The 68,908-nt window shown below is 50.9% G+C and overlaps 4 protein-coding genes, 1 long non-coding RNA gene and 2 other non-coding genes across 8 annotated transcripts; 2 read left to right on the top strand and 5 right to left on the bottom strand.

Moving 5' to 3' along the window:
- Positions 1-9,595: 9,595 nt before the first annotated feature.
- Positions 9,596-15,968, top strand: DIPK1B (divergent protein kinase domain 1B). The gene is made up of 5 exons (XM_056504859.1): positions 9,596-9,827; positions 12,016-12,150; positions 13,306-13,413; positions 13,525-13,701; positions 14,201-15,968. The coding sequence occupies exons 1-5, from the start codon at positions 9,765-9,767 to the stop codon at positions 15,011-15,013; spliced, it is 1,296 nt and encodes a 431-aa protein (XP_056360834.1). The 5' UTR covers positions 9,596-9,764; the 3' UTR covers positions 15,014-15,968.
- Positions 15,969-17,234: 1,266 nt separating this feature from the next.
- Positions 17,235-20,742, bottom strand: LOC130260017 (uncharacterized). The gene is made up of 4 exons (XR_008841727.1): positions 20,481-20,742; positions 19,410-19,518; positions 18,767-18,842; positions 17,235-17,393 (listed from the first exon to the last, which is right to left on the bottom strand). It is a non-coding gene; the product is annotated as an uncharacterized LOC130260017 (long non-coding RNA).
- LOC130260288 (small nucleolar RNA SNORA17) lies at positions 18,608-18,739 on the bottom strand. Its single transcript, XR_008841759.1, has one exon. It is a non-coding gene; the product is annotated as a small nucleolar RNA SNORA17 (small nucleolar RNA).
- Positions 19,031-19,164, bottom strand: LOC130260287 (small nucleolar RNA SNORA17). The gene has a single exon (XR_008841758.1). It is a non-coding gene; the product is annotated as a small nucleolar RNA SNORA17 (small nucleolar RNA).
- Positions 20,743-21,701: 959 nt separating the features above from the next.
- Positions 21,702-23,643, bottom strand: MRPS2 (mitochondrial ribosomal protein S2). Of its 2 annotated transcripts, none has more exons than XM_056504934.1 (4): positions 23,509-23,643; positions 23,371-23,436; positions 23,127-23,256; positions 21,702-22,546 (listed from the first exon to the last, which is right to left on the bottom strand). In XM_056504934.1, the coding sequence occupies exons 1-4, from the start codon at positions 23,534-23,536 to the stop codon at positions 22,003-22,005; spliced, it is 768 nt and encodes a 255-aa protein (XP_056360909.1). In that variant the 5' UTR covers positions 23,537-23,643; the 3' UTR covers positions 21,702-22,002. The 2 variants fall into 2 exon arrangements, with proteins under 2 accessions (XP_056360909.1, XP_056360910.1); XM_056504935.1 differs by having other exon boundaries at positions 23,371-23,433; positions 23,509-23,630.
- A 37-nt stretch (positions 23,644-23,680) lies between these two features.
- PIERCE1 (piercer of microtubule wall 1) lies at positions 23,681-27,729 on the top strand. Its single transcript, XM_056504936.1, has 3 exons — positions 23,681-23,766; positions 23,834-23,912; positions 27,310-27,729. Exons 1-3 carry the CDS (start codon positions 23,702-23,704, stop codon positions 27,508-27,510), a joined length of 345 nt encoding a protein of 114 aa, XP_056360911.1. The 5' UTR covers positions 23,681-23,701; the 3' UTR covers positions 27,511-27,729.
- A 3,156-nt stretch (positions 27,730-30,885) lies between these two features.
- On the bottom strand, positions 30,886-38,756 carry PPP1R26 (protein phosphatase 1 regulatory subunit 26). Its single transcript, XM_056504933.1, has 2 exons — positions 38,584-38,756; positions 30,886-35,984 (listed from the first exon to the last, which is right to left on the bottom strand). Exon 2 carries the CDS (start codon positions 35,921-35,923, stop codon positions 31,973-31,975), a length of 3,951 nt encoding a protein of 1,316 aa, XP_056360908.1. The 5' UTR covers positions 35,924-35,984; positions 38,584-38,756; the 3' UTR covers positions 30,886-31,972.
- Positions 38,757-68,908: the final 30,152 nt, after the last annotated feature.

Consider the following 68,908-nt stretch of genomic DNA (forward strand, 5'->3'; position numbering starts at 1 on the left):
CATGGAACCCTCTGGGCATTTTGTCCCTTCATGGAACCCTGTAAGGGGGTTTTGTCCCCTCATGGAACCCTGTGGACATTTTGTCCACGCATGGAACCCTGTAGATATTTTGTCCCCTCACAGAGCCCTGTGGACATCTGGGACCCTCACAGAGCCCTGTGGGAGGTTTGGGACTCTCATGGTGCCATGTGGGAGGGTTTCACTGCCTGTGTGGTGCCGTGGAAAAGCTTTGGGGTCCACCATGCTGTGAGGGAATTTGTGTCTCTCAGGGCACTGTGTGAGGTTTGGGGCCCCTCATGGACCCTCGTCCACCTTCTCCTCTGGTGCTTGATGCTGGTTTTCCAGCAGCACAAATGTGCTGAGCGGGATGGAGCTTTCCCTGCTGGCACTGGGGTTAGGACAGGATCAGGCCCTGAAGCTCTGTGGGTACAAGGCTGATCTGGGAGATGAAAGTGTCTGCTGGAACCATCTCAAACCATTCATTGACCTCAGCTGGTTTTGCAACACTTTTTATAGCAAAACCCGCGTCCCGCGAGTCTCCGAGCAAATTCCACTGGGGTAAGATGTGACCCCGTGGTTCTGAGCATCTCCTTGGCATCCACGTCTTTGCAGCTCCTGAAAAAATCCAGGAAAAGTGTTAGCCCTGTTAAAATAACCGTTGTTCCCTCAGCTGTCCTTGGATCCACCATCAGAGGTTGTGTGCTGATCCCAAACGCAGCAGCTTTAGGGCTGGGAGCAGCACACAGCTCCTTCTCTACAGAGAGCTCCCTGCGGCTGCCAGGCAATGACATCTCAGAGCTGGTCTCATGATTCCAGCTAATGCCACAAAGAACCCTTATTGTATTAGCATCTCCACACAGCATTAGATTAATCCCCACTGCCTGTGTTGTGTGGGCTGTTCAGGGAGCCTTGCTCCATCACCGTGCCAGCCAACATATGCCTGGGAAGTCACCGAGACCTTTGCAGCAGAGCAGACGCTGGGCCCGGAGCAATTCTGTGTTATCCTCGTGACTTTTCGCTTTTGTTGACACGAGAAGAAAGTCCCTGGTGATCTGTCACCGGGGCATCGCGCGGCCCGATCCGCAGAGCTCATAAACCCTGGCTGACGTTGGGAATCTGAAATGTAAATTCCGGCAGGGCCGCGGTGCCGGCGGCAAGCGCAGGGAGCAGATCCGGCGTGGCGGGGCTGGGGCACCGCTCCACGTGTGGGCTCCTGGAGGAGCTTGGCTGCTGTCCCCTTCTCCCCACGCTCTCCAGCGCATTATCTGGAGTAATGCAAATGAAACATTTGATATCAGTCTGTAGCTCAAGGAAGGGGAGCGCTTTCTGATGCCAGATTAGAAGCCAGACATGGGCCTGCCTGCGAGCAAGCAGAGCTGTCATGCTGAGTTATTTCATAAGGCAGGCGGTGGTGCTGCCAGATGACGACAGCCTGTGCGTTGACATTTTCATAACAAACTGCCTGGTGGCGAGAGCCTCCTCCCGCTGTGCAACACTGGGATCACCTCATCACCCTGAGATATGGCCATTTTGGGGGGGAGGCAAAGGTGACCCCATCCCCTCCTCCCAGGCTGCAGCAGCCGGAGTGAAGCAGTTCCAAATTCTCAAAATCCCTGGTTTGCTAGATTGTGCTACTATTTGCATATTTCAGCTACTGATTGGATTGTTTAAACATGGTAGAAAGATCCCTGGCAGGAGCAAGGACCCATCAAGTGCCAAGCAGAAGGGTCCATGCAGAATCACTGCTGGTGGGGTTTCCATGCCTGGGTCCATGAAGAGCCATGAAGCCCACAGCATTATCCTTGTCTTACAATAATCTGGCTGTGTTCTTTTATCTTTTATTTGCCTAAATATATTGCTTCCCTTGGCAACAACATGTGACCTCCCTGTGGATGACTGGAAAAGAAACAGAGCCAGGGAGAACATCTCCCACATATGGAGAAGGGAAGAGAGGGAAAGCACTCGGAGGGGTAGGAAGGAAGGAGGGATGTGTCCATCTCCTGGCTGAGCAGGTTGTAGAGCAGCAGGAGGCCCAAGGATGAGTGGGTGGGTGCTCAGCAGGACCCTCTGGAGATGCCGGCTGTGCCAAAGGAAGTTTGGATTTTTGGAGAATCTCTCACCCTGCCTCTGCCCTTGGCTTCCCACAGCAGCTCTGGCAGCTCTACCCATCTGCCTGCTTCCCTCTGCCTCCTGCCAAGGGCTCTGTGTTGAAAGCAGCAGCTGGGTTTGGTGACATTAAAGTGGGGGGGAGGAGGAAGCAACCAGCCAAACATCCTTGTTCGTGGCCTTTCCATGGCACGCATGTGTGAGGCTGGGAGCCCTCACAGGAAGGGCAGACAGCACAAAGCTGTGAGCAGTGCAAACTCCTCAGCAGCAGCCCCTTGTGCTGCGTGCTGCACAGCAGCCTCCATTGTCAGGGGCCTGGGGACAGTGAGGTGACCCAGACATCTGCTATAACTCCTTCCAGACCTCTGTCAGTCCATCCATCCATCCATCCATCCATCCATCCATCCATCCATCCATCCATCCATCATCCACCTCCTCACCTGTCTGAATTAGCAGCTGGCTTTGGGAGATGTGTCAGAGCCTGGTGTCCGTGTGTGTCACCTGTGTGTAGCTCAGGGTACACAGGACAGCCCAGCATCACAGCACTGACGTGTTTACCCTGTGTAACACTCTCACACAGGCAGGGCTGCAGGCTGGGCACCTGGACTTTGTTTGCACCCGCAAGCAAGGCTGCCCCAAGGGCTGACATCACGGGCTGGCATCAGTTTTCCTGCAAGTGTTGTCCTGGCAAAGACAGTGAAGAGGTTTTCTCTGCTTGGGAACACCAAAGTCTGCTTGGTGAGGATGGTGCTAAGAGCAGTTTGTGCAAAGGATGTGGGTGAATCTCATTTCCTTATCACCTAAACGGGCACATGGGAGGTCAGATTTTCCTGCTGCTCCTTTTGTGGGCAGCAGGGAAGCTCAGGATGAGCTCCCAGTGGCAGGGGCAGAGCTTCAGCCTGACCCTCAGCCTCCACGCTGGCTCCTGCTGCTCCACGGGCACGCTCCCTGTGGTTGATGGGCTCCTCGGCAATCACACGTCAGCGCTCTGGTGACAGCAGAGTAAACACTCGGGGAGGAACCGCCTGGTGACTCAGCGTGGTTTCAGTGTGAGCTCTGCAGCTCCTCGCTCCAAACAGAGCCTTGCACAAGAACCAGAAGCATGAGATTGCTAAACTGCCCGAGCTTCGGCAGGCACAGCCTCCACTGGCGCTGGGAAGACAAAGAGCCCAAGGGACTTTGACTCTGTGAACACGCAATTAAGAGAGAAATGTGTTTTAAAAGGCTATTAAATAATCTGAACGTTCCTTCCTGTAACCTTTACTCACCCACAAGTAACTCTATTAAAAAAGTAAGACATCATCTGCTGGGACGTTCATGCCAGCCAGGTGTGGATTTCAATGCATGCAGGACTCGAGGCAGGATGCTGCTCCACAGAGAATGCCACACCAGCACCCCACACAGTGCCAGGGCTGTCAGTGAGGCTGAAGCCTGGTGTTTGCAGAGCCAGGCAAGGATTGCAGCTGGGTTAATACACCACCAAGCCCCCCAGCACTGGCTTTTATTTTTTTGCTCTTGGTAGCCTTTGCCAAAAACAGGAGGTAGCAAAAGCACGAGACTTCCAGATCTTACTTTTGCATTTTCATTTACAACCACAAGCTGGAAATCCCCCTGCACCTCATGGTCTCTGCACCATGCTCGAAAATGAGAGTGTGCCCAGTACAGAACATCTTGTCTGCCTGTAGCTCTCGAGCTCTTTCAGGTACAAGGATGTAAAATTGGAATCACTTTTTTTTTTTTTTTTCCAAGTTGCAATACGATTAGGCTTTCTCCCAAATGTCATGTGTAAATAAAGGAAATCAAATTGTTTCTGATGGATTTTGTGCCAGTGGAAGGGGCTGGGTGGTTGACCTGGAGACTGATGAACCGAGCAGGGAAGGCAGAGCTGTGAGCCAAAGGCTTCTCCTGGTGGACAACCTGGGACTGGAGAGGAGTTTGTTGCATCTCTCTCGTCAGAGTTTCTCAGCTAAGGGAGCCCCTGCTCATGATCATAATGTGTCCCACCTGGACTGGATTCAGCCGGTGGTGCTGAGTTCTGGGTGTGTCTCCAGGGCTGGACTGCCATGTGTTTATGGGCTGTACGTGCCCCACCTGTGCAACCTGAGCCAGCAATCTCATCCCCTCCTCTCCTGCAGCCCTGGATCCCCGTGCTGTGCATGTGTGGCTGTAATTACAGGAACTGGGCAGATCCTGTTTCCCTGGGGATCTGCAGTCCTGACCACTGCAAAGTGGGACACTGGGGCTCTGGGAGTCAAAGCAAGGTGTACACAGAAGAGAACACTGATCCCTGCTGGAGTCTCCATCCCTACCTCCTGAAGGACACTTCCCTTTCTCTGAAACATCCCATGGCACCAGCTGGGTGCAGGCCCTGTAGGCTGAGCCATGCTCTCCCCCCAGGCTGAGGATGGCATTCCCGGGTTGCCAGCACTGTGCCACAGGGTGTGCCAGCTCTGTGGCACACAGCAGGACCAAAGGGCCTTTGGGCTATGTCCAGGTGTGCAATTAAACATCATTTCTGCGTCACAAGGCTGCTCCTGCAGCTGAGCCAGGGGCAGCTGCAGCACCTCCCCATCCCAGATCACCCCAAGGCTGCTGGTTGCTCTGCTGGTGCCAGAACCACCACCTTTGAAGATGATCCCATCCTCCTGCTCCTGAGCAAGTCTCCTGCCCCCTTCTCTGCCTCTCCAAGGGAAAATGGGCTCCAGCACCTGCACAGACACTTGCTGGGGCTGAGCACAGAAGTTTCTGCAGAAGAAAAAGGTGTGTTGCCACCATGGAGCAGTGGAAATGTACTGACACAGCTGGGCAGGGCGAGAGGGAGTGGAGCAGCCTGGGGTGCTTTCAGCACAAAGACCGTTTTTCTTGTGAACAACTCCAGTCTTGCCACAGGAATGAATTTGGGCTAGAGCTGAGCTCACACAGGTCTGGATCCCAGAACAGGCTGCTGGCATTGGCTGCACCACAGCCAGGCAGCAGCTTTGTTTAGTAGAAGCACAACGTGCAACCAGCACCCAGATCTTTGGGTGTGTGAAATCAGTACCCATCTCTTCTTGGGGTGCCTGTGTGGGAACAGAGGATCTGAGTAATTGCTGGGTGGGATGCTGGGCTACCTGGAATTGGATGCCACAAACTCCCCAGGTGCTGCCCTCTCCTTGCACAGCCCTGCTGGAGCTGCCAATGTGTTGCAACTGGCTCAGGATCTCCTCCAAGTGCCAGAGTCCAGCACAAGGTGAATTCTTTTCCTGGCAGACCTCCCTGGAAATAAACCACGTGCACCTCAGCAGGCTAAAATCCACATGGGGAATATGTCTGCATGAAACAAACAGTTGCTCTCTCTGTTTCCTCTGTTATTGATTAATGCCTCTTAATGACTCCGACCTCAAAAAAACTTGTAGTTGCCACCTTCACAGAAGATCAATGGAGCAGCATTAGCAGGAGATAGAGGCAAACTGTCCTGGGTGAGCTCTCTGCCGAGTCCAATCTGGGAGCAGCACAATCAATAGTTCAGCATGACCTCTCCCTCTTGCTTGCTTTTTTTCTCCTTGAGCTGGTTGGGCAATAAAGTCTGCTCTGAGCTTTCACCAGGACTAGATTATAACTACCCAAATTGATCTGATATGTAAAGGATAAAAGGGCCTCTTAAGCCAGCTGTCTGCACTGGCAAAACTCAAGTGGCTGAGCAGACAGGGTCAGACCCTCATTAATTCCTGGATGCTTGGGACCCTGCTCATGCCATGCGTGAAGGCTGGACCACAGTGCTGGAGGGAGTCAATTAGTCATGACAAATCCAATCTGACTTCTCCCCAGAGCTTTCCCAGTCAGCTGCCTGTGCTGCTGGTGCCTTTTCATGAGTGCATTGTCATTGAAGCCACCATGCCCTGTCCCTCCTGCTCTTTTTGTGGTACCTCCTTGTTTCTCTTATATCCGTTTCTCCAGGGAGAAATCGTGTTGAGGAGGGAGAGCCCTTTATTGGTTCACATGCTGGGAGATGCTGCAGTGAGCAGATGTGCCCCAGGTGAAGTGTGAGGTCCCTGGGCAGAGGAGGTGAGGGGAAGTTCTTATTTTCTCAGACAGCCACTCTCTTCTTGAAAACCTGCACATGAACCCTCCAAACTGCAGCCTGTCTCCTCACCGAAGGTGATTAACAGGGAGTGCCTGGAAGATCAGTGTTGACTTAAAAACTGTGTCCAGAGCTGCTTGTCCCACTTGTGCATCTCTGTCTCCTCTGAGACCAGCTCCAAGGAATGTCTCCCTGGCCAAGCCTGACTGTGGGAGCCAAATGCCCAGGGTGAAAGCCGTGCCCTGGCTCATGTGGAGGAGCTGGGGGCTGCCAGGGGCTGTCCATGGGCACTGGTGAGGGAAGAATCCCCTGGGCTGTGTCTCCCAGAACAAGCCCTGATGATGAATAACTCCATAATCAAAGCCAGTGCAGGGATCTGCTTTCTCAGCCCCCTTCTCTGAGCTCCTTTGCAAGCTCCCTTTCCTCCTTGGCTGAGAAGCACCCACGGCTGGCACATGATGGAAATCCCCATGAGAGAAGCTCCCTTTCCAGAGCCAGCACTGCAGGGCTCCCAGCCACAGCCACCACCCTTTTTCTTTAACCCCAGCACTGCCTGCAGAGCCCTTGAGCTTCCCTCTCTTCCACCTCATAATTCAGGGCCATCCTTGGGGTGTCCCCAGCCCAGGGGGCTGGTGGTGAATGAAGGGTGAGACCCCCAAACAGTTCCCAGCAGCCAGGAGCTCTGTGGGGGCTGCAATCCTGGCCCAAAGCATCCAACGAGCCCCGGCACCCCCATTCAACCCCCTCGTAGCTTCGTAGTGCTTAATTACAAGTAGCAGGGATTCGGAGAGGAAGCGGAGGGGGCGAGCACAGGACAGATTGGAGGGAAGATTGTGCTGGGGGTGGCAGGGCTGTCAAGCCAGAAACACAAGAGCTGATTAGCATTTCTAATTATAACCGATGCGCTCAGCCCGGCAGGGCCCGGCAGGCAGCAGAGGCAGCTGATGGAGCTGTGCGGAGCCAGCTGTGGATGCCACGTAGGGAGCGCGGGCGATCAGCCTCAAATCCTTCAAAGATGCACAGAAAAGAGCATTAGAGCCCGGATCCATCATCTCCGGAGCTGCCTGGGAATGCTTGGTGCACTCACAGACACCCGGGGGCAGAAATCCCTCTGGTTTGTTATCCTGGGCTGATCCTGATGGCAGAGGAGAGGGGGGTGAGCATGTGCCCCTATTTTGGTTCAGGGTCCTGCACCCCACAGCCGAACAGCAGCTCTGGGTACCGCGGGTGATGGCATTGTGCTGTCCCCAGCTGTCACCCAGCTCTGACATCCCTCCCAGAGGAAGGTGGGCAGCACAGGGTGCTCCGGAGGGGACGAAGGGATGCGTGGCTGGAGGTCCCTGCTGACGAGTCAGGGCTGCTCTGCACTGCTGCTAGCTCTGGCTGGAGATCATTTACTCATTATCATTTAGTCAGGTAAATATTTCGGGCCAGCAAATGACCGCTGCAGGGCTGTGGCTGCCCTGCGAGCTCCCGTGCCCCGAGGGCACAGCGCTCTTGGGGACGTGCCCGCAGAGCCACCGCCTGGCAGGGAAGTGATCAGAGGCCAGCGTGCGGCACGCTGCGGGCTTAGCTGGGATTAACAGGGCTTTGACCAGGAGAAACTGAAGCGACTTAATCAAGGCAGTGAGTGAAAGAATTCCCAGGGAGGAGATGAGCATTGACTGATCCCGGCATCTTCTGGATGCTGACAGCGCCTGCGGGAGCATTTTCCCAACCTTCGAGCTACACAGCTCTGGTGCCTGCTTGATGCTGCAACCCATCCTGGCAGTGCTAGGGGGATTTTTGGGGAGGGAAGAGATCCCTTGTACAGCCCAGGCAGTGCATCCCTGGTGCCTGGGATGGAAACCAGAGATAGGCACTGTGGGGAGAGATCTCTCTCCTCTTGTGCATCTAATATAAGGTAGCAACACACCTGCAGAATTTTTATTACTCTTTTGATTGGATTAATTAATCATTCAGTGATAACTGCTCGTTAGGCATTCTAACAATCAATACTAATCACTTAATTACTTGGCATATTACAGCTTGGGATGGTCTGCTCATTCCTAATTAGATCCGACGGACAATCCACCCCTGAATTTTGCAGATCTCTGCAGCAGAGCTCTGTAGATTTCAAGCCACCCTCAGCCCTGGCCCAGGTGTGTAATTTTCTGTCTCCATCGGGGATTCTTCCCCCACTCCTGGCCTCCAAAATCAGGGTTCAAGTCACAAGGAGCTGCAGGAGCAGGGTGTGTGGAATGCACCTTCCTGTCCCTACTGTTTCCCAAGTTACCAATCCCACCATCAAAAATAAATCTCAGAGGCTCTTTTTTTTTCCTGTCTTAATTAACTCTTCTTAAAAATAAGAACCCAGCAGAGAACCATCCTGGTTTCAGTGGGATGGTAGAACCTGCCTGAATGGGGGGTGTGGGAGGCCAAGGTGATGTTTATTGTCCCTGTCACCGCAGCAGAGCCGTGGGCAATGTCAGCCCAGCCCACACAGAGGTCAGGGCACAGCACTGCAGCAGCAGGCACCTCCTCGGGGTTACATGCAGCCAGCAAACAGCTGTAGGATTTGGGAGGTTTCAGACAGTTTTGTGTGATGCTCCTTGTTCATCACCACTCTTCAGATTAGTCCAGCAAAGGTTTTTGCTCTTTAGGCCCTGATTACTCGGTGCTTGGTGCTCACACTGAGCAGGGATCTGGGCTCACAGTGACCAGCCTGTTTTCAAAGGTCATTTTGAGCCAAATTCAAAAGGAGGGAGCAACCTGAGCCATGAAAAGGGGGCAAATGGATAATCTGAAGATTTGCTGATAGCAAGCAAGGAATTATCTGAACAATGACCTCGTGACTGAATCTCCCAGATCATCTCCCATCACATTATTTGCTCTCTGTCTCCCTTGCTCTAACTTGCCTGTGCACAGGGATCCCCCTGGATGAGGGGACACAAAGCAGACCCTGTCTTGCCCTGAGGTTTCCCTGCCCAGCTGCAGTGCAAACAGGGAGGACCAGCCAGTGGGGAAAGGACACAGAGAGGAGAGTGATCAGCTCAGGCCTGAGGGGATGCAGCCCCCGAGCTGTGCCCGCAGGTTACCTGCTGTGGGTAACAAGGAGGGATTCTGGCCGTCTGCCACCCAAAATGGCTTTTAGCAAACCTGGAGTTGCTGTGAGTGCTGGGGGCAGGTGGGATCAGCATCTCCGTTCTCTGCCAGGATCATCAACCAGGGCTGTGTGCTGGGGTGAGCCTGGGATGGGATCCCCGAGCGGGTGGAACCCCGGGCTGTGGGGATGAGATCCTCAAGTGGATGGGAGTGTGGCGAGATGCCCAGATGGGGGCTCCGGAGCCGGCAGCATCCCCCCGGCTGCCCGGGCTGCGGCGGAGCTGCGAGCGCCGCCCCCGCCTCCCGCACCGCCCCGCGCCGGGCGGAGCCGCCGAGCCCCGCGGGCCGGGCCGGGCGCTGCGGCGGAGCGAGCGGGCGGCGCGCCTGGCCCCCCTTCCCCGGGACCCCCCGGCCCCCCCCGGCTCCCCCCGGCCCCGGTGGCGGTGCGGGGGCCGCGGCCACCCCGGCCATGCCCCCCGGAGCTTGAGGCCCGCGGCCGCGGGGCGCCCGCAGCATGCGGAGGATCCGGCGGCTGGTGCATCTGGTGCTGTTCTGCCCCTTCTCCAAGGGCCTGCAGGTACCGGCAGAGCGAGGATGCGCTGGGATGGGGGATGCGGGCTCGGGGATGCTCCGGGCCGGGGGATGCGCTGGGATGGGGGATGCCCGTCTCCGCATCCTGGCACCGGCCGTGCACAAAGGGACGCTCCGCCTCGGTCCCCCCGACGCCGGTGCGAGGAGCTGGGGGCCGGGCACCGGCAGCGCGGGGGTCTGGAGCGGTACCGGGGGTCTGGAGCGGTACCGGGTGTTCGGAGCAGCACCGGGGGCCGCAGAGGTTGCATAACCCGCGCCGCGCTCCGCCGTGCCCGGGAGCACCGGGGCAGCCCAGCCGGCAGCAGCGCTCCGTGAAGCCGCCGATGCAGCAGGGCAGGGATGGCTCCTTCCTTCTCTTTCTTTCTTTCTTTTCCCTCCTCTTCCCTGAGCTTCCGAGAGGCCGGGCACCTCCCTCAGATCTCCAAGGATGCTGCGGCCAGGGATGTCAGGGATTCTGGAATGGGTGTTTTCTCTGCAGCCCGGGGATGAGAAACCCTGACTGGCAAAGATCCTGGAGCAGAGGGGATGAGGGGATACCCGGTGGGCAAAGGGTGCTGCCAGGAGGTGGGTGCAGAGCTGGGACTGCTGTGAAACAACCCCCGTGTTCCCAGGGGAGCCGCAGGGATGGAGCAGGATTTTGTTGATGCTGCATCCATTTTGCCTTTGAAGTCGGCCCCAGCCCAAAGTCACTTCCAGATCCTCCAGAGACACTCTAGAACTAAACACAGCAACTCTCACAGGGTAACACCCTTCAGTGCACAGAAGGCAATGGGGAGAGAAACCCCTGTGCCTTGAGACTGAGGTGCTGGAGGAACCCTCAAAATCCAAAATCCAAGCCAAGCTCAGGGGAACTTCTCATTGAAATGCATCCCTCACTTCCATGTTTCTTTCCACCATTTAGGGGATGATGAAGCCAGAGCTCCCCATGCCATGCTCAGGCTGCAGTCCTGACCCCCCTTCTGCCACAGGAACATGATAGATTCTAAGTCAGAATAAGTAAAAAGTGACATTTTGTCTATTCCTGGGTTTTCCAAGACATATCTCTTGTGGGAAGTCCCTGGAAGAGCCCCTTTGCTGAGGGCACCCACCCTGGGCAGTTTTGGGGGGGCTGCTGTGCTGGGGGATTTCAGGGTCTCAGTGTGTCTGACTTCAAGGCCATGAGCTGCTTCTCAGCTCACAGGAGCAGCCACCCACACTTTGTCTGTGCCAAGTCCTGGCTGTGCTTGGCTTCTCTTTAATTTAATTTCATGTTAATTAGAGGTGCCATTGCTTGACAGGCGAACCGGGCACCCTGGCCCGCTTCACACCTTCGGGTTTCCAATTAACAGGAGAAATGTCAGGATCTCGAGGCACCTGCCTGCTCTCACCCTCACTGCCCATTCCTGTGGCTCCCAGAGCCTGACAGCTCCTGGAGAGGGGCTGAGGAGGAACAGTTTGGTGGTGGGGAGTGGTTTTGGGCTACAAGACCCAAGCGAGGATCCCTGGCAAGTTTTAAAGGTGCTGCACCCACTCAGATCCAGCAGCAGGTTGTGAGGAGGGTTTGGAGGTGGCCAAAGACCAAGGGCTCTGTAGAATTACCTTCAGAAGTGGGATGGAAGGGTTTGTTCAGTGCAAGGACTGCCCTTTGGGATCTGCTCTGTTCCACGAGCCAGGTGAGCAGCCTCTCCTGTGGGAGGCCAGATGGCAGCAGTGCTGCTGTGGCAGGGTCAGGGGGAAGAAGCAAAGCCAGCAAACCAAAATCCTGCTGAGAGCCTCCGAGCTGTTTGCACAGAGCATCACCCATGAGCTCCCAGGTTCTCACCTGCTCCCACACAGGAATTCTGCTGGGAGCTTCCCCTGCCCTTGGGGCTTTGTAAAGGGGGGGTTCTGCTGAGGGGGCTCCCCAAACAGGAGCAGAGCTCTTGCAGCCCCACTGGGGTACCCCAGGCTTGCACATCCCAGGGATGCACAGCATCCAGCTCCTTGCAGCCCAGCCCTGTAATCCCCCCTGCTTTTAGAGAATTTTAAGTGACCTACTTGCAGCAGGAGTTGCATAAGAGACTGATGAATATATATAAAAAAAGCTGAAGGTTTCCCCAGCGCTCGGGTCAGTTTGTGTGGCAGAAGCTGCCGCTGCCCTGGGCAAAGCCCTGCCCTTCAAAAAGGGTTTCAAAAGCATTTCCTTTCCCTTGCAGGGCCGCCTCCCAGGGATCAAGGTGAAGTACCTGCTGGTGGTGTGGCTGGGCATCTTCGTGGGCAGCTGGGTGGCCTACATGCACTACTCGTCCTACTCGGAGCTGTGCCGCGGCCACGTCTGCCGGATGATCATCGTGAGTGGCAGCACAGCCCCGGCTCCCCTTGGGGGCCGTGCAGCCCCATTTCCATCTCCCAAACCCCAAAGCTGGGAGGAGGAGCCCTCCTGGCAGCTGCTGTCCTGGTGCTGTCCCTGCCATGGCACAGAGCTCGGAGCAGGAGGGGTGACCTTTCCCTGCCAGGGTGAAACAATTGAGTGAGATGCCAAAGGGAAGCAGCCAGGGCAGACGTGGGCAGATCCATGTCTGTGCACATGAAGCTGGAATGTCAGGGCAGGGAGCAGGGTCTGTGGGCAGGGACAGCATTGCACCAGTCCCCTCAGGGCTCTGCAGAGCAGGAGGAAAAAGGGGAGCACTCACTCTCTGTGACTGCTGATGAGCTCTAAGGAAAGCACCAGAGCTCCGTGGGGCAGCCTGGCTCTGTGTGTTTTGCCCCTGTTTGGGGTTTGCAGTGGGGTGCATGTTCTGTGTTCGTGTTTCCCTAGTGTGAGAGCAGGTCTCAGCCCAGCTCAGGTGAGGAGGGGGAGCTGGGCTGTGTCAGAACAAGCCTCATTTATCAATCCCTCAGCAGAGAAGGGAGGCAGGAATTGCCATAACAACAGCGACGATCGTTTAATTTGATTTTCTGCCTGACTCCGACCGCGGGGTCTTGGGCGCTAATTCCTGCTCGGAGCTGGGGCTTCCTGACACCGTGTCTGGCCGTGGCCCCTGTGAGCAGGTCCAAGGGTTAATTCCCATCCACAGCAGAAAAAAAAAGGGAAAAGATGTAGTGGATGCCTGCAGCTCCAGCTTCCAGCTCTGAGGCTGCCGTGCCCTCGCTGAGGAGCTGCAGAGCTGCAGCCTCTGCTGCCCAGGGATGTCTCCAGCTCCAGCCCAGCCACAGATCAGAACCACTGTCCCTGTCCCTGCCACCTCCTGGCCTGGGGTACCCTGGTTCACAGCAGGGACTGCTGCTCTGCTGAGCTTCCCACCACGCTGCCCTCTCCTCCAGCCCAGGAAGTTCTTCCAGACCCCTGGATTTGCAGCAGCACCCAGGAACAAATCCCTGAGTCCCTCCAGCAGCACAGGGGTCCCTGCCAGCCCAGCCCCACCACGCCCAAGGCACTGAACCATCCCTAAGGACCAATAGAAATCTGTCCCTGCTGAGCTCCTGTCTCTCCTTGCCCTCCCCAGTGTGACCAGTACAAGAAAGGGATCATTTCTGGCTCCACGTGCAAGGACCTGTGTGAGGAGCGCAGCCTCCTGTTCCAGCACTGCCTCTCCTCCTCCCCCAGCCAGCAGGTAGGTCTGTGCCCCCAGCCATGCCAGGGGCTGGGCACCACCATCAAACCTCTGCCCACCCTAAACCAGAACCAGCTCCCTCCACTTGCTGTGCCCCTCCCTGTGCTCCAGGTTTACAGAGGGCTCTGGAGGGACAGGGAGGTGATCATCAAATGTGGCATCGGGGAAGCGCTGAGGGCCGACAGCCGCCCCGACTCTGTGCCCAGGAGGGATGTGGTGCTCTTTGACAAACCCACACGGGGAACCTCCATGGATGAGTTCAAGGAAATGCTCCTCAACTTCCTGAAGGTCAGTGCAGGGCCTGGGATGGCTCCTGTGAGTCAGAAACACCAATGGTGTTTTTCTTTCCCTTTGAGCAAGAGCTCCTCCTGCCCGTGCTCCCACCCACTGCTGGGTGCCAGTGCCATGCTCTGTGGAGGAAAACCTCCAAACCTCCATTCTCTCCCTTGAATTCCTATCTGAGAGATTTCAGTAGGAGCATCTCTGGAGGTGGCTGTGGGTGGTATCTGTGCTGGGCAGAGCTGATTTGGTGTTCCTGGTAGTTACCCCTGTCAGGGCTTCTGCAGCAGAGGTGGGGTGGCAGCTCTGGCAGGAGCTGCCCTGAGGCTGGTAAAATTCTGCTGGAGCTGGATCTGCCCACACATGGTGTGGCACTGGATTTTCTGAAGTGTCACCATTTCCTCCTCTCCCCAGCTCAGTTCTTTGCTCCTCCAGCTCGGTTTTGTGACGTGACACCCAAACATGGATTGCTGCGGGGCTCTGATGCCACTTCTTGTCCTGTTTGCAGTCCAAGCTGGGGGATCAGCCATCTCTTCCAGCCCTGGTGAGCCGGACCATCACCATGGCAGACGTGAACCACGATGGGAAGGTGTCCCTGGCAGAGGCCAAATCCATCTGGGCGCTGCTTCAGCTCAACGAGTTCCTGCTCATGTTCTCCTTGCATGAGAAGGAGCACACGGCCAAGCTGCTGGGGCACTGTGGGGACCTTTATGTCACCGAGAAGATCCCCCACACCTCCCTCTACGGGGTGGATGTCCCCCCTTTCCTGCAGTCCCTGCTGCCTTCCATCGGCCACCAGCTCATCCACCAGTGGTTTGCTCCGGCCTGGCCCCGGCGCGCCAAGATCGCCATCGGCCTGCTGGAGTTCGTGGAGGAAATCTTCCACGGGACCTACGGCAGCTTCTACATCTGCGAGAGCAGCCTCAGGAACGTGGGCTACAACGACAAGTACGACTTCAAAATGGTCAAGCTGCGCAAGGTGGCCACGGAGATGACAATCAGAGGCTTCCTGAAGGGCCGGCACTGCGAGCAGAACGGGGACTGCACCTACGGCAGGGACTGCACGGCCACCTGCGACAAGCTGCTGAAGCAGTGCAAGAGTGACGTGGTGCAGCCCAACCTGGCCAAGGTGTGCGGGCTGCTGCAGGACTATCTGCTCTATGGAGCTCCCCTGGAGCTGAAGGAAGAGCTGCAGAAGCAGCTCCGAACTTGCATGACTCTCAGTGGCCTGGCCAGCCAGATGGAAGTGCACCACTCCCTCGTGCTCAACAACCTCAAGACTTTGCTCTGGAAGAAGATTTCCAACACCAAATATTCCTAACGGGGGAAGCACGGCCCTGGAGTTTGCAATCAGTGAGCTTGGAGTGAGGTCCAAGGGCTGAAGGCCTGTTTCTCCATCCTCTCGTCCCCAGGAACAACACACCCTGCACAGGGAGTTCAGCAGAGCTGCAGCCCCTTCTCCTCCATGGAAATCCAAGCATCATGACTTCCACCAGCCAGCAGGATCAGGGATGGGATGGCAGGAGCAGAGCTGGGATATGAAGCAGGGCTGAGCAGGCCTGGGGGAGGAAGACACGGAAAGGGAAAAGGAAGCAGAGCCCAGCTGGATGCATCAAACTGTTCCTTGATGAGCAGGAAAGCAGAGCAAAGCGATGGGAATGAATCATTCATGCTGTACTTGTCACATCTCCTTTTGAGGAACGGCTCTGATGTAAATAAACAGCTTTTACGTGAATCACACCCGTCCATCAATAGCCAAACAGCAGCCTGTTAAGTACCAGCTTGTTTGTGATCTAAAACGGAGGAAAAGGTAGATTTCCCCATTCAAAGTCTCCTTCATGTCTGAGTCATCTGCCATCAGATCCAGCTGTCACACAGGAAGCAGATGAGCTGTCTGCCGCGCCGTGGAGAGTGTGGCAGTTCTTGGTTCCGTTTTTAAGTGCCTGACCCTGCCGGCGATGCCGTGGCTCCGAGAGGCTCCCCGCGGCTGCTCCTGCCCCCAGCGCGGGAGGGGCAGCACAGGCCATTCCTCACGTGGCCGCTCTGGAAGCGGCCGAGGCCAAGGATGGCTTAAAGGCAAAGGGCTAAACACGAACCGTGACCCCTTCCCTGCTCCGGGTGTCACTGCCCACCACACTCAGAGCAGGGATAAGCCAACCCCTCCGTTTAATTCTCCAAAAACTAAGCTGGGTTTGCCCTGCAGAGGTTGAAGGTTAATACCAGAATAATCCAGTGCTTCTCTCATTATTAAAATGAATTTCCAGGCAAAGCTTTTAGCAGGTCTCCAGACGTTTTTTTTTTGGCTGTGTCTGTGCTCCCAGGGCTCCAACTGTGGCTGTTTCCTTGAAACGCTCAATTATAGCAATCTTACAACTCTGGGCAGGCAGGAAGAGCTGGATAAACTCCCCCAAGGTTGCTCTGTTCCCAGCACAGCCGTATTCCTGCTGCTGGAGCACGTGCTGCTTCTGCTGCCAACAATTCCTCAGGGAAGCGAGCGTGCAGCTGATGTGCAATCACAAAATAAAAATACACCTGCCACTGCAGCAGCCAGGGCTGCAAATCTGGGAAGAAAGATCAGGATTTCATTTCATTTCATTCTGTTGGTTTTTTAGGATCCTCATCACCTCTCACCGGGGGCATTTTGGTGTCAGGAGTGCTCCAGACCCACCAGAGCTCTCCCTGCTGAGGAGTTTCCTGTGAAATGATTTATCCATGGAAAAGCTGAGCACTGCTCAGGGTTGTGTTTGAAGCGTTTTTCAGCCTGGGTTGGGTGTGGGCACTGCCAAGGTCCTGTGTCAGGTGCAGGTTCAGGGGGAGGAAAGCCAGGGCTGGAATTCACGGGAATTCAGAACTGAGGCTCCAGGCAGCCACCCCAGCTCCTCATCCCTTGTCCTGCATCCCCATGGCAACAGCTCCCCTGCCAAATCCATCTCCTCCTGCCAAAATCCCCTCCTCAGGGTGTCAGAAAAGCCATTTTTCATCCTTCCCTCCATTGTTTACTCCCACTAAATCCCTGCTGTTCCCTTCCCTCAAAGCACCTGGAAAAGTGGAGGGAAATTGTTTCCCCAATAGCACAACCTCTCTATTTATGAAGAGGTGGCCCCTGTAGCTGAGACCTGGCCCTGACAGCTCAATTGAAATAAAGACTTGTGACAATTGTTCCCTTAATCCATGCCCAGTGGCCCTGGGCACTCCCAGGAATCGCTGCTGACTGCCAGGAATTCTGCTCATCACCAATAAAAAAGCACAAAGCGAGCAGCTTACAAACCACACCGGGATACAGGAGAGAAATGAGTCAGGGCAAAGCTGTTTTACACTCCAGTTCCTCCAGATTCCCCACAGGAGATGGAAAAAAAGCCAGGACATTCCAAGACTGAATCTGATCTCACTGGATGCCCTTTGTGCTAAAGGAGTTGGAGGTAAAAACCCTTAATTGCTTTAAAACAATCCTAAATTCTCATAGCCACAAAGACTTAAATCCTAGAATGGTTAAAAAATAGCATTACTTGGGGTGCTACAAACACACAGCATAATCCTTTCAGTCTTGTAGGTGGCGTCTTTATTTAGTTGTTTTTTTAAATTTAAATTCTTCTTAACCATGTAGAGAAAACACAGATGATCAAGTTTTAGGAATCTCCAAAACCATCAGACGTGGATGCTGCCAACCAGTTTGTCAGACATTCTGCAGCTCAAGGAATTATCTGCAAATAAAAAAAAAAGGCCCAGGGATGTCAGAAAAGTTGAAGAACAGACAGGAAAAGGGAGCAATAATGTCAATACTAATGAGCTAATTAACCCCTGCCATCCAGCCTCTGCTGCCCTCATTGTCTTGGGATTGTCTCATGATTTTTCAGAGACCAAAGGAAATAATGAAATATAAAATGAAACTACATTTTAAGGCTCTGTTATTAGGGTTCACAAGGAAACTTAGACAGGGATTTCCTTCAGTCCAGAAGGACATGGCAGAAATTTACAAACTCTTTGCCATGACATCAGAAAGGTTTTGGAAAATTATCTGGCTGGGGGAGTTCAGGAAATAAATAATTTAAGAGCAGGATAGCTGGAGCCTGCTCTGGGTTACTTCATCACTCCCTAAAAATCCCAAGGTGAGTTTGCCAACCTTGGTGCAGAGCCAAGCTATTAATAGTGCAGGGAAAAAAAAAACCCTGGGCTTATTCCAGCTTTTAAAGCCATGACACAAACCAGTCCTTGATGATGAAGGGCTGTGCTATGTGCAGAGAGATTTTTAATTTCTCTCTAGACCATTTGCATGCAAAACATTGATGTTTTCCAGAGCTGAGAGCCAGTTTTTCCTTCAGTGAAGCAATACCCATGGCCCAGGAGTGCTGCTTGGGGAAGGGCAGCTCCAGTAAATGCCATCAGGAAAATGTTCATGGTTCTGCTGTGCCTCACACAGGGAAGCTCTGAAGAGACACTCATTAGCATTCAGGACCCCTGGTGTGAGGAAACCTGATGAAAAACCCCAAACACGCACTGCAGGGTTAAAAGAAGTCAAGAAATTTAAATAAGAGCCACATCCTCAAGCATAACCACATCCCCTCAACCCTATTAACATTCTTTTCCAGAGCCAGTGACTTTTGCCAATTAAAGGGTTCACTTTGCACCCTCTGGCCCTGTAATGGCCATTTAATGAGGTTTCCATTTAGCAGTGCCAGAGGTGCTCACTGCAAAGCCTCAGGGTCACAATCTCTGCTGCCCAGGGCTGCTGTCACTCAGCTTCCAGGAAGGGACAGTGACACACAGCATGGTTTGGATATAGGGACACCTGTGCACAGGGTTTGGAGCAACCTGGGGTAGTGCAAGGTGTCCCTGAATAGAAGGACTGAAGGACAGTGCCAGCTGCATCCTGTCCACCCTTCCCCACCGCCCATTAAAGAGAACAGCAAAAGCCACCAGTGTCAGGTTGTTGAGCAATCCTGGGAGCTCACGGGGCTCGGAGCACCAGGGAAGACATCGCCTGTTCCTGTCTGCCACCAATGACACAAACGAGGCACTGCAGCCACGCCTGCAACACGCCTGGGGCAGGGGCTGGGGCTGCCAGCGCTGCTCTCACCTGCTCTGGGGCTCCTCCACGCCTCAGGGACAGGGTTCAGCCACACCCCAAAGCCTGTCACACCGCTGCTGTTTCACTGGAAACAGGAATTGAGAAGAAATTAATTAACAGCGCAGGAATATTCTGATTTTCTGCTAGGATTAAGGTTGGTGACTCCCAAATTAAAAATGCACAGAGCAGCATTTCCCACTGCAGCACTCCCAGATCTCACGTTTCCAGCAGTTCAGAGTCAGTTTTTCCCCAGTCTCCACCAGGCTGATGAACAATGTCAGGCTATCAATCACTCTGAGTGCTCACGGGGTGCAGAGCAAACGAGCGTAGAACATAGCCTGGGTCTCTCTTGCCACTCTTTGACACAAAGATGCCACAGCAGCCATCTCTGCAACGCCAGTGGCAGCCTGGGGGTACAAATAACCCAGAAAGAATAAAAAAAATAATTATGGGTTGATGTCCATCCCTGGAAGCATTTAAGGCCAGGGTGGATGCTGCTCTGAGCAACCTGGGACAATGCAAGGACTCCATTCTAATCCAAACCATTCCATGATTCTGTACTTATAAAAATGAGATTTTATCACCTCTTTAAAAGCAGTGCTACAAAGGTATCTGCTGCAGGTGGAGATACCAAATGTAGCACCCCACTTACAGTCAGAAAGGTGGCTGAAGTTTGCTTGGGCAGCCTTTTTCTGAAGAATCACTCTTCATTTCTGCAGTCACACCATCCTGGTCACCTCATGTTTTTATCCACTGCCAAGCTAAAGAAAGAAAAAAAAAAGGAAAAATGTTGTTAATAATCTAACAACCTTGTTTTTGTGAAATGTGCAATTTATCTGAAAACCAGAGAATTATAAAAGCTAAAAGGGTATCTACTTAAAATTCCTGTTAGCTACTGAAATATTTGAAAACATTTTCCTGAAAGCCCTAAATTTTCTTCCTTTCTTCAGTGGGGTATAAAAAATACACACAGCTGTGTATGCTTTATATTATACATATAAATGTATATATAATATATATATACAGTTAATAAACGTGTGCATATATATATATATATATGATGGTTTTTTTTCTTCTTGTGCATTCCATTATATGCCCGGTTTCCAGCGCACGTGGCAGCTCCCGGGGCCGGGTCTGAGGGGAAGCGCCGTTCCCTCACTCTCACCTTGTTTAGGGCCGGGTCTGAGGGGAAGCGCCATTCCATCACCCTCACCTTGTTTAGGGCCGGGTCTGAGGGGAAGCGCCGTTCCCTCACCCTCACCTTGTTTAGGGCCGGGTCTGAGGGGAAGCGCCGTTCCCTCACCCTCACCTTGTTTAGGGCCGGGTCTGAGGGGAAGCGCCGTTCCCTTACCTCGCTCAGGGCCGGGTCTGAGGGGAAGCGCCATTCCATCACCCTCACCTTGTTTAGGGCCGGGTCTGAGGGGAAGCGCCGTTCCCTCACCCTCACCTTGTTTAGGGCCGGGTCTGAGGGGAAGCGCCGTTCCCTCACCCTCACCTCGCTCAGGGCCGGGTCTGAGGGGAAGCGCCGTTCCCTTACCTCGCTCAGGGCTGGGTCTGAGGGGAAGCGCCATTCCCTCACCTCGCTCAGGGCCGGGTCTGAGGGGAAGCGCCATTCCCTCACCCTCACCTCGCTCGGGGCCGGGTCTGAGGGGAAGCGCCATTCCATCACCCTCACCTCGCTCAGGGCCGGGTCTGAGGGGAAGCGCCATTCCCTCACCCTCACCTCGCTCGTGTCCTGCCGCCGCTCAGCGCTGGGGCCGGGGGGAAGCGGCACTGGCCCTGAGGGAGCCTCGCCGTAACATGGCGGGGGAAGGCGCAGCTGTGGAGCCGCCCCAGCCAGCATCGGTTTCCGGCGCCTCAGGGACTTAGGGTTTGCCGCTGGCCCCGCCGGGAGAGGCCGATGCCGGTGGCGGTCCCGTTCGCGGTCCCGCTGAGGCACCAGCACAGCTCCGCTCTCGCCGCCCCGTGCCCGCCGAAAGGGCGACGGAGCCTTCGCCTCCCGCTTATATAGTGCGGGAAACGGGCGCGTGCGCGCCGCTCTTCCGGCCGCGAGCGCCCCCTGCCGGGCGGGAGGACCTAGAGCTGGGAGAGGGCGGGGCCGCGGACACGGGATGGGACACGGGATGGGACATGGAATGGGATACGGAATGGTATATGGAATGGGACATGTGATGGGACATGGGATGGGACATGGAATGGGATATGGGATGGGATATGGGATGTGATATGGGATGGGATATGGAATGGGATATGGAATGGGACATGGAATGGGACATGTGATGGGACATGGAATGGGACACGGGATGGGATATGGAATGGGATATGGAATGGGATATGGAATGGGACACGGGATGGGATATGGAATGGGACACGGGATGGGATATGGAACGGGACATGGGATGGGACACTCGATGGGACATGAGATGGGATATGGAATGAGATATGGGATGGGATATGGGATGGGACATGGGATGGGACACGGGATGGGACATGGAAAGGGACACAGGATGGGATATGGGATGGGACATGAGATGGGACATGGAAAGGGACACAGGATGGGATATGGGATGGGATATGGGATGTGATATGGGATGGGACATGGGATGGAACATGGGATGGGATATGGGATGTGACACGGGATGGAACACTGTACAGGACACAGAGTCCTGCCCAAGACTGGTCTAGGGCCTCCCACAGAGACACAAGGCTACTAAGGGATGGATATCCCTTTATCCCTTTTCTCAGCTGCTCCTGGAGTCCCCCACCTCCTGTGGTAGCAAAGGTTGGGTTCCCAGCGTGTCCCGGGACAAAGTGGGGACCCTCTCACCCTGCTTCAGCCACCTTGCAATGTCCCCAGCTTGGGGACATCCTTTCCCTCCCATTGCCTGGCTTGCCCTGGCCAGACTCCCCGTCCCATTCCACAAGGGAAAAACCCAAAAAAGAATCACAAGAATAAATCCTTTTATTTGCGCAGAAGAGACACAAGATACAAGCGGTTTCAGGTGAGATCAGGAGCTCAGGACAGCACCACCTCCCTGCAACAGTGACAAACTCAGGGACAGGGGCAGGGGCTGACCTGGCTCCATTTTCCCTTGCATTGCTCTGGACAATTTTCCGGACCTAGAGACCCTCCACAGCTGTGGGATCGCCGTGCACAGGACTGGGGGGTCCCTTCCCCAGCCAGCCAGCTGGGCACAGAGCCAGTCCCAGGGAATACCCGGAGCAGATCCCATTATCTGAGGGCTCTAATTGCCCTCAGCTTTGCGCCTCAGCTCCTCCACGGCCTCGCTGTGCCGCCTCTTGTCCTTGGCACGGATGATGGCCATCCTGAAGAGCTTGCAGTACAGCTCCACGGCCGCGGGGCTGTCGTCATTGCCGGGAACGGGGTAGGAGATCAAGCAGGGGTTGCAGTTCGTGTCCACCACGCCAACCGTGGGGATGCCCATCTTGGCCGCGTCGCGGATGGCCACGTGCTGCTCGAAGACGTTGTTGAGGGTGCTGAGGAAGACGAGCAGGTCGGGCAGGCGGACGCCGGGGCCGAGCTGGATGTGGGCGTTGGTGAGGAGCCCGCCCTGCCAGTAGCGGGTGTGCGCGTACTCCCCGCACGCCCGCGCCGTGCTCTCCACCAGGTGGCAGAACTGGCGCTTGCGGCTCACGAACAGGATGATGCCCCCGCGGTAGGCGACGTGGGCCGTGAAGTTGAGGGCCAGCTGCAGGTGCTGCACGGTCTGGTCCAGGTCGATGATGTCCTGATCCAGGCGGCAGCCGAAGATGTAGGGCTCCATGAACCTGCGGGGCAGCGGAGGGTGGCACGGGGACACGGGGACGGGCGTGTGGCACCGAGCGTTTGTGGGCGTGTGGAACCATCCCTGGCTGATACCAGGGAGCCCTCGTACCCAGCCTCACACCCTCTCAGTGCCCACATTGAGGAGATCCCTGTAACCTGTGCGGGAAGTTGTGGAGACCAAAGGAATTCCCAGCTAGGGAATGCAGCCCCTGTTCTGTTCCCTGTGCTCTCTCCCAGCCTTTTGGTCACTCCCACCCTAATTTCCTGCTGGTTCTCTGCTCTGGCCCTTCCCTTGTGGTACCCCTGTGCCCCTTGATAATTGGTCCCTGATGCTCTCCCCGCCCTGCTTATCCCATGTACTTCAGCCTGGACCCCTGAGCCCTTTGCTTTTGTTCCCCCAACCCTGAATTCATGCGTGGCTGAAATAAACATCTTTGTAAAACCCTGCAAAGGCCTTTCCTGCTGATTTCACCCCAAGCAACATCTAGATGCAACAGGCAGTCCCAGGCTCAGTCCAATCCTGCAAATGTGATCCAGGGAAGCATTCCTGATGTCAACCGGATCACGAAAAGCACCACTCACCTGTGCCGACATCCCTTTTTGTGCCCCAGGTGCACCCGAGCATCAAAGAGATCTTTCAGGGTGAAGAGCTCCTTGACGTTGAAGTAGTCGGGGTGGCGGAGAGGCTCGGTCAGCAGCTTGTCATCCTCAGCTGAGAGCGGGGAAACAAACAATCAGTGTGTTTGTGGGGACTGCAGGGTGACCCCATGGGCATCACTCAAGGACCGGGATGCCAGGGCTGCAGTGCCGGCTCTGGGGCACTCACCGCGGGGCCGGCTGCCTGCCGGGGCCGGGACCGGGGCCGGGACGGTGCTGTAGAACCGCGGGGCTGCTGCGGGAGAGAAACACGCGGGTCACACGGGCGGGCTGGGCGAGCCGAGCCGAGCCGAGCCCGGGCGCTCACCTGCCCGCAGGAGCCGCAGCACCGCCATGGGCACGGAGGAGGAGGAGGATGAGGAGGGGAAGGTCAGCGGCGCTTTCCGCTTCCTGCGGGGCGGAGCGCAGCGCTCCCCGCGCTCCCCGCGGCCGTTGCCCGCAGCGCTCCCCGCCCGCCGCCGGTCGCTGGCCGGGTAACGCTCCGTGCCCTCGGCCCGGCCATGTCCGGCCGCAGCCCGGGCGTTCCCCGGCGCTTCCAGGAGCTGACCGTGTGCCGCGGCTACGGGTGAGCGCAGCCCCGGGCGGGCGCGGCTCCGGGCGCTCCCCGCGCTACCTGTGCTCTGTCCCCGCAGGCCGCCCCCGGCTCACCCCCGCTTCAGGACCGCCAACCAGAGCTACGGCAGCCGGGCCCCCACCGTGCACGAGCTGCCGGTTCGTGTCCCGGGCTGGTATCAGTGGGAAACAAAAGTCTCGATATTCAGCAAAATGTGGATTTGTATATATATGTATATGTATATGTGTATATGTATATGTATATGTGTATATGTATATGTATATGTATATGTATATGTATATGTATATGTATATGTATATGTATATGTATATGTATATGTATATGTATGTGTATATATATGTGTATATGTATGTGTATATATGTGTATATATATATATATATATGTGTATATATATGTGTATATATATGTATATATATGTATATGTATGTATATATTAATAATATAATATAATAATATATAATATATTAATAATATATTAATATATATTAATAATATATTAATATATAATAATACAATATATTAATAATTAATATATTAATTATAATATATTATATGTATATAGTAATAATGTATATAACATTTAGATTTATTGTATATAGACAGAGCAAGCAGCGCTGGGGAAAACGTGAGAGGTCACCGCCCACTCCACGCTTCCACCCAGCCTGGTTTGCAGCTCCCTTTTTATAGTGTAGTAATTAATAATTGCTATTTTTTCGTTGTTGTAATTCTGCAAGGTAAGCAGTGGTGGTCAGAGAAACTTCCAAACTTCCGTGGGACAGCTCTTGGACAATTGGTCATGGAACCAGCTAGTCTTGGGAGATAAAAAACAGAAGAAGTGGGAAGTCTGATCTTTAGCAGATAGTTTGTGATTGATTACACAAAGGCAGGAAATCTGATTCTGCAAAAAAACCTTTCAGACTATGGAAACCCCCCTTTTTTTTTTTTTTTTTTACAAACTGGTACCCTTTATCTAGGTCCATGTTCCTTTTTTTTTTTTTTTTTTTTAATTTTAATTTTTCCAAGTATTCTGGTTCATACAACGTCCAAAACTTCTATGGTTAACACAGATCTTTTATCAATTATCACACATCTCAAACACTCTCCCCTGCCCTTTTGTCACTACCTGCAGAGCTCCTTCCACACCATACCTCACAAATTTTAGATTTAATTTTTCTAGCTATTCTAGTTTATACAAACTTCTATGATTAACACGGATCTTTTACCAATTATCACACATCTCAAACACTCTCCCCTCCCCTTTTGTCACCACCTGCAGAGCTCCTTCCACACCATGCCACACAAATTATTTAATTTTAATTTTTCTAAGTATTCTGGTTCATACAACGTCCAAAACTTCTATGGTTAACACAGATCTTTTATCAATTATCACACATTTCAAACTCTTCCCTCCCCTTTTCTTGTCATCTGCAGAACTCCTTCCACACCATGCCTCACAAATTTTAGATTTAATTTTTCTAGGTATTCTGGTTCATACAAACTTCTATGATTAACACAGATCTTTTATCACTTATCATACATTTCAAACTCTCCCCTGCCCTTCTCTCACCACCTGCAGAACTCCTTCCACACCATGCCACACAAATTATTTAATTTTAATTTTTCTAAGTATTCTGGTTCATACAAACTCCAAAACTTCTATGATGAACACAGATCTTTTATCAATTATCACACATCTCAAACACTCTCTTCTGCCCTTCTCTCACCACCTGCAGAACTCCTTCCACACCATGCCTCACAAATTTTAGATTTAATTTTTCTAGCTATTCTAGTTTATACAAACTTCTGTGATGAACACGGATCTTTTATCAATTATCACACATCTCAAACATTCTCCCCTCCCGTTTTCTTGCTGCCTGCAGAACTCCTTCCACACCATACCTCACAAATTTTAATTTTTCTAAGTATTCTGGTTCATACAAACTCCAAAACTTCCATGATTAACACAGATCTTTTATCAATTATCACACATCTCAAACACTCTCCCTGCCCTTCTCTCACCACCTGCAGAGCTCCTTCCACACCATACCTCACAAATTTTAGATTTAATTTTTCTAGCTATTCTAGTTTATACAAACTTCTATGATTAACACGGATCTTTTACCAATTATCACACATCTCAAACACTCTCCCCTCCCCTTTTGTCACCACCTGCAGAACTCCTTCCACACCATGCCACACAAATTATTTAATTTTAATTTTTCTAAGTATTCTGGTTCATACAACGTCCAAAACTTCTATGGTTAACACAGATCTTTTATCAATTATCACACATTTCAAACTCTTCCCTCCCCTTTTCTTGTCATCTGCAGAACTCCTTCCACACCATGCCTCACAAATTTTAGATTTAATTTTTCTAGGTATTCTGGTTCATACAAACTTCTATGATTAACACAGATCTTTTATCACTTATCATACATTTCAAACTCTCCCCTGCCCTTCTCTCACCACCTGCAGAACTCCTTCCACACCATGCCACACAAATTATTTAATTTTAATTTTTCTAAGTATTCTGGTTCATACAAACTCCAAAACTTCTATGATTAACATGGATCTTTTATCAATTATCACACATCTCAAACACTCTCCCCTGCCCTTTTGTCACCACCTGCAGAACTCCTTCCACACCATACCTCACAAATTTTAATTTTTCTAAGTATTCTGGTTCATACAAACTCCAAAACTTCTATGATTAACATGGATCTTTTATCAATTATCACACATCTCAAACACTCTCCCCTGCCCTTTTGTCACCACCTGCAGAACTCCTTCCACACCATACCTCACAAATTTTAGATTTAATTTTTCTAGCTATTCTAGTTTATACAAACTTCTATGATTAACACGGATCTTTTACCAATTATCACACATCTCAAACACTCTCCCCTCCCCTTTTGTCACCACCTGCAGAACTCCTTCCACACCATGCCACACAAATTATTTAATTTTAATTTTTCTAAGTATTCTGGTTCATACAACGTCCAAAACTTCTATGGTTAACACAGATCTTTTATCAATTATCACACATTTCAAACTCTTCCCTCCCCTTTTCTTGTCATCTGCAGAACTCCTTCCACACCATGCCTCACAAATTTTAGATTTAATTTTTCTAGGTATTCTGGTTCATACAAACTTCTATGATTAACACAGATCTTTTATCACTTATCATACATTTCAAACTCTCCCCTGCCCTTCTCTCACCACCTGCAGAACTCCTTCCACACCATGCCACACAAATTATTTAATTTTAATTTTTCTAAGTATTCTGGTTCATACAAACTCCAAAACTTCTATGATTAACATGGATCTTTTATCAATTATCACACATCTCAAACACTCTCCCCTGCCCTTTTGTCACCACCTGCAGAACTCCTTCCACACCATACCTCACAAATTTTAATTTTTCTAAGTATTCTGGTTCATACAAACTCCAAAACTTCTATGATTAACACAGATCTTTTATCAATTATCACACATCTCAAACACTCTCCCTGCCCTTCTCTCACCACCTGCAGAGCTCCTTCCACACCATGCCTCACAAGTTTTCGGACCAGCTGGGCAAGAGCGGCATGTACAGGAACGGCAGCCTGAACACGGCTCTGGAGAAGAGCCACTGCACGGGCTCGGACACCTTCATCACCGCCTACGAGCACCTGGATTTCCACCCCAGCTACAACCCCAGCGGCCCCTCGCACTGCAGGGACCAGCCACCCTAGCCAGGCTGTGTGCCCACGGCCAGCACCCCTCACACCACGCAGGGAGTGCTGCCAGCAGTCCTGCATCAAAGTTTCATGTGCTTAAGTGTTAGGTAGCTCGTGTGAAGCCTTTTGCCTGATTTATTTAGAATGTAAATTCTGTATTTATCTCCTCTCTCACTAATGACCCTTTACACTCTTGCCTCATGTAGCATGTTTCATTAAAAATTAAGATTTGAATTGCTTCTCTACTATTTAATGAATAATCAGTCTGCAAGTTTTCCAGAGGTATTCATTAACTCGTTGGATTTCTTGTAGAAAGTTCATGTTTCTTCTCAATCGAAACTGCAAAGTTTTAAGAAATTATTCAAATAATAACAAGTAAACAAAAAGAAGATTTTTTTTTAAGTTTTATTAGAACAACTGTAGGTACAGGCAAAGAAACTGCATCAGTTGGACAGTGACTGCACTGAAAGAACACCTGAACATTTTTGGCTTAAAAATGAATTTTTAAGAGAAACTACTCTGCCTGTTTATGGATGAGAAACAGTCCCACCTTACAGGTGTAACATAACATTAAAAATGAGCATAATATTCAAACTGTTTGCTAAAAATATAAATAATGAGTTTAACATTATGTCCAAACACCACTGCAATTGATACTCTTCACATGTCAGAAATGTTCTGTTTGTGGTAAGAGCTGGTAGATCTCCCTCTGCTGCAAACACCCCAATAAATTGGAACAGAGAAATAAACTGAGCAGGAATGGACCTGAAAAGTTAACATTTCAAAGATTTAACATCTGAAAATAAATAAGCAACCCTCTTTCATTTGCTGTGATTCTCGTATCAGACTCTAGACAACAGCTGGAGCTTCTTAGAACTTCCCTTTCTTCTCCTGAAATGAGAAAATAACAAAGTGCTGAATCAATAGAAATAGTTGTGACAATGTTACATATATTTTTATCCACAGATTTTTCTGCAGGTGGCATAATACAGGGATAAAGCTGCCTCTTAAAAATATAAACAGAGTGGATTCTGTCACAAACGTTCCCACTCCATCTGAAAACACCCACCTCTTCTTTCTTGCCTCAATTTCTTCCTTTTTAATTTTATTCTTGAAACCAGTTCTTTTGAAGAGTTTGGCATGCAGTGTATCTAAGTGTTCAGAGGTTAGACCAAATAGATTTTTTTAAAAGAAACACCTGTATAAATTCAAAATACCATCCTAAAAATTACTCATTTTACCACTCAGGATCTACCTGAAACAATCTCTTTCTACTCTGTCTTTTGAAAGGAAGATTTTCACATTTTCAAATAAAATTATATGAGGCTGCAGGGATGAACAATTAAAAATCTTCTACATTAATAAAAGAAATGGGGGCAGGGAATAAAAAAGGCAGTTCTTGTTGTCCCTTGAGGATTGCTCCCAAAGCACCCAAAACCAGTCACTGGGGTAAAAAATTGAAGCAATAAATCTCTTTTTAGATTTATCTGACTGCTGTGGTACTGCAGTGGTTTAATCACTTAATATCTAAATGAACAAGTTTTGTGCTCTGACTGGAAAAAAAATTAGCATTGTGCATTAAAAAAAAAATATTAAGGGTAGCTTTACAAGCTTTAGCAGAGCTGAGTTTATGGTTCCATGTATCTACTGCAAGAAGGGATTAATTGGTGTCTCAGGATGGAAAAAAGTTTTCTGGACACTCCCCAGAGCTGGCACTGGGGTGAGAAGGCCAGCAGGGCTGTGCCCACTCTGTGCCCTCCCTGGGGCTGTCATGGGCACTATAACAGGAAATAAAATCTGCTTTTGGAACTGCTTTTATGCAGACCCAGCCTTGAGAGGTTTGTGCTGCAGTCCCTTGGTACCATGTGTAGGAATTTATTGCCACTCAATATAATCTCTTTTATTCCCCAGCCTGGTCAGTGATGTGTAAAAGGATTTCTTACTGCTCCAAACCACCAGAATTCTCTTTTCTGAACAAGTGATGAGAACTGGGCTGGGATGAGGACACTGCCACTGGAGCCCTGGCTCTTCCAATATCAGAATTGCTCCTTGACACACATTTCATTATACAAGGAAAGATTCCACTTCTTGACCACAAACACCAGCAAAGAAAACTCCTGGGGTTCTGCTACCACAAGCACCAGTCTCACCTCCCACACCCCTTTGTATTTTGTAAATTCTCCTCCTTCATTTTTTGTTATAAATAATTAATGGCACACAAAAGGGAACACAAAAATTATTACTCACTCAAGATGATGACACAAACCATAGGAGCACTCCAGTTTCATGGTCCATGGGCAGAACCCCATTTATTAAACATTAGAAACTCAGCAATGTACACCAGTTCCTATATACAAATCAAGTTCATCAATTAAAAAAAAAAAAAAAAAGTGCTGTTTGAAATCAGGTTTTATTTAAAGCACAAGGTAACTGGAATTGCATTTGAACTGGGAGTGAATCAGTCACGAGTGGTACTGAGGACACAGACACAGCAACAGGGGCACAAGACACCTTTGAAGTCTTAATGTGGATTTACTGAAAACTTTTGAGGAGAAACATTCAGCTTTTTATACCAACAGTACAGAGTGCTTCAAACATCTCTAGGAAAATTCAGTGTACAGTTTAATCCTTTTAAAGCAAGGTACTTGGAAAACTTCTAGTTTAAAATACCAGCCTATTGACCTACTCCAAACAAAAGGCTCAAATCCTGCAACGGAATCAAGGCAGAGAAAAGATAAACCTGTGGAGAGGGAGTGCAGGCACTGAGCTAAGGAAAAACAACTTTTCCAAGGTATCCTACCACAAAATGGAGATGAGCTAACACACTGACCTTTAAAGAACCTGGCCAACCAACCCCAGTGCTACAAAAAGGGGGCTGGACGGTCAGAAATGCCAAATGAGCACTAGAAACATGTTTCAAACGTAGCTGCACCACAGCATGAACACACCAAGGATCTTTATTTCTCTACATGCCACAGTTACTACTCTATGCTACACCGTGTTCTGCCCACATTCTGCATCACACCAGGGCCACCGCGGGATTCTGGATCCACTCTTGGCTGCTTTTGCTCCATTTCGCAAGTTTAAGGCCAGCCTGGAGGAAGACTCCTGAAGCGACCGAGAAACAAAGTGATGCTAAGTGGTGGTTTGGCTGAGAGAAGTTCTGCAGAAGAGCAGACAAAGAGAATATCAGATCAATTCACAGGGACAAGATGTGAGAACAAACTCCTCCAAGGACTCGACGACACAAAAACGAAAATGAAAGAGCCAACAGCTCCAATTTACACCTTTTGAATTTGCAGCGAAACCAGCGTGGGGGCACTTTTTGTGTGTGTGTGATGTCAATGTGCTACTTCAATCCCGTTGAAAGTCAGTACAAATAAAAAGATAGTAGTGAAAAATTGCTTTATTCTGGCTGCTGGAAACGGAGGCAGAGAAAAGGCCTGAAGAAAGAACAGTGCTGAAAATATCCGTGGCTGAAGAAATCCGTTTGTGTTGTGACTTCCTACAGCAAACCCAGCTTTGCTTTATTGCACCAAAATTGTCAGTGAAAAGTTCACAGAAATGTAACATTTTAAAAACCACTTCTGAAAAACGAAAGTTAAGGGCACTCAGTTCCAGAAAGTTCATTCAGGGAACCAAAAGCCATCTCTGGGTAACTGCAGGGCATCAAAATGAGAGAGTTGAGAATAAGGAAGAATCGTTTGAACCCTGCAGGCCCGACAGTACAGAAATCCAGGGAAATCCAGGGAAATCACGTTGTGTGAACAGACACACTCCTTCACTTGTCTTGGACTGCAACTGTGCTTGGAATCATCTGTCAGCAGGAGGTTCTGGGTGTGCAAAAGCAGTGCTGAGATCACTTGCACAGGAGGTGCAGACAGAGCCATCCACTTGATTTACCTGAATTTGCATTTGTATCTTCCAGGCCGGATCTCCACACCCACAAGGGACCTCATCCCACAGTCCTCAGGCTGGGAAAACTGAGCTCCCAGCAAAACCCACCCCAGGATTGTCCTGAGGCAGCTCAGTGTGGCCAGTGTCAGATCTGCATGGCTATCCAAGGCTGTGCTTTCCTAGGATCTCCTAACAGGCTCCCAAATAAATTCTGTGCGCAAACAGGTTTCCCTTTGAGAGACAATTAGAGGCCTCATAATTTAAAGTGTGATTAGCCAATATCTTATCTACAGTAACTACAGCATCCTGGAGGAATGCAAGCCCTAAAAATCATTATAAAAAATATTTCCTTAGAGCACTTTAAATAATTTACAAAATTCTACAAAAGCTACGAATGACTATCTGTGATATCCCTGTTAAATAGAATTATTTTCACATTAGTGTGTGTATGATATACAGGTATCAGCATCTCCCACTGCCTCTTCTTTTCTGTCTCAAGCTTTATCAAGGTAATTACAATCACAGTTATTTTATAAAAAGACTGCTAGTGTAAAAAAAAAAAAAAAAAAAAAAAAAGTACTTACATATTTGAAACCTTTTTTTCCAAAAGGGAACCTGGGCAGTCCCCTGCAGGTAGGTCAGTAAATTTTGCACAGGTTTTGGTTAAAAATTCCTGCCCTTGGTGTACTTCACTAGCAGCTTCCCTGTTCTGCAGGACAGGTATTTTTCCTTCCATTTTGGAGCTGGACACCTGAATTTCTTCCTGTCTGTCAACTTTTTCTTCCTTAATGCACATCTGCACACTGTTATCTGCACATGCTCCTCCACTATTATGCACTGCTGCTGCTGCTGTCACATTGAATTCCTGCCTTGGGCAAGCTAAACTTGGATCTGGCCTCTTGTCCAGCTGGTTATTCCCTCCCTTACTGCCCACCTGAGCACTCTGCTGAGCTGGCTCTCTGCTGACTTTATCTGCTTTTCCCACACTGCACTCAGGGCGTGGGGGATCTGCAGTGGGGTCAGCCCAGCTGCCTTGCTGGATATCTCCTTCCTTGATGCACATCTGGGTGTTCTCAGCTCTGCAGGTTCCTCTGCAAACCTTATCAGCTTTTCCTGCTGCCACACTCTGCTCCTGTGAGGGGAGGCTGGAGTGGGGCTGATCCCCTGGAGCATCAGCCTTCCTGCAACCCTCAGCTGCCTCTTTGAGATACTCAGCTCCTGCACAGGTTTCTGCTACATGGGGATTCACCCCTTCCACAGTGAGTTTCTGAGAAGAACTGGGTGCTTTTATTGCTGGTGTAATTTTCCCACTAAATTCACCTTTTGGAGAGGGGTTAAGTACATCTGTGTCCTGGGAAGCTGCCTCCATTCTCAAGGCACTGCTCTGGGTGAGCAAACCCTCTGCTTTCTGCTTTTTGTTCAAAAGCATCAATTTCTTCCTGTCCCGGGCATATTTCAAACCTGCAATAAATTTACTTGAGATTTTCAGTTGGAAGGTATTCTTCCTTTTAGATCTGGGCTTTGCATTCATGACTTTTCTTACTTTGCACCCTTCACTTCTGCTGGGTTTTGGGGGCTCAGTGTTACAGACATTCCTTTTACCTGCTGCATTCCCAGGTAACTCCCCAGCAGCACCACCTTTGACCCCTCCCAGTCCTTGCTTAGCTTTTGACTGACCAGTAGTAGGAACATTCTCTGCAGAGGAAGCACATTTTCCACTGCCAGCTAACATTGCACTTTTCCCTTCTGTTCTCTGAGAGTTCTTCACCTCCTCATTTTGCTGAGCTACCTCAGCCTTTTTACTCTGACCCAGCACGAGGTCCATCTCGTTTTCCACTGCCTGCTGCTTTGCTTTTCCTTTATTACCAGTTTGTTTGGTCGTTCTGAAGAGGTCCAGACTTGCATCACCTTTTTGCATCTCTGAGTTGCTGGCAGAGTCTTTAGCCTTTTCTGCCAAAAACCTCCTGATTTCTTGCTCGATGCTGTCATCGCTGTCCACTGAGCTGCTGTCACTGGTGTCTGACACAGCTGGGAAAGCACATTTTCTGTTCTTAGACCCCCTCTGATTTGAAACTGGTTTAGGTTTATTGCCTTTTTTAAGCTGTAAGTTAAACTCCAGGTTTTTCATGGTTTCTGGCTTGTCATTGGGAAGTTTGATGTTGTCTGGGGGGTTCCTGACTGCATTCTCCTTCACAGCTTTCCTAGGTTTTGAGAGGCAGCTTTTCAGCAGTGAGGGATTTTTACATTTCCACTCGTTTTGTTGGAGGTTACTGAACTCATCCAGCAGCTGATTTTCTGTCTCACTGAATCTGACTTTCTTCTTGCACTGAGCCTTCTGATCCTTGGATTTCTTCTTTAACTTCCTTTTAGACCTTAACAGGTCCTTGATAGCACTGTCCAGGTCCTCATCACTGTCCAGAGAGCTGCTCTCATCACCCGACCCCTCCCTCTCTGGGGTTTGCACGGGGTTTTTTGTAGGTTTCCTTGTGCTGCCCTGAACCTGCAGAAAAGGGTTCAGAGAGTCCAAAGCCACACATCTGCTGCCATCAGAGCCAGACAATTTGGGAGCCATCAGCTGCTGCCTCGAGTCTTTATTACTCTGAGCATTCTGGAGTTCTGAGGGGTTGCCCAGGGCACGCTCCTCTTGGAGCACAGGGATTTTGGAATTGTTACTTGGCTGGAAAAATCCTGTCTCCAGCTGTTCAGGTACTTTTGACCCCCCTTGTTTTGCTGTTCTGCCTTCCCTTTTAAGTCTCCTTTTCCGACTCAGGGATAATTTCAGTGTTTTGGGCAGAGCAGGCTCAAGGGTCCTGGTGAGGCTGTTTGGATCAGAAGGCAAAGGCATCTGGTTGGAGCGTGACAGGCTGGGAGGTTTTGTTCCAAGGTTTTCTGACTGTGCTTTCAGAGCCAAAAAAGCCCTGATTTCTTGCTCTATGCTGTCATCACTGTCCACATGGCTGCTGTCACTTTCACAACGGGAGGACGAGAGAAGCTGGGGAGAAAAGAAGGAGTCTGCAGTGAGGGATTTGTTGTCACTTCCCATTTGGGATGGCATGATTGTTTTGGAAATATCCAGGATAGCTTCTGCACACATGAGTTCTGCAGATGTGTCAGCTCTGCAAGAGGCCTGCAATGTGAGCTCACAAGCAGCAATCTTGTTTTCTGGAAGTGCAAAATGTCTGGCTTTTTTCAGTGGTTTAAACAGCTTATTAAAGTCATTGCTGGTGCTTTCTAATCCCGTTGACTTGGAATTAATTTCTTTTCTCTTGTTGCTTATAGGGTTTTTATGGATTTCTGGTGAGGCACTTTTTGTGGAGCTAATTGTCAGGCTGGCAGAAATGTCTGCCATACCCTTTGGATCAAATTGTTCCCTCTGCAAAGGGACACAGTTTGCTGCATGACCTGCCTCTTTCCTGATTTTCTCCAGCTGGTAAAGCTGAATGGCTTCTTCAATGCCATCATCACTGCTCGAGTCAGATGTGTGCATGCTGTCCTTGACAAGTGCTTCCCTTGGCTCCCAGTAATGAGCTCCACTTCCCTCTTTCTGCTCCACGAGCCAGGGCTGGCTGGCAGTGGCCATTTCTAGATATGCTTGGTTCACCTGGCTGAAATCACTGGGCTCTGCTTGGATTTTTGACTGCAAACACTTGGACTGGGTGCTGGATTTCTGCAGCTTGGGATGGTGCCTCAGGAGCAGGGCATTACAACCTTGCTTTATAGCACCACAGTTTGTTCTGTTTGTTGCTTCTTTGTTGCATTTCAGGACAGACCTCACACGGGAATCTTTTTTCTCCTCGGTAACACATTTACTAATTTCTTGCTGCTTCTTCTCATTCAGGAACTGCACTATTTCAGCTTGTATGCTCTGTTCAAAGGAGTCATCGCTGCTGATGCTCTGAGGGGAAGCAGGTTGGAGCCTTTTCCCAATTCCCAGGTGGTCGGACAGGTACTCTTCAGAGAGCATCTCGGCTTTAAATTTCACAGGGAGGAGGTTACTCACTTTGTTCTGGGAGAAACCTCTTTTAAACCTTTTGTCTCTCCTTACATTCTCAGAACGCTCTGCATTCCTTGGCAACGACTGGGCACTCTTGCTTTTTGTTTTCAAGTACTCTTGGATGGCTTCCTCTATACCTCGGTCCACAGAATCATCGCTGTCAGAATCGAGCAGGAGAGTCCCAAATTCCACATTCTCTTCCACTTCGCTGTCACCACAATCCCCGGTGCACCCACACTGGGTGTACTGAGGATGCTTCCGCAGCAACGTGCTGCTGGATGTGACTCTGGCACTGGTGCCTTTTTCTCCCTTCTGTTTCTTCTGCATAACACAGGCACACTCATTGTTCATACCCAGGGCAGGCTCTTGGCTTTGCAGGTTGTTGATGATCATCTGAACTTTGGCGCTCACAGAGGTTCTGGTGACGCTGCTGTCGGATTCAGGGAAGCAAACGGGGTATCTACAATTCCTTGCTGGTCCAAAGGACTCCCATTTTGTCTGAAGAGCTACCAGAGGAGGAGCATCCATAAGGAACATTCTAGCAGAGCACAGCAAAGTCCACGATGGAACAGATTTTCAGATCGGTCTCTCCTCCATCCTAAAACAAAGAAAAAAAGGAAAATATTTATTAAGCGTGTGCCTTCTAGAAATTCCATGGAATAATGTTGGTAACATAAACTGTAAATTATTAACAACCAGAACAACTGTGCCAGATAATCACAGAGTTACTCCTCAACATCACTTGAACGGGTCAATCAGTCACTACTGCCACTGGGGATAAGGCAGTGCATTCATCAATTGTGGTTTGCAGTATTTTCTGGCAAAATCATAACCCAATTCAGGTAATTCACTTCTGAAACTCTTGCTGTGCTTTCCAGTCCTTGCTGCATGTGCTCCTAAATAATGATGCACTGCCCAGAGCCACAAAGACCCACTGGGATGGGATTCAGTGCACTGGTGTGTGCAATCCCCTTTGCACTGAGGTTGTCTGAATACTTTTGCAGAAAACTTTGTGGCAGGAGAGAAGGAACAATTTTAAGGAATTCTTTTATAGAGGGTGTAGAGAACCCAGCAAAATATTCTGCTTGTTGCTTCCTTTGGAAAAACTGCCCTTTTTAAGGATCACACAGCTCAGCTTCCCAGTTTTCCAATGAAAACAGCACTGGCCGTGTCCACATGGTGCAGGACAGGTGGATGTGGAGAAACCTGGACCATCCCCTGGGATGGTGGGACACAAACCAACTCCTCCTCAGAGAGCAGAGTGCTCACACAATATCCCAAAACACTGAACACACACTCTACAGCAATAACCCCGAGACATCAGTCATCTGCAGGATAAAAGCTCTTGGCAAACACAGATCTTGGGGAGTGCACAAAAGCAGGATGAAGGTTAGGAACTATTCTTTGTGTTCCAATAGAAACCACGGACAGAACGAAGCTTTGGCTTGTGGAAGAGTGGAAAAAGCCACCCACAAAACTCCAGCTAACACCCAAAGAGTACACCACCTCCACATGGTCCCATGAGGGTTGAAGGCTTCACCTGCAGCATCACTTGGGGGGATCAAGTGTGACAGCAATTCCCAAAAACTCCAGCGCTTGGGTGGCTCTTCAAGCCCAGGCTCCACACAAACACAGGGAGTCCCAACTCCAGTGGCACTGGACTCTGCCAATGTACAGGGATACGATTTTCCCTCTGGAACCTCCCTAACCTTGCACTTGTCAATTATTCTCTAGTTCTGGTTTCAAATTAATCAGTGTCATTAAATATTTTAAAGCATTAATGACTCTAAACTCTTTAAAACTTCTATTTATTTACTGAGAGGAAGGTAACAGACAACCAAGGAAGACAATTCTTCATCACTCTTTGCATGGGCAAATATAAATTAAAAACATTTTTCCTTGTAATAAGCAGCTAAGGATCAAAAAGACAGAAATTAGGATACTTCATTACCTTGAAGCAATGCAATTAACACACTTTAGCTCCCAGCTTCATTAAAAAATAAAACCCCAACGTTTTTCCTATTAACCTATTTCCACAGTTTTCAGGAAAGGGCAGGTACATTCACTATCCACACCTGGGCTGAGGGTCCTGCAAGAATTACACAGGATTGGGTGAATTTTTGTGTGCCAGCACCCACCCAGGGCACCCATGGAGACCCTGAGGGGACAGCTGGGTGCTGCCTGAGGGGGGACACACACTGAGGGTGTGAGGGGGCACACACTGAGGGTGTGAGGGGACAGGAGGGGACACACACTGAGGGTGTGAGGGGACAGGAGGGGACACACACTAAGGGTGTGAGGGGACAGGAGGGGACACTCACTGAGGGTGTGAGGGGGCACACACTGAGGGTGTGAGGGGACAGGAGGGGACACACACTGAGGGTGTGAGGGGATGTGAGGGGACACACACCGGGGTCAGTACCCGGACAAGATCTGAGGGGAAATGTGGGGACACACATCCATAAGGGAGGGGGTACCCTCTGTAACTCTGTGGGGTGAAATGAGGGGACTTGAGGGGACAATAATTCAAGGGGTACCTACAGCAGCTGCACGAGGGGACATGAAGGGACACCAAGCCGGGGGGCACCCACGAACACTGTGTGAGGGGACACGAAGGGACACCAAGCCGGGGGGCACCCACACAGGCTGCGTGAGGAGACATGAAGGAACACCAAGCTGGGGGGCACCCACAGAGACTGCATGAGGAGACATGAAGGGACACCAAGCCGGGGGACACCCACAGAGTCTGTGTGAGGGGACATGAAGGGACACCAAGCCGGGGGACACCCACAGAGTCTGTGTGAGGGGACATAAATGGACCCCAAGCCGGGGGACACCCACAGAGCCTGTGTGAGGGGACATGAAGGAACGCCAAGCTGGGGGACACCCACAGAGCCTGTGTGAGGGGACATAAATAGACACTAAGCTGGGGGCACACACAGAGACCGCATGAGGGGACACGAGGGTACCCCCAGCTCGGGGAGCGCCCCGGAGGCGCTCTGACGAGCCCCCCACCCTCCAGGGCCGGCCGCAGCCGCCGCCCGCGGGACCCCGCGGGGCGCCGCGCCCGCTGCCCGCGGCCGGCCGGGCCCTGCCCGCGCCGCCATGGCTCCCCCTTCCCGCCTTCCGCCGCCCCGGACCCGGGCCCGGGCCTCCCTCGGCCGGGCCGGGCCGCGCTCCCCCCGCCCGCCGCTCACCTGCCGAGAGGAGGCCGACAGGGGAGCACGGGGGTCGGCGCGCCCGGGCCGGGCCGTGCGCTCCGCCGGGCTCCGCTCCGCCGCTGCCCGCCGCGCTGGTGCAGGGGCGGGCGGCGCTTCCTTGCCTGCCCCCGGGGAGCGGGAGGCATGCGCCGCAGGGCTCCGGCGGGGAGGCGGGGAGGGAGCGCCGCGGGCCGGGGCACAAAGGCGGCGGCGGCCGCTGGCCGGGGCCGGCGCGGAGCTGGGCAGGGCGGCGGGAGCCCGGTAACGGCGCTAACGGCACGGAAGGGGCAGCGCGGCCTCCGCGGCGGCCCCGCGGCCAGGGCCGGGAAAACAGCGCAAAGAGCGAGGTGGGACTCGGCTCTTGTCTCAGGGGGGATGATCCATCCGCTACCTCAGAGTGCCGCGCTGGGGGAAACTGAAAACATCAGGATGCAACACTTGGCTGTCCCAGGCGCCAAGTTTGGGGTGCAGAAGGAGAAGTGAGGTGCAGAGAGACAAGCCTCTGCTTTCAGCAGCTGAGGCGGTCGGTGCTGGGGCTCCTGGAGCTGTTGGGTTGTTGCAGGTTTCACTTAGCGAAACAGCAAAGTTTTAGTGCTGTAATTCATAGTTTTAGTGCTGTAATTCATCCCCGTTTTGTTAGCAGCGGGTTTTTCCCGAGGATACACTGCCAACCCTGTGCTATCATCCCTGCGCTTCCAGAGCAAGAACCAAGCCGTGGGATTGCTTCCTTTAGGGATCCCGTTTGAACCTGCTCATTCCTAAAGCACACAGAGTGAGTCACAGCTCTCACTCTGTAAATCTGCACTAGCATTGCCATTCCTCGACTCTGGCAAACAAAACCCCGGTGCCTCTACCCAAGGTGCTGCCTGGTTTCACTTTGTCCATGTTTTTTGTTTCCCGTGGGGCTGAGACACCTGTGATGCTGCAGAGGGAATCAGCATTTTTTGGCTGGGTGTCATAAAAAAATCACAGGGGAAATGCTCAGGCTTGCTGATTTCAAGTGGGGAACAGCAGCTAAGGATGGTCCCAGGCTGGAAATGGGGTGACTGAGAGCGTTGCACTTTTTTGTGCTCACCCTGTGGCAACACATCACAAGACATGGGGCTCACATATGTCGAGGAACAGATTTCCACCTGCTTTTATGCCAGAGATTTTTGTTTTGGGGAGCACATGTATTTCTGTGCCCTTTCCTCATCTCCAACTTCACATTTTAATTTTTTTCCTCACTCCCAAACTACTACCCTTACTACCAAACCAGGTCTGACCCTGGTAATGTTGGGCAGAACCATGTTTCAAACCATCAGACACAGCTACAAACTGGTATTCATTTATCTCTTGCTCTTACAACAGATAAAACAGAGCCGATAAGACGTTTGCCTGTGTGTTCTTGTCCCTGGGATATGTAACATGCTTTTATGTTCTGATCTGGCTCGCTTGAACGAGACTGCTGAAAACAGCACAGCCAGCATCTGTGTGCAGGGGGAAACAATGGACTTGCTTTTCCTTCACTGCAGAATTGCAGCCTGGAGGTGAGGAAACTTTGCTTTGCTCACCATATTCCTCCCTAATGCCTCGGCTGAGGAAAGAAAGGGCTCTTGTATTCATGTATCCTCCCGGGCCAAGTCAATTTACATGTGAATGCACTTTTAAAATAAAATTAAAGTCAAAGCTTCGGCCAGAAGCCTGATAAATGTTTTGTGCACATGCAGTTGCTTGGGAGGGGGAGGCTGCTGCTGCTGGGGAGCTCTGCTGTCCCCAGCCGAGGTGGCATTTGTGGCTCTGTGTGCCACTTTTACTTGAAAGAAGAGCAGAGCCTCTCCCCGGGGTGATTTGTCTTCCTGATCCCTGATCCTGGCGGAAATGAGAGCAGTGGTCCCTGTCCCTGCTGGACAGATGACAAAGTCACCAGCACTAATTGGACCCCTCGTTAGCATGGCTGCAATGGCAGGGGAACGTTCACGTTTCCAAATGAAACATCTCCCCCGACCTCCGGATCTGCTGCTGCTCTTTGCAGGGATAGGTGCTCATTACAGGTGCCTCTGGATACCTCAGAGCCTGAAATCAGAGCTCAGGTGATGGCTTTTTATTATTTTTCTTTTCCCAGCAAGAGAAAGGACAAGATTAAAACCAAATTAGCAGGAAGGAAAGGACTCACCTGGCAGATTTTTGTTATTGGGTAACCTGTGGCTTCCTGGCCAATTAATATTCCTACATGGAGCTATGTTAAAGCACCAGCCATGTCTGCTGTGCTGCTGTTTTTTGGGAATATGGGTCACAACTGATGCTGGCTGAGGGCACATCCATGTCTAGGGCAGGAGGGAAGTTGATAACCTCAGATTCCACAAACCCTTTCCTCTCTTGGGGGCAGTTTTGCATTCCCCAAGCACCTCTTTGGGTTTTGGGGCAAAACTGATTTACACCAGCACAATCCTGCTGTGGCCATTGAGGTTTTTTAGGAAAAAATGGCAGGGAAAGGAGGTGGATGGAGCCCAGTCTGATTTCCCTCAACCTCAGTCTTTAGGGCCCATTTTTCACATGGCTGCACTGAACTTCAGGACACTCAGAGCTGGCTCTGCTCCAACACCTCCCTGCCCTGCTCAGCTCCTTCAGTCTGATCTCAGATGATTTATTAAATGGAGAACAACTGGATCATGTAGTAACATGGCAAATTGAAGAGTTTAGTTGTTATTTAATAAATGCCAAGGAGACTCATGAGGCCTTGAAGTTATAATAGAAAGATCTAATTTAGGGAAAAAAAAAAAAAAAAAAAGGAAGAGAGATGCCTGTGAAAGCTGCCAGGAAGCAGCACTGGGTATTGAACATTTCTATTTACCCTCTGAATGGAACAGAGATGGTCTGAGCTTCCTTTTGGCAGGGCTGGATGCTGCCCAGGGAAGCAGCACCTGAGGCAGGAGGAGATTTAAGGGCAGTTTTTGGTGGAGCTCAGTCCTGGAAGCTGTGCTTTGTCTTGCCTTGGAACACAAGGTTGACAGATTTTTGTAGGGAAAGAAACCAGCTGACTCCCTGAAGCAAATTCAAGTGTAATTGTAGCACAGAGGCAGGTTACAGAATGCTTTTAACATTTTTGAATCAAACCTGGTGGACTGGCCGTTCATCACTGTCCATTATACAAAGTGCAGCCGAAGGTCTCTGGGGCACAGCTCATTGCTCTGGAAGATGTCCCTTTTCCTTGGTCATTCCAAGTGTATCTGCCATAAGAACACAAATTCAAAAACACACTTTAGTGCCAGGAGTTTGAACTGTAACCCTGACCTTTTCTTGCTACCATGTGGCAGAGACCTCTAAAATATCAAAGGAAATGACAGCCCCTCTTTCATACTCTGTACCTGGAACCTTGTAATGGTTTTTGTATGACTCATTCCTATCTAGGTTAAATGATAAATATTTCATGTTTACAATCCTGGACATGGGCCGTGTGGGCTTTTAAGAGTTTTCTTTACACAAATCCCTCCTTTCTGTCCATCTCCGCGGGCTTTGCTTGCAGGCAATGCTGTCAGTATTCCCACAAGGACACTTCCAGCTGGCTCCTGTGCTTGTCACAGTTCTGCTTGTGCCCATTAGGTGTCAGGCTCTTATCAGCTCAGTCTCCAGTTCCTGGGATTTTGAGGAGAACACACGAGAATACGAGAAGCCAGAGCTGCAGTGGCTTTTCTGGGATGCTCTCTTACCTGTGGGTTCTGGAAAACAGGGTGCTGTGGTGCTCACTGGGCCACCAAATGGGGATTCTGTGCTGGTTTTGTCCCAGCTGGGATTCCTCCAGAGCCACTGCTCATCCCTGGTGCAGAATGAGCATCCAGAGGCAGCAGCTCCTGCTCCAAACCTGTTGGGCTTTGCAGCCATTGGTGTTTTAGGCCACCTCTCACTGCATTCCTGAGGTCAGCTCTTCCCACTGCCACAGCTCCTCACACTGCTCTTGTTTCTGTGGGGTCACTGAGGTGTTGTCAGAGCAGTGACCAACCTCTTCCCACCTTGTCCATCTTCCTTTTGGGGTGAGCACTCGGAACTGAGTGCTGATGCTCAGCACCAAGCCCTGCCAGCACCACAGTGCTTGGATATTTCCTGCACCTCAGGCCTTGGGAGCACAGCTGAACTCATGGGGATTCCTTCAGGGACAGAAAGTCAGGCTTTTTAAAAACTTTTTAATGAACCATGTGCAGTTTCCCACAGCAACACTTTGATTCCAGCCAGGATACAAACATGGGCATTTGGTGTCATGAGCTGAGGTGGCTGATAATGAAAAGGGGTCTGTGAGCCTTAAAATGGCTTATTTAAAGGGCAGGATCAAAGATGTACCTTGGGATAGATACCTGCTCTGCTACATGAAGAAAAGCCAGAGTGAAACAGAGATGCTGTGCTCACTTAATATTTCAAAAGGAGATTGCTTTGACTTTGTTCTGCAGTTGCTGAGAGCTTTAATGGGGCAGGGGGAGGGAAAGAAAACACAACATGCTCCAGCTGCCCTCATTACTGCTGCTCTGACTGTGCTGAGGAATCCCAGCACAGCCATGGACTTGTCCACCTGCAATTACCAGGCCCTGCATTTACAGAGTGCTTTTCCTGACCTGCTGCTGGCCCAGGAGCATCCCTGCAGCCCCTCTGAGGCAGAGGCTGCTGGATTCCTTCTGTGCAGCAGCTCCTGATTCCCAGCAGAGCCCTCCTGTGCCCCAACCCAGCCCCTATTAGCTCTAAACTGGTGTTTTGAAGAGGCATCTTCAGCTTTTCACATCACCTTCAAGGAGTGCTCTATTTTTAGCACCCATGGACTCTCTTGGCTGCAAACAAGTGAAACCTCTCTTGAATTCACAACAGGGCAGCTGGCAGGGGTTCAAAGTCTCTGTCTGAAGCGCAGCACAATGGAAATGAGTTATCCCTGAGGTCCCTGTGGAGCAGGCTGAGCCCACAGAGCCACCATGGGATGCTGCCTGTCCAGTCCCACCTGGAAATGAGCTGTCCCTGAGGCCCTGCCTGTCCAGGGCCAGGCTGCTCAGCCTCATCCAGTGACACCTTTGCAGTTGCCAAGTGCTCTTTGCACAAGCAGCTCTGATTAAGGATTTGCAAACAGCTCCTGTTTGGTTCAGTGCTTAAAACGCTTCCTTAAATAAGTTTTGGATCAAGCCAGAGATCACTGCTGTTTTGAATTTTCATCAGTGAAAAAACCACTCTGAGCTGGGGGTTTGTGCAGGGCTTTGACTTGGGCTCTTCTCCAGCAAAGCAGCAGGGAGTGAATCGCCCTCAGCAGAGCAGCCTGCAGAGCCAAAGCCTCCTCACTGCTCTGCAGGGTGAGGGACCTCCCAGGAGCACCTCCAGGCTGGTTGGAGAGCAGAATGATAGTTATTTGAGGTATTTCTTTTCCCCCAGTCTTCATTCTGCTCTCCCAGTGGGCCAAAAGCACCTCCCAGTGCCCCACCCAGAGAAGGAGAGGGCAGGAGCATCCCAACTTCATGCAAGGTGCAGCTGCTCACCCTCCACGTGTCCCCCTGCTGTTCATGGGTCTTTTACATGGCCAGTGATGGGAGTTTTGGGCTAAGTGCAGTGTCAGATTCACCCTCCCATCCTGCAGAGCTGTCAGTGATGGAGAAGTGTTGACTGAGCACTGCAAATGCCCTGAGTACAACAGATGCATAACAGCTTTGGACACAGAGCAGGACATCAAATCCTGTCCTGGTAAGCATTAAGAAAAATGTGGTGTGCTTTCTCATGGATGGGGCTTGTGCTGCTGGCATTGATGGTCCTTTTAAAGTGTTTCCTCATCCTGATCTTGAATTCCCTGGCAGTGGTCTGGGCTCCTTGGAGAATGACCCAAACCCTCTCTGATCCAGCATCCCTCAGGCCACTGAGATATTCAGAAGACAGAGTGGGGCTACAAAATGTAGCTCAGCAGCACCCAAATTTTTGTCACTGCCCAACTGACCAGAAGAATCAGAGAGGAAAGAAAGCCCATTCCCATTAACTGAGGTGCTTTTTATTTCACTCTCTCCTCTCTGCATCCCACACTGTGCAGGGTAAGGGCTGGGTCTGACCCTTAGCCAGGATTCCCTGCTTGGCTGGGGCTGAGGAAAGCCAGGGACAGGGCAGGGAAGGTGTGGAGGCAGCAGCTCGGGCCGTGTGTGCCTGCGTGGGATGGGAGAGCAGAGCAGCTTGAGCCGTACGTGCTGGGAGGAAGGAGCCGGCTGTGAGGAGCTGGTGGGAGGAGGAGGAGGAGGAGGAGAAAACTGGGTGTCAGCAAACGAGGCAGATTGAGAGCTGAGACGTGTTAGTGGTTGTGTTGGGGATATGATCAACGCTCCCTTGTGACTTGCACAGCCGGCAGCGGGCTGAGTGGTGCAAATAGAAAATAAGAAATCAGTGGGAATGGAGCTCCTCCATCTCCTTGTGCTGCAGGAGGCTGCAGGGGAGGGAGAGGCTCTCTCACGCCTTGCAGATCCAGAACGGGCTCCTCCAGCTGCCGCAGGGCAGGAGGTGGGCAGGCTGGGGGTGGCACAGGGCAGCCCCTGCTCCCTGGGCCATCTGTGACTGGGGGTGCTGCCAGCACAGCCAGCCCCGTGGAGCGCAGCCTCCTTTTCCTTTGGGTACAGCCCTGAGGGTCTGCTCCCCAAAATCTCTGTCTGGAGACATCCCCAGCACAAGGGTTCAGAAATCTGCCACTTGTTTGGGTGCTGGGCAGTGGCTTGGTCTCAGCACCGTGGGGAAGAGGGGGCTGGAACACAGGGGGGCTTTTCTTCACCCCTCAAATGTCTGTGATGATAATTCATGAGTGTCACTGGCACATCTGTTCAGAGGGAGACCAGTAATACAGGTCCAGCTGAGCGACAAAATTGCTTTCAGGGCTGTTGATTCCCAGCTCGGGGATGTGTGGTCAGCCTGATTGCAGGCTGAGGATCTTTAATTTATTTTTCCCCCTCTCCGTTGCCCTGTTCCTTGCAGCCAGCAGAGATCAGTAGCACATCAAGCAGGCAGAGGCAGGATCTGTGAATCCTATCCCCCTGTTTCCATTCTCTGGGATAGATGGGCCATGTGGGCTCACTCATGAGACTCTGAAATCCCTCACACAGCTCCCCCATGAAGGATTTGCAGCTCGCTCCTGCCCAGGTCACGCTTTTCCTGTAGCCCCTGTGCCTGCTGGCCGTGCGCTCTGCTCTGTGGTTTCTCCTCTAGATGGTGCAGCCGCCTTTGGGCACCACCACAGTCCAGCCAGACCCTGCGGCAGAACCGGGGGTGCAGCCAGCGCTGGGCTCTCCCCGTGGCCCCTTCCCAGCGTCCTGGCGGGATGGCACAAAGCTGAGGGACACAGCTCGCATCGTGCCACCTGCCCGAGGCTCTGCCAGCTACCTGTGCCAGCCGCGGGCACGGAGGGGATGAGAAATGCGCCTCCTGCTATTGCTGGCCTCTGTCCTTGGCACAGCCCGCCCTGGCAGTGCGGGAGATGCTGGCGGAGCGCAGCGGAAGGCGGAGGAGAGGGACAGATCCCGGGGGTGCCCCGTGCCTTGCGGCAATCCGGCTGCTTCCGTGCGCACCGGGCCGGCCGGAGGAGCCGAAATGTCATTGTCGCCTTGTGTTCGAGCTCCCTCCCGCCTGACTCATGGCCAGGACAGCGGGCAGGCTCGGGTACACGCAGAACCTCCGCTGCCACCTGCGGTTCGGCCAGGAGGGCACGCACTGCCGTGGGGATGCTCTTCTCCTCCTCCTGTCCCTGCCAGAGCCAGCTCCTCGCTGCAGAGGGACATTTCTGCCTCAGGGATTGGCTCAGCCCCCCGGCCCAGGCAGGTTGGGTTTGGGATCCTGCAGTCAGGGGAATCCTAGGCAGCTCTGCCTGCACTACTCGCCGCTTGTTTAGCCTAAACTCAAATAAATAGGAACCTAATGATTCGAGCGAAACAATAGCAGCCATTCCAGCATAAAGAAAGCTTTCCTCCTATTAAGCTTTGCTGGCAAGCTTTAGAGCCTGTATTTTAAATAAATGTTATGGGTACATTTAAAACCACACCATATGTTCTCCCGCGGATCTTTCTGGAGCGTGGCTCTGACTGCACCCCCTCCTCCCCAGGTGGGGTTTTGCCGTGTGCTGCCCATGGAAGCAGGACCAGAACCCCGTGCCCTGACTCATCCTCATGGAGAAGCCACACGAGGGACCCTCCACACCCCACAACACGACTTTCAGGAACTCCCCGCCTCCAGCGCGAGGTGCAAAACAAACTCCTATTTTAGTCGCGGAGCTGATTAATCTGCTGACGACCTGCCCTGCATCCCTGCCACGATCCCCAGCACTCCTCCAGGCTGCTTTCCGCCCCAGGCCGAGGGCAGCCGGCTTTGGGATGGCTCAGTTCCCCCCGGCCGCTGTAGGTGGCACTCGGGCCCCGCCGCCCGCCCGGCTGCCGGCGCTGCGCTGCTGCTGGCGCGGAGTCAGGGCATGAGCTCGAAGTTTACAGCAGATTTTCCCTTCTGACAGATTACTGCTTCATTTGTAACAGAACTTCTCATTAAGTACGTTTTTGACATTTTGTTGAAGAGGGGGGGTGGGAAATAAGATGCTCGTGTAGCTGAGCGTGCTGGAGAGTGAGCACAGCCCTGGCTTCGCAGGTTTGCGAGCTGGGGGTGAGATATTTTCATTTTTTGCTTCGGCTCCAAAGCCCCTTTTCATAATTATTCACTCCTGAGCACAATTGCTGCGGCTGGCAGACGGGTGCATTCCAAAGAGAACCCGTCTGAGAAGTCAGGAGGGCTTGGAGGTGGCAGCTCTGTGTTCTGGCAGTTCTGATTTCAGTGCTAATCCAATCAGGTTTGATTCCAGCGTGATTTCAAGGCAAATCCAAATCTAACAGTTCTTCTCGTTGCTCTGGGCACCGTGGGAGTGCCAGGGCATGCCAGGCTTTGGCTGCCTTCAGGGTTGGGCATCTCAAGGCATGAAGTCAGTCCTGCTTCTGCCAGGGACCTGTGGCTGCACTTTGGGGACCTGGGGACATCCCCAGGGTGACCCAGCTTGCCTTGGGCAAAGCTCTGCTCTCACCAGGTTCCCTTTGCAATACCCCTAAATAACACAACAATTAATTTTAGTGTTAATTATGCAAATCATAATGAAAACTCAGGAGTGAGGTTATTATCACTCTCTTTTTTTTTTTTTTTTTTTTTTTTTTTTCTTTTCCAGGGTGTGGAATAGCCCTTTTGGAAAATCCTTCTTCTTGCAGAACCACAAATGTTTTTTCCTCTTGGGTTTCTTTCAAGTGGAGAAAATGCTGAGCGAGGCTGTTGCCATAAGCTCCCAGGACATTTTCATTGATCCAAATCAAAGAGCAAGCATCAAAAAGCACAGTGTGACGTTATGGGGGTATTTTAATTATGAAAAGTGTTGCAAGCAGCTTAGAGAAAGCAAGTGCCTCACGAGAGAAAAAGCATTTCACTGCTTTTCCCTCAGAAAACACTTTTTTCTCATTATCCAAGTGCTGAAACTGTTCACTCCTCAGGGGCAAGGACCACGTTGGCCTTTCCCAGCTCACACTGAGCACAAAAGCAACAACAAAATTGTGTTGGAGCATCCTGAGATTTTTCTCTGCTGCACTAATTGCCACTCCAGCCCTGACTCTTCCCACCCCCTGTGCAAACACAGATATAAACTGCCTTGCTGCTGCTGCTTTGCCACCCCAGCGATGCTCAGTGCTCCTGCAAAGATTCCTGCTCCTCTTCAAGGGTTTTCTTCGAGAAACACTTTTGAATCAGCTTGGAAAAGCATTTGGAAGCCTGGTTTTCCTGTATCAACAGCTGTGGATTCAGATGCCCCGTTCCTCTCGCTGCTCCCTCTCTGTCTGTCGTTCCAAGCTGGGATAAATCTTTGGTTAAGCTGGTTCAGACCCTTCCCTCCCCGCTGGGGACATGGTCTGGGAGGTGACACAGGCTCGGGGTTGGGATCCTCTCCAGGTGATCCAGCTCTCCCTGGCACTGCCTGGCTGTGGCTCCCGTGTCCCAGAGATTGGCTCTGGGCAGAGATCAGACCTTTGTCCCCTGGGGAGTGACACTCTCCTGCCTGAGAAAATCAGATTACAGTGTCTTTTATGCCTCCAAGTGCTGCCATTCCTTGTTTTAGGGAAGCAATCTTGCAGACAGAGACAACCCTATTGATGCTTTCCCCTGTGAGATGGTCTTAGGGCTGAGGGCTAAAAACACCCATCAGGAGCTGCTTCAACACCTGGTCACCCCCTCACCCCAGCACCATCCCTGCAGACATTGAGGGGGGACAAAAAGAACCTGTTTGCCCCCCAAGGAGAGACTTGGGAGCCTCGAGTGTGGCTGTTCCACCCCAGAGAGGCTGAGTGGGCACAGGGAAGGGTGTCAGGGCTTCTCTGGCGAGGGAGGGACGTGCTCAGCTCCCAGCAGATGGTACTCCCATCTCCCTGCACTTGATGGGATGGTGGGAGAAGTTGTTATGAAAGACTGCTGTGACATTCACAGCACAGATCTGCCAACTGGTGTCTCGGGGAGATGGAGGCAGCGTTGCCGTGCTGCATAAATTGGTGCAGAGATATATCTGGTGCTGTGCTCCGTGGCAGGGTGGGAAGGAGCCTTCTGCTGCCAGGGGAACGGGCTGTCCAGCCACAGCCCTGCTCTGAGACCCACAGAGGCTCCTGGTGCTCCTGTGGGTGCCCTTTTGCCATGGGGATGTTTGTAGTTCCTAAAAACTGTGACAGCATCTCAGAGTAATGCAGTGCTCCCCTCCCAGTGCCCCCTCCCAGAGTCCCCCCCAGTTTTCAGATGCCCTGTGAGGTGTGGCTGAAGGTCCTGTGGAGCCACAAGGACTCTCCATGCTGTGGGCTGCCTGTCCCATGCTGGGTGCTCTTTCTTTCTCTGTGTCCTGGAGTTATCATTTCTGCTTTTTGGATAGAAAGCAAAACAAAACTCAGACAATCCCCAGCTCAGATTTAGGTGGGCTTTATTCCCCTGCTTTTTCCATTTCTTTGCTTTCAGGGTCAATTTTCCTCCACAGCTTGGACAGCAGAGCAGAATCCCCACCACAATTCTCCTCTCGTTTTTGCTACTTGTTAATTATTTCATTAGCTCCCTCTGCATCTTGATGGGGGTTTTAATTTTCCATGGCAACTGCATCCACCACACCTCCTCCCTCAGGAACCCACGCTGTGGGGTGCTGGGGGGCCCCAAGCAGCCAAATCCCCCATCCTACAAATAAAAGTGGGCACAAATAAAAGCAAGTCGTGCCCTGGGGGGAACTTCTCCTCCTCCTGGCCCAGTGGGAGCAGGAGGATCCATCCCTGAGCTGCCTGTGGGCTCTGTGGGGCTGGGATGTTCCCAGCTGCATGGGTGCCTTCCCTCTGGTGTCTCAGCAGCTGGGAAGCATCAGCCTGGGAGGAGGAACTCAGCCTGTTCACACAAACAAAACGTTTTTGTTTTCAGCAAAAACGAACGCCCACCAGGACGAGGTTCATACCTATAAATTATCTCTGCAGTTAAACAAACCCTGCCAGCAGCAGAGCAGAGGAACAGCAGGGAAACCTGAGCAGCTCCCACCCCTCGGTGCCTCCTGTCCCTGTCCTTGTCCCTGGGCAGCTCCCCTGCACTCAGACTCTTTGTTCCTCCCTGGAATTCATCCTGCAGGTTGTAGCTCCCTGAATCTAGAGCCATGTGGAAGGGCTTCATCCTGCCCTCACTGGCTTGAGGAAGGAGACAGAGAAGAAACAACTCAGCACCTGGGGCTGGGATTGATTTCTAACCCATGTTCTAATCCCAGCAGGAAAATTCTGATTTCTGGCTGTTCACTGAGATCTCCTGAGTGTGGCACCCACTGTCCCAGGGTGCCCAAAGTAGCTCTCTGCTCCAAAACCCCAAAGGAAGAGATGGAATGGGGCTCTCAGTGGAGGGACAGGGGAGCTCAGGGGTGGGATGTGAGCCTGGCTCCCTTGGGCTGCCCAGTCTGGTGAGGCAGAACTCCTCAAACCTCCCCTCATCTTTTGATTAATCCATGTATCCCTCCTTGAACAGCTCCAGTGTTAGAAGAGCCTCAGACACCCTAAATCAGCTCAGTGGGATGCTGGAGAAGGAGAAAACTCTCCCAGGGGCATTTCAGGGAAAGGAGGATTTGGGTCCAAACTCATTTCTGGCTTTTAGGGGGGAATAATTAGCTCCCTGTTTTTCACCAGGAGCTTCTCCTCCTCCCTGTCCTCTCGTGCCAGGACAATGTGTCATCACCAGAAGATGCAGCATGATTTCCAGAACATGAAAAAATAAAATAGCTGCTATTCATCAGCGGGCTCTGTGCTAATTGGCCGTGTTCTCTTTAAAGTGGGAGCATGGCCGGGGCTGTTCCCACTTCCAGCTTGTGGGATAAAGGATCTCTGTGCAATCCCATAATAACCCCTTTCATCTGACGCCCTCAAAGTGCTTTTGGACATAAATTAATTAGGCATCACAATACCCTGCTCGGTTCGAGCTCACCTGAGGGTTTTCATGGTGTGTTCAAACAATCCATCCCATCCTTGTGGCTTTGTGCCCAGGGTGAGGAATCATTCCTGCCACATTTCCCTCTCCTGCCAGGGCTGGGCTGCCCTCAGGGTTGATCATGGAATCATGGACCTTAAAACCCACCCAGTGGGACACCTCCCACTGTCCCAGTGTCTCCCAGCCCTGTCCAACCTGCCTTGGACACTGCCAGGGATGGGGCAGCCACAGCTGCTCTGGGCCTGCCCACCCTCACAGGGAAGGATTTCTCCCCAGTATCCCATCTGAACTCTGGTTCTGAGGCTGGGCAGGTCCGTGCAGGCTTTGGGCTGTGCAGGGATTTGTGTCTGACAGAGGAGAGTGGAGCAGGAGCTGCCCGTGTGGACATTGTGATGCTGGGGATGTGGAGTGGCTCATCAGTGGCTTCAGAGTCCTAATTATATCTCTCTAATGAGCACCCAGACTGTTATCAGGGGTTCCTGTGCCTAAGAGGTGATTCAGGCTCTTTTAATCACTCCTGACTCCTAATTTTCATGTCTGGGCTAATCCTTGTAGTTCCCCTTCCTCTTTTGCATAAAGGACTCTTTCCCAGGAAACACTTCCTTTTCCTCTCTGCTCCTTGCACAAGTTTCTTCCTTCTTTTTTCCCCCAGATCTCACAGAAAGAGATGGAGCAGTAGAATCTGCCCAAAACCAGGCAGTCAGGATGGGAGGGGAAGGTATTTGGGATGGAGATCCTGTGACCCACAGAGAGCCAGGGAGGCACCAGGAGCACCAGGAGCAGATTCCCTGCAGGCACTGGCTGTGCTCACCCCTCCACCAGCACAGGGGACAGTCTCACCTCACCCAGGAGCCTCCTGCACCTCCCCAGTGCAGGAATTTCCTTGGGATGCTCCCTGAACGCTTTGCTGCTCAGCATCCCATGAAGGAAAGCACAGAGAGCCACCCAAATCCCCATCCCCGCCTCCGAGCAGGGACAGGCAGGTCTTCCTCACCAAGCCAGAGGTTTTAATTCCGTTTTTGGATTTTCCTGGCGCTGCTGGAGACATGAAAAGCCCGGAGGCACTTCAGAGGGAAGGAGGAGAGGAGGAGGCTGCGTGCTGGGCGAGGCAGCCCCGGCTCTTAGCGCTGCCCCGCCGCCTTTGAACGCAGCCAGGGGAGTGTTTGATCTCCAGCCGAGCCCTCGGTGTTTCTGTGATCGGGCTGAGACCTCTCCTGCCCGGGGAGCCACCTCTGGGGAAGCCCTTCCTCAGGAAAAGGCTTTAAACTCCTTCTCAGGGGGTGCAGGGGAGGGGGGAAAGCATTTGGGTGTCGCTGTAAGGCTAGGGAGTGTGAAAGAACACAGCAACACACACTCGCTCTTCCAAGCAGCAAGAAGAGACCATTTATTGAACAGCCATGGCATTTATATGGGATAGATCATGGAAAACAAAGTAGAAGAGACTCATTGGTCCAAGAAGGCAACACCTCTTTGAAAACATGCTTTGTGCAAAATACCACGAGACACTCACACAGCTTGGTGGTCAACACCAGTGTTCGTCTGTGCTGCTCTTTCTTCCTTCCCTTGTTTTGTCTCTGAGAGAGATCCCCAGCCTGGGAAAAGTCCAGGCTGAGTTTTAACATGAGCCTTCAGCACTGTCCACATTTGGGGACGTTTCTGCTGCTGGGTGAGAGGACAGAGGGTCTCAGGGCTCTGTGTGCCCCCAGACTTGTGCTTGTGCAGGTCCCTGCAGGGCACTGAGAGGTTGGGCCAGGTCCTGGCAGGACAGTGATGATGAAAGAAAAGGACCAGGGGTAGAGAGATGGTTGGGGAAACTGAGGCACAGAGATGCTCTCAGCCTTGCAAAGCACTCAAGCACAGGTTAAAGTTAAGCTGGGCTTCCACACCTGAGCCAGGCCCCTGTGCTTTCCACAGGTTTGTTTTTTTTTCCCTTGACTGAAGCAAAAAAAAAAAAGGTTTTCAAAAGTGGGATTCGGGCCTTGAAGTGACACATAATTGAAGGTGGCAATTAAAGGCACAGCCGAGCTCTGAGTGAAAAAAGGGAAAAATAAAGGAAAAGTGCCTGCTGCAATTTTCCAGTTTAATTAGGTTGGCTTGCTCTCAGAGTGGGGAGGTGGCAGGCAGACCCTGGAGGCACACGAGACTTTCTGATGTTTCTGGGATGCAGCTTTCCCAAGGATAACTGCACAGCTCTGCTGCACATTAAAAGGCAGAGATTAGCAAAAAGCCTATTTTAATATAATTTTCCCACCCCTCGAGAATGGGGGAGTTTCTTGAAGCAGAAACTTCCAATGATTAAAAAAGAAAAAAAAAAAAAAAAAAAAAAAAAGGGGGAAAATTAATAAGTGTTGATATGGAAAATGTATGAAAATAGATCTCTGCTGACTTCTGAGATATCATTGACTGGCAATATTTTCAGTTTCTCTGATAGGAGAGATCCTGTTGGTGGCTTTGGCAGCACTGGGAGGTGGAAAATGTGGATTTGAGGCAGGACTGTGTGTCCCAGGGCAGTGGGTTGAGGTTGGGGGGTCAGTGCCAGCCTTCAGCAGGATTTTGGGGTGGCAGCTTGGGTTTTGTGGGGCACAGCTCAGCCTGGGGAGAGCAGAACCCTTGGCAGAGCTGTGCTTGGGCATGGGAGTGTTCTCCCTGGTATAAATTATATAAATCATCCCCTGCATGAGGGAGTGTGCACATAAATATGTAGATTTCGGCTCCAGCCCTCATGACTTATTCACCAGCAGCATCATATTGTTTCTAACTTTGGAGCAGTTCCTGGAAACTGCTCCTTCTTCAAATTAAAAAAAGATCTATGGGCGCTGCTGGTGTGTTCTGGCTGTTCAGCACCTCCCACGAGCCTGGGCTCATCCAGGGGCTCCCACCCGGCCCAGAAGGGAAGGGGGAACTCTGGATGTGGAGTAGGAGTGAGAGTCCTGCCCTGGCTGGGTTCTCCTGCCCCAAACTTCCAGCTTGCAAAGGAACAAGGGGAATTCTTCACTTCTACAGCAGCCTCAGTTTTGCTCCACCTGAAGCACCCTTGGGGTGACCCAGGGTTTTTTTTCCACATCCCCCTGTGCCTGCCTGGTACTTGGGCTGCTGCAGGGTCCCAGTGATGCTCCCGACTGAAAGAGTGGGCTTGGATTGGGAAGGAATTCCTGGCTGGGGTGCCCAGAGAAGCTGTGGATGCCCCTGGATCCCTGGCAGTGCCCAAGGCCAAGCTTGGAGCATTCTTGACGGGTCCCTGCCCATGGCAGAGGGTGGGATCAGATGGATTTTAGGGTCCCTTCCAACCCAAATCATGATTCCATGGTTCCATGCAGGTCCCACCTCTCTGGCCTCCCTCCCAACGTCTCACTGCTAAACTCAGCTCTGGTTTTTCTACATTTTCCTGAGACTGGGGCACTGAGGGACAGCAAGAGCTGTGTCCATCCCATAAACGAGGTGGTGTCACCCAGGATGGATGGATGGATGATGGATGGATGATGGATGGATGGATGGATGATGGATGGATGGATGGATGGATGATGGATGGATGGATGGATGGATGGATGGATGATGGATGGATGATGGATGGATGGATGGATGATGGATGGATGGATGGATGATGGATGGATGGATGATGGATGGATGGATGATGGATGGATGATGGATGGATGGATGGATGGATGGATGATGGATGGATGGATGATGGATGATGGATGGATGATGGATGGATGGATGGATGGATGGATGATGGATGGATGATGGATGGATGATGGATGGATGGATGGATGGATGATGGATGGATGGATGATGGATGGATGGATGGATGGATGGATGGATGATGGATGGATGATGGATGGATGGATGGATGATGGATGGATTGATGGATGGATGATGGATGGATGGATGATGGATGGATGATGGATGGATGGATGGATGGATGGATAGATGATGGATGGATGGATGATGGATGGATGGATGGATGGATGGATGGATGGATGGATGATGGATGATGGATGGATGGATGATGGATGGATGGATGGATGGATGGATGGATGGATGGATGGATGGATGATGGATGGATGATGGATGGATGGATGGATGATGGATGGATGGATGGATGGATGATGGATGATGGATGGATGGATGGATGATGGATGGATGATGGATGGATGGATGGATGGATGGATGGATGGATGGATGATGGATGGATGATGGATGATGGATGGATGGATAGATGATGGATGGATGGATGGATGGATGGATGGATGGATGGATGGATGGATGATGGATGATGGATGGATGGATGGATGGATGGATGATGGATGGATGATGGATGGATGGATGGATGGATGGATGATGGATGGATGGATGGATGGATGGATGGATGGATGGATGGATGATGGATGGATGATGGATGGATGATGGATGGATGGATGGATGGATGGATGGATGGATGGATGATGGATGGATGATGGATGGATGGATGGATGGATGGATGGATGGATGATGGATGGATGATGGATGGATGGATGGATGATGGATGGATGATGGATGGATGGATGGATGGATGGATGGATGGATGGATGGATGATGGATGGATGATGGATGGATGGATGGATGATGGATGGATGGATGATGGATGATGGATGGATGGATGGATGATGGATGATGGATGGATGGATGGATGGATGGATGATGGATGGATGGATGGATGGATGATGGATGGATGATGGATGGATGGATGGATGATGGATGGATGGATGGATGGATGGATGGATGGATGGATGGATGATGGATGGATGATGGATGGATGGATGGATGGATGGATGGATGGATGGATGATGGATGGATGGATGATGGATGGATGATGGATGGATGATGGATGGATGATGGATGATGGATGATGGATGGATGGATGGATGGATGGATGGATGGATGGATGATGGATGGATGGATGGATGGATGGATGATGGATGGATGGATGATGGATGGATGGATGGATGGATGGATGATGGATGGATGGATGGATGGATGATGGATGGATGGATGGATGGATGATGGATGGATGGATGGATGGATGGATGGATGGAAATGTTCTTGGCTGCTCCTGCTGCTCAGGACCACTGCCCAGGAAATGAGCAGCCCCCAGCAGGTTTAACAGCAGCAGCTGTGGCACATCCCAGAATATCCTGCTCGAGTCAGTATTGTCCTGAATGGTTCTGAGCAAGGAGCAGGGAGGTAGTAACAATGCAGACATGCCATTTTCCAAGGAATTATGCCTGGCTGGGATTTATCAGAGAGCTCAAATTGCTGTTAATAAAACACAGTTTTGCTGGCGTGAGGGAAATTGCTTTTTGCAGAGGCTGGAGGGATCCAAGCAGAATATTCCGAGTGTCATCTCCAGTGCAGCAGGAAAATGAGCTTCCTGCTTTGGCAAGGCCTAAAAGGTTGGATCCTTCACCTTCTTAGAAAGGAGATCCTGAAAAGGCTTCCCCTCCTGGACTGCTGCTTGTTCCCTCAATTCCTCCCTTTTGCCAGCCCTTAAAACTGTGCTGTTTCTTCTCAATATATTTTAAATTTCTTTCCATTCCTAAAAGCCCCCCCTAGAAGTTCTCTTGTCCACAGCCCCTTCCTCCTAAATTTCTTTCCTCACAGCTCTGTGCTGCTTTCCTGAGCAGGGAGAGCCAAGCCCCACGTTTTAAAGCACAAATAAACACAAACTCCCCATCCTGTAATTCCTCCACTGCAACTGTTCTTCTCCTTGCCTTGTGTATTCAAGGGAGCGGGTGCTGGGGAAAAATGCTGCAATTTAATTTGGGAATCATTCTGCTTGGAGAAGCTGCAGAGGAGGAGAGTGGAGATGTGTGGCATCAATAAATCAGGGCGTGCTGGGAATTCACAGCTCTGCACGTGGCCTGGCTCTGGCAGGAGGGGGGTGGGCATCCCTCACCCCGGCCCACCTGCAGCAGAGATGGGAAATCTGGGGGATTCCTGCTTATTTGGTTGGCTTGTTTAAGAGGCAGGCAGTTGTTGGTGTGTTCCTGGTAAATCTGGGATGGGAATTAGTGGGAGCAGAGCGCTGGAGTGCTGGGATCCACTCCTCACCTTGCCAGCTCCCTGCTCCCACATCTCCTGATCCAGCACTGCAGCACAGCCCACACACAGGGAGCTGCATGGAGCTTTGGGAATCCACATCCCTGGAGGCTCCAGCCTCTGTTTCCAGCCCCAGCCCTTCTGTGGGACCTCCTCAGGCCCAGCTGTGATCCCGGGGAGCCCAAGGCTCTGAGCTTCCCTCAAAGGACAGGCAGGGAAGGGACAGGGTGGGCTCAGAAGGGACTGGGGACCCCAGGACCTGCTGCCACCCTCCTTCTCGAGGGTGTTAGAGCAGCAATCAGCCTGGGGCACTGCTGGAAAATTTTCAAACAGAAGGAAAATCCCCATTTTCTCTCCTCTCCTGGAGATGAAACCAGAGATGGAGCCGGGGGCAGCTGAGCCGCCCTCCCCGCTGCCGCTGGAATAACAATGACTGTGAGATAATTAAAGAGCTTCTCCAATCCTGACAATTAATTGAGCCCCTCCAACCTCGATAATTAACTGAGTTCCTCCAACCCCAACGAGCAGCCCAGCCCCTCCAACCCTGATCAATAACTGAGCCCCTCCAACCCTGGTGTTCCAGTTCCTACAACCTGCTCAGGGCTGTGCTGTCCCATCCTCACCCCAGGGTCCCAAGGAGCCCCTGGCCTGTTCCCATGGCTCTGCCCACCCCCAGGGCTGAGCTCCTTCCCTGTGGCCCCCAAAATCATCCCAGTCCAGGAGACTTGGCAAAATCCCGAGAGGATTGCAAGGAATTTTTCTCCCTGATTATTCATGTCTAACAAGAACTGGCAGCTTTTTTATTTTCTGCTCTCCCAGGCTTTTCCAGAGGCTTTCCCCCCCTCACCCTGCAAGGGTTTTCAGCAGGTTCCTTAAGTTTTATTGCTTTGATCCCATAATGTGCTGTTATGCAATGAGACAAGCTCTTCCCGTCACTTCCCCAGCTCCAGCCAGGCCTTTTGCTGTAATAGGCACAGCACTGCCTTGAAATATTAACGAGTTTTACCTTAATTACCTCTCAAGCTTCTCAGGGCTCTCTCCATTTCCCTTCTCACTCTCTTTTTAATACCAGCAGATGCTGGGTGAGGGTGGGGTTTTGCCTCCTCCTCTCCTCATCCTGTGCTTTGGATGCTGCCAGGGGGAAGGAGGGACTTGGGGGTGTGGGCACTGTGCAATGTGGGCAGTTTTTATCTTATGGTTCAGCATTTCCCCTTGGAATTTTGGTTTCTAGGAGGAAGAAAGAGCCTGACACTTTGGGATGTCTCATGTGCCACCCAGAATCAGCCTCTCCATCCTCCCTGGCAGAGGAGATTTCTCCCCTGTCCCCACTGTGGCACCTCCCCAGCTGTCCCCACGCTGCCTCTGCTGCTGGTGACACTTAAATTCCTGCAAACATTTATTAGATAAGTGCATTGGGGCAGCAGCAGAGCGCTGGCATCTCCCAGGCACTGCTGGAGCTAATTGCCTGGTTCATCCCAATTCCTCATCAAGAGGAGCCCTGGCCCTGCTGGGGCTGTGGCTGTGGCTCAGGGGACAGGGGGGGAAGGACAAGGGGCTGGGGATGGATTTTATTAAACACCTCAGCCCTGCAAAACCAGCTCCTTTTTAAGCCAGGCAGGAGGACTGCATCATTCCTCATTTATTAATGTCCTTTTTGGTTTAGTAACACACATCCAGCCACGGAATTCTGCACGGAGCAGGGGAAAGTAGGGCGAGGGAGACACTAATAGCTCCCAACAAGGAGGCTGATTCACGGCTCTTTGCTGCAAAAAGCCCCATTCAGCTCCCCAAAGCCTAATTTGGAGTTTGTGTCATGTTCCATCAGCCCCACGGGAGGGGGCTGGCTGCTGGGGATGGTGGGAGGCAGGGACCAGTGGGAGGCAGGGACCAGTGGGATGCAGGGACCAGTGGGATACAGGGACCAGTGGGAGGCAGGGACCAGTGGGATGTGGCACCAGTGGGATGCTCTGCCTCTCCCCCCACAGCTGGTGTGTTTTATCAGGTTTTCCACCATGTTCTATCAGGTTTTCACCATGTTCTATCAGGTTTTCCACCATGTTCTATCAGATTTTCTACCATGTTCTATCAGATTTTCCACCATGTTCTATCAGATTTTCCACCATGTTTTATCCAGTTTTTTACCATGTTTTATCAGGATTTTACCATGTTCTATCAGGTTTTCCACCATGTTCTATCAGATTTTCCACCATGTTTTATCCAGTTTTTTACCATGTTTTATCAGGATTTTACCATGTTCTATCAGGTTTTCCACCATGTTTTATCAGTTTTCCACCATGTTCTATCAGGTTTTTACCATGTTTTATCCAGTTTTTCACTATGTTCTATCAGGTTTTCACCATGTTCTATCAGGTTTTCCACCATGTTCTATCAGATTTTCTACCATGTTCTATCAGGTTTTCCACCATGTTTTATCCAGTTTTTCACCATGCTCTATCAGGTTTTCCACCATGTTTTATCCCAGTTTTTTCACCATGTTCTATCAGATTTTCCACCATGTTTTATCAGTTTTCCACCATGTTTTATCAGGTTTTTACCATGTTCTATCAGGTTTTCACCATGTTCTATCAGGTTTTCCACCATATTTTATCCAGTTTTTTCACCATGTTTTATCAGGTTTTTACCATGTTTTATCAGGTTTTTACCATGTTTTATCCAGTTTTTCACTATGTTCTATCAGGTTTTCCACCATGTTCTATCAGGTTTTCTACCATGTTTTATCAGGTTTTCCACCATGTTTTATCCAGTTTTTTACCATGTTTTATCAGGTTTTCCACCATGTTCTATCAGTTTTCCACCATATTTTATCCAGTTTTTTCACCATCTTCTATCAGGTTTTCCACCATGTTTTATCAGGTTTTCACCATGTTTTATCAGGTTTTCCACCATGTTTTATCCAGTTTTTTCACATGTTTTATCAGGATTTTACCATGTTCTATCAGGTTTTTACCATGTTCTATCAGGTTTTCCACCATGTTTTATCCCAGTTTTTCCACCATGTTTTATCAGGTTTTTCACCATGTTTTATCAGGTTTTCCACCATGTTTTATCAGGATTTTTGGAGTGTTTGGGGGTTGTGAAAGTGGCCAAACCCCTCTTTGCAGCTGCAGGAAGCTCGAGTGTCCCCCAGCTCTGTTTTTCCAAAGAAGGGGGCAGCAGCAGCCCCTGTTGGATTTTTCCTGGATCTCTCCTGGTTTGCAGCACCTTTTCCAGCAGCAAATTTTGCTGTGGATGGATGGGCAGCCTCTGAGAGCAGGCTGGATGTGTGGTTCATTAATTACTCCTGTTATAGGGCTATTACAGCCAAGGAATTGCATTATTAAAAAGAAATCTTTGCAGATGCTTCAAATGTGACGACCTATTCAATAGCTGACACTGGGTCATAATTAAAAGCAAAAAGTAGAGGCCAGAAGAGGACAAAAACTGGCAGATTCCCTGAATATGGTTAATGGAAACATTATTAACATTAGGAAATTGCATAGAAGAAATCACTGGCTCCTGGCCCAGTTTAAATATGCAGCAGGCTCCTGACGTGTGCCTACGGTGATTAATAGCATGAACAGAAAAAAAAATTAAATTAAAGCCATTGAGCTGCCTTTAATGGCTGTGTCTGGCTTTTTTGTTCCCTTCATTCCAGCAGGCAGGGTCAATCCCAGGATATTCCTGCCTCCAGGATGTGCAAGGCACCCAAAAAGTTTTCCAGGCAAATTGAGAACCTAGAGGAAAATTGGTTCTGCCCTTGGTGGATTTGCAGTTCTCCATGTGGGCACAAACCTCTTATAGATCCCTTTTGCACCCCAAAACAGCCTTTGGGAGATGCTTTCACTCCATTTTTCTCAGCTCAAACTCTCAGCTTTGCTCTGAGGTTTGTTTTTTTTTTTTTTTTTGCATTTTTCCATTTGTTCCTGGTGGATGTTGCTGTGAATCAATCTGGCGTCGGGCCCATTCGCCACCTAATATTTCTCAATAATTTATTATCAGCAGTTTAATCCTCCTGGGAGCTTCCTCCACATTAAAGCCTCTTGTTCAGTCAGGTCATGTCGCAGGCTGGAAGCATTTCCAGCCCTTTGATTTGTTTGTGTTTCATGTTTTTGTTGGGAGAGCAGTAAAAGACATGAATTTCCCCCCCCGCTTTGGAATGAATTTATCATCTCAGTTGTCTCCTTTATTCTCTCCAATTGAACCATCACTTTCTGGTGGCTCTCATCCCCCTCTCTGTGGGCTCTGTTCCATATGGATGCTGTGGGATGCAGTGGGATGGGAGTGCAGAGCAGGAATCAGCTGCCAGAGCATCCTCACCCCCTGCAGGTGCTGCTCCCCCTTATCCCTGAGACATTCCATGGGGTAACAGCAGCTGGATGAACCTCCTGCTCTGATCCAGCTGATTGACATCCCTCACTCCAACAAACCCCAGCTTTGAGTTCAAGGTGTTTAAAAAGTGCCAAGCAGCTCAAAAGCTGGAGCAAGCAAGGATTTGGGGTGGGCTTGGAAAAGAGATTTATTTTCTGAGTATTGCAGCTCTCAAAATTAGAAAGTCCCCAAATTTCAGCCTGAGAAGGGAGAGTCTCAGCCCCTCTGCTCCCTCTGCACCAGCAACAGCAGCAGGACCAGGCTCTGAGCTGCTTTCAAGGCACAAACCAGCTCATCCCAGCACCCCTGACCTCTCCATCCCATTCCTCCTCCCAAAATTTGGGTGGATTTAGGGCAGCTCATCCCTGGAAATGCAGCCCTGCTGCCAAGTGTTTCTGCAAGGCTGATTAAAACCATTCATGGAGAATGATATTAATTGAATGGAGAATAATATTAATTAACACTTCTACCCTCTCCCTAGGAGGAATCAGGCTGGATGTGCTGAGTTCATGGAGCAGTTTTCAATCCCAAAACCAGCCCAGGGAAATGTCACTGGGGGTGGCACCAGAGCCAGCTCAGTGTCCCACGTGCCAGGCTGGGGCAGTCAGGCTGCAGCCTCTGGAAGCTCTGGGGGTGCAGAACTTTGGGCATCCCCCACATCCCAGGTGTGGTTTTCCAGGCACAAAGCAAATCCTTGCAGGAAAAGACAAAATCTTGTCCATGGAAAGGCTCTTACAGCTCCAGGAGGGAATTTCTCTACCCAGGGACTGAGCAAAAGGGTCATTAACAGGTAAATCCTGAGAATTCCAGGCAGGAACTCTTAAATCTCCAAGAAGGAATTCCCTTATCCAGGGACTTTAAAAAAGGTCATTGACAGGTGAATCCTGGTGAGTTCCAGGAAGGAATTCCTTTATCCAGGGACTTTTAAAAAGGTCATTAACAGGTGAATCCTGGTGAGTTCCAGGAAGGAATTCCTTTATCCAGGGACTTTAAAAAAGGTCATTGACAGGTGAATCCTGGTGAATTTCAGGCAGGAATTCCTCTTTCTCCAGCAAGGAAATCCTTTACCCAGGGACTTAAAAAAAGGATCATTAACAGGTAAATTCTGGTGAATTCCAGGCAGGAATCCTCTTAAATCTCCGGGAGGGAATTCCTTTACCCAGGGGCTGAACAGAAAGGGTCATTAACGGGTGAATCCTGATGAATTCCACAATGGATGAGCCACAGGCACAGCCAGGGCTGGTGCCACCACGGGTTTGTCACATGCTGTGCCACACTGCAGGATGGAGGAGGGAGAGACTCGGCAGCTTCCAGAAAACTCGGGAAAAACTTCGGAGCAGCAGCAGAGCTCTGCACCCACCCTGTCTTTGCACCCCAGAGAGGAGCAGCAGCTTTAGGCAGAAACAGGGACAGAGAGCTGGAGATTTCCGTATGAAATATTGAAATTTTTGCTCGCTGGAGTGGATGTGGCTCCTGAATAAATCATCGGAGCCGACACATGTGCAGTGACGTCTGCCAGGGGAGAGCGTGGGACTGGGGAAGAGGAAAATAAAGTGGAATAAAACGAAATATAGGGCACTTCTCCCCCCCTTAGAGCTTAATTAGCTCGTCTCAACCTGCTCTAGCATGGCAGCTGAAATCTGCTCCTGTTTTGTGTCTCGCCAGCCCATCCACCGTGCCCTCGTCCCGCTCTGCCGAGCCCGAGCGCGCCTTGGAAAACGCAGAGCTCTGTTAAAATTTCATGGTCCCTGCATATCCCACGGCCTGTCAGGAGAAATGCTGGAGTCTGGGGAATGTGGATCCTCCCCTGAGCTGGGGGAATGCTGGAGGAGACGACACGCAGAGAACCCCACGCCTTCAAAGCTCCGCTCGAGAGATGCTCTAAAAACCTCACTGGGGCCTTTTAGAACTTCCAAAAAGCTGATTAAAAAAGATGGGGAGGGACTTTTTGCACAGGCAGCTGATGCCAGGACAAGTGGGGAAGCAGATCTGTGTACTGGAGGATGGTGTAAAACTTGAGGAGTCCAAGGGATGCTAATCCCGGTGCAAGGGAGCTGCGCCCTTGTTAGGAATCCAGCGTTTCCCAGGGCGTCAATTCTTGTCTAATTAAGAGCTCCGGAGATCCACAGAGGGCTGGTTTCAGCTGGTTCTCAGCCCTCCCTGGAAATCATGTTTTCCAACATCCCCACGTCCTCCTCAGAAAGTGTCTCTGGAGTTAAATCCTCCAGACAGACGGAGGTTTTTGAAAAATGCATGGTGAGTGCATCATCGGATGAGCAGCAAAGTAGGGCAGGCGCAGGGAGCGTCTCCTTCCTGCTGTCCCCGGGCTGCTGGGACATCCTGCATCCCCTGAGCCACCCCGTGCCACCCGTGTGCCACCTCAAATAAATCCAGCTCTGGGGAGTGATTCTTTCTCCCAAACCATTCTATGATTATCGGGATCTTTGAATTTCCTCTGGAAGGCGAGTGACAGGGGGTTGTGTGTTAAAGGGATAAAAAAGGAGGGAGCTGTGCAGTGGGTGACCCCAGTATTCCCAGGACTGATAAATATCGATCCAAATCCCGTGTTTTCACCTGCCTTTTTTTTTTTTTTTTTTTTTTTTTTTTTTTTCTTTTTTCTTTTTTTTTTTTTTTTTTTTTTTCTTTTTCCCTACGTTGCTCTCTCTAATTCCCTGCTGGGATGTCCCTGCTACAGGACACGGCTCCTGAGGCATCCCAGGATTTATTCCTGGCATTCCCTGCACAGGGCTCCTCTGATCACCAGGATTAAGAGGCTCTGGGTGGAGTGTTGTGACAGGAAGCAATTATATGCAAATAAGAAGCTGCGCAAGTGTGAGTAAACATTAGGGGTTGTTTTTTTTTCCCCTGCTGAACCTCCCTGATTTAAAAGCCATTAAGGGCACAGCCAGCTCGCTTTGTCAGCACTTTCCCGGCAGCTCTCACATCCTCCCGCTGCCTCCAACAGCAGAGGGAACTTCCAGGTGATGCAGGGGACAGCCTGGTGCCCCAAATCCTCAGCCTTGTGCATCCCAGCCATCCTTGGGCAGGTTCAGCCCCTGCTTTCCCTGCCAGGCTCATCCCCTGCGTCCCCTCAGGGTCATCCAAGCATCCTGGTGCTGCCAGGGTGTCTTGGGTTCAACACAGGATGTGCCAGCAATGTGAATTCTGTCCCATCTGTTACCCCAGCTGGGGCAGTGACCCTGATCTCCTGGCACACATTCTCTGCTCATGGGCCATCTTTAAACCAGCCGGGCAGTCATCTTTATCTTCCCACAGCCCATCCTCCCTCCAGGAGATATCTCCTGTTCATGGCCACTGAGTCCCAGGGCATGACTGATAAAATTCCATCATCCCATGGGAGATGCTCCAGCCAGGGGAGGAGCCAAGCCTTTCCTACCCAGATAAAAACTGAGATTTGGGACACCAAGGAACCTTCTTTCCACTGGATTCCAGAGGAAAACCAGACCTTTGCACATCATCCCTGGAGCTTCAGAGGAAACTGCACCTTCTCCAGGAGCACTGCTCCAGCTGAACCACATCTGCCCTGCAGGAGGATGCAGCCACCATGGAATGGGACTGTGCCAACACCCTGACTGACTGACGGGTGTCAGCTTGGATTCTGACTCTGGCAGGGCTGGGATTGTTCTGTGTAATACTGCATTGCTATTTTAATTTTCCTAGTAAAGAACTGTTATTGCTAATTCCCATAGCTTTGCCTGAGAGCCCCTTAATTTCAGAATTATAATAATTTGGAGGGAGGGGTTTACATTCTCCATTTCAAAGAGAAGCTTCTGCCTTTATTGGCAGATGGATGCTCCCAGAAATGAAGTGAGGTCTCTGCTGCTGGAAATCTCTGCTGAGAAAGTGGCAGCAGCACCAGCAGTGGCTGTGAGGGCAGGGTGTGGGTGTGGGGGTTGCTGTGCTTGGGGTTTCCTGGGAGCTGCAGGCTCTGCTCCCACCTGTGAGGACACTCTGGGGTCCCTGATGGGATTCTTTGGGGTTTCACTGCTCTGAGTGCTGAGAGCTTTGGGAAGGGTCAGCCAAGACTCTGATTTATTCTGGTGATGGCTGAGTGGTGGGGTGAGGTCTGGGCAACCTCTCCATGGGAAAAGAGCTCAGGGGAGCAGCAAAATATTCCAAGAAATGCCTTTGTCTGCAATCCCCAAAAGGTGCTGCCAGGAAGGGATTGTCCAGTAGGATTTTTGGGAAGAGGTACAGCAGGGAGAGGAAGAACTCTGCTCAGGGGCATTTTCCCCCAGGGAAATTCAATCCTGAAACTCCCAGTGCTGTGTTGGAGCAAATCCCAAATCCCAAGAGCCAATTCTCCCCCGTGGGGTCTCTCAGAGGCATTTCCCCTCAGCGTGATCATAATTCCATCTCCCCTACAGCCTCCCTCAGAGCAAGGATCCAAGATTGATCCTCACATCCCGCCCTAAGCAGTTGGTCAAACATTTATCTCTGGCTCTCTGGGACGTGTGTGTGAGTAAAGCTGCAATTTAGACCGAGGAAATCACAGAGAAAACAAATCCTGAGCCCCCATCCAGCCATTCCTAACACGTCACCCTCCTGACAGGGCTGCCAGAGAGCCAGAAAAAAAACTCCAGCCTTGAAATTTTTCTAGTGGAAGACAAATGAGGGAGATTCATGTCTCTGTTGGTGCTACATTGTTTTGCTCAGCTGGCTGCAGAGCAAATAAGATGCGGTGTTGCATTGATTTGTAGCCCAGGAGCTGTCCTGGCAAATGGATGGGCTGGGAAAAACTTCATTTTGGGGCTTAAATTGGAGAAAGCAGCAGGCAAAGGGTGCCCAGAGCCTCGGGATCCCAGTGAGCCTCCTCCCTAGGGCTCAAGTTCTTCCCTTTTTTCGGGTTTCCCTGTGGATCTGTGGGATCTTTGCTGTCCCTCTGCACCCCCAGCACTGCTTGGAAGAGGAATGGAAACCAAACCCATCTCCAGCCATTTCCAGTGGGTTTGGGGAGAGGGAATGGGAATGGCTCCTTTTCAAGGCTGTGCCCTGCCAGCCATGGGGAGGCAGCTCCTGGTGTCACCCACAGCATCCTCAGTGGGCATAAATCCAGGGAAACCTGTGGATCCATCTCTGGGAGGGTCTGGAGGCAGCAGAGGGGTCCCTCACCCCACAGAGGGGAAAATGCTGCTTGTTAGCATTAATAAATGTAAAATACAGAAATAAAAATATAATAAAGATGAAAATATCTAATTAATACCCAGGAAAAAAATGCATCACAAGACTGGCAATTCCCCCAGGTCTCTGTAAAGAAAAGTGTCCAGATGAGGCTCCTCCAAAGCCACCTCCACTCAGAGGGAAGAGGGCAGAGGGAGGATGAGGAAGCAGGAGGATGAGGAAGCAGGAGGATGTTCATCACTCGTGCAGCTGCTCCCCTTCCCTCCCCATCAGCCCTGATCCATCACTGCCCAAGAAAAATCCCCCCCTGCTCTCTGCAGACAGCAGGCAATTTCCAAGTCCCAGCGATTCCCAAGAAAAGTGATGCTGGCTGTGCCCTAATGGAAAGGCAGCCAGTTTTATAGCAGAATGCAAATGAAAAGGTATAAATAAACAATCGCTCACGAATAAGTGCTTGCCTTTAATGAATATTTCATATACAAAAGGAGTCATTGACATTTTGCTGGATTGCTTCAATTAGCTCTTGAGCCTCATGTTCATGCAAATAATAAGCTTGCTTTTCATAATGCTTTGTTAATCTGCTTCATAGTGTGAATTTATACAGTAATATATCACCCAGACCTCCTGCTGGAGCCTTTATTGGATATAAATGACTTAGTAATTGCTATTGATCATTAAAGGAGTGTGGTGTTATTTTGGAATTACAGTGTGGGGGATCTTTGGAAGACTGAAGGATCTGGCTGCTTGGGCTGGTTTATATTCAGGGCAGTGACTAATGGGTCCTTGGGAGGAAAAACCAAAGTGTGCCAAGATTGAGGCTGGGGAAAAAACCACTGTGGAGTCACTGCTGCCTTCCTGTCATGATACATATTCAGAATGTATCTCAGCATATTCCATGTCACACATGGATGGTGTGGTTATTGATCCCAAATCCACGTCCTGACGTCAGGGCGGCGGGAAGGGCTCTGAGTTCCCAACAGGGAATTGAGCTCAGCCTCCTCCTCTCCATCCCTTGCTGGGTGTCTTCCAGCTTCCAGCACTAAAACCTCATCACTCCAAAGTGGAGACGGCTGAGGTTGCACTTTGGATTTATAGTTTTCATTTAGAAAACACCTTTTTTGTTGTTCCTTCGCTTGGAAGAGCCATCCTTGTCTTGCTCAGACAAGAGCAGAGCTGGGAAATCTCTGCTTCTCCAGCACCCCAGGAGGGCACCCCAAATGCTCCCCCTGCATGGGATGGGTGATTTCAGCTGGCTTTGACATCCACATCCATCTGGAAAATGTCTGGGGGCATTACCTCCTCTGTGCCCCACGGGCTGTGCTGGCACTCACTCCATGAACATCTTGAAAGGGCTCTGCTGTCATTAAAACCCTCTCTGTGCATTTTCCCCTTTCCAATTTACCACGTTCCCCCCCTGGAATGTGCTTTGATTTTCCAGCAATTTCCAAGTCCTCAGGCTTTGCCTGGAAGGTAATTGATCCCCGTTTGTGTTTTTCTGTGTGCACACGAGCTGCAGAGCACTGGGAAGGGGCACAAAGAGCAGCTGGCTGTGCAGGGGCTGGCAGCGATGGAACGCTGCTGGAGGAGCTCGCTGGGATCCTGCAGGACAAACTCCAAATCCCACCAGCTCCAGAGGGAGCTGGGATCAGCCTGGGGAATGTTCTCTGGATGTTCCCCAGGCTGACAGGCCAGGAATGGCCACCAAAGCCCCAAAGGGCCAAGGCAGGTGGGACTGTCCCCCTGTGCTCCCTCTGCAGCCCCGTGGCAAATCCTGCTTGCCCAGCTGGCTCCCAGGAGAGCCTGTGCCCACTGCCACCAGCCCAGCTCTGCTGCTGTGATAACTGATAAAAAATTCATGTTAATCATAAAAGTATTGGGGCTTGTACACTAAGGTCTGAAGTGAAGCATGAAGATAGAGGAAAAGATATGGTTAAATCATTCTGTTTTCCATCCCCTTGTTATGAATATTACGTTTTCTAAATAAGTTGTATCTACTACCAGCTTGCAAAATCAGACTTTCTGATGGTCTGATAGATTTTGCAGAATCAGACCTCCTGCCTTTGTGTGATCAATGCTGCCTATCTACAAAGACCAGACTTCCCCATTTTTGCCAGTTTTTACCTACCAAGAGCAGATGGTTTTCTATGACTGACTGTTGCCCAGAGACTTTACGGATGTTTGTTCAGCCACCACTGCTTACCTGGCAAAGTTATGACAGCAAAAATCCAAAAATTATTGATTATAATGAGAAATCATACTGTAAAAAGAGGCTGCAAAC

This window comes from Oenanthe melanoleuca, chromosome 17 (assembly GCF_029582105.1).
Source record: "Oenanthe melanoleuca isolate GR-GAL-2019-014 chromosome 17, OMel1.0, whole genome shotgun sequence".
Classification (NCBI taxonomy): domain Eukaryota; kingdom Metazoa; phylum Chordata; class Aves; order Passeriformes; family Muscicapidae; genus Oenanthe; species Oenanthe melanoleuca.

Bases quoted from the DNA above. Each gene is read 5' to 3' on its own strand.
- DIPK1B (XM_056504859.1), top strand. From the start codon at position 9,765: ATGCGGAGGATCCGGCGGCTGGTGCATCTGGTGCTGTTCTGCCCCTTC. The intron at 9,828-12,015 runs GTACCGGCAGAG...TTTCCCTTGCAG, and splicing joins CCTTCTCCAAGGGCCTGCAG to GGCCGCCTCCCAGGGATCAA. The intron at 13,414-13,524 runs GTAGGTCTGTGC...CCTGTGCTCCAG, and splicing joins CCTCCTCCCCCAGCCAGCAG to GTTTACAGAGGGCTCTGGAG.
- MRPS2 (XM_056504934.1), bottom strand. From the start codon at position 23,536: ATGGCGGTGCTGCGGCTCCTGCGGGCAG. The intron at 23,437-23,508 runs GTGAGCGCCCGG...TCTCTCCCGCAG, and splicing joins GCTGCGGCTCCTGCGGGCAG to CAGCCCCGCGGTTCTACAGC. The intron at 22,547-23,126 runs GTGAGTGGTGCT...GCTGCCCCGCAG, and splicing joins AAAAAGGGATGTCGGCACAG to GTTCATGGAGCCCTACATCT.
- PIERCE1 (XM_056504936.1), top strand. From the start codon at position 23,702: ATGTCCGGCCGCAGCCCGGGCGTTCCCCGGCGCTTCCAGGAGCTGACC. The intron at 23,767-23,833 runs GTGAGCGCAGCC...CTGTCCCCGCAG, and splicing joins ACCGTGTGCCGCGGCTACGG to GCCGCCCCCGGCTCACCCCC. The intron at 23,913-27,309 runs GTTCGTGTCCCG...CACCACCTGCAG, and splicing joins CCACCGTGCACGAGCTGCCG to AGCTCCTTCCACACCATGCC.
- PPP1R26 (XM_056504933.1), bottom strand. From the start codon at position 35,923: ATGTTCCTTATGGATGCTCCTCCTCTGGTAGCTCTTCAGACAAAATGG.